We start from the raw sequence: 59,588 nt of genomic DNA on the forward strand, positions 1-59,588 counted from the left end.
TGTTCTTTTAGCGACTATTTGAAATTTAATCAAATGCATGATGGGGTATTCGAAATTAGATGGAAATAATCGAGTGAGATGTTAAATAGTTAAACTCTTAAGGGTGATTTGATAAATTTCTCGTTTAAAATGATTTTATAGTTTTAGAGAGCAAGATTTAGGCTCCCATGAAATCCACGACCATTATTCATGAAGTTCAAAAACCTTTGTTCCACAGTTCTTTTGTATTGAAAGTTTGTCATGGGTATCTTCATTGGGGCCAAAGAGGATGCGTTTGCTAAATTAGAGGCGAAAAAATTGCCCTCAGCGCCCCCAATCATGCCATACCAACAGGGGTGGCAATGGACCCGGACCAGACCTGAGACCCACCGGCTATACCCAAATGGGTTCTGGTATAGGTCCAACATTTGGATCCAGTGGGTCAGGTCTAAGTCCAAAACCTGGACTCGAACACTATTCGGGTCCGGTTTGGATTGGACCAGACCCGTATCCGACCTGTACTCGTAAACTGTTTAATATAAAATACTTCAAGCCCTATTCGTTTGGATGTATTAACGATCGCATACAATAAGAATTCATCACTATCTTTAGCTATTAAACGAAAAATAAGATGGATTGAAATCTAATGGCGGGTTGTGACCTTGTTGCCAATAATTTGGGTATATAATGGTAAAGAAAGGGAAAAAAAGAGAAAAAGAATAGGAAGCTCATAGTGAGGGTGGCAATGGATCTGACCAGACCAGAGACCTGACAGGTACGGGTATGAGTCCAATTTTTGGAACCGATGGGTCGGGTCCGAGTCCAAAACTTGGGCCTGAAAACATTTGGGTCTAGATCTAGGTCCGGGTCCACCCGAACCTGACCCATACCCAACCCATTGCGACCTCTACATACCAATCAGCCTTCCGCCCAAGGGCAAACAAAATGTTTTCCCTTCATTATTTATAAGTTCATATGAAAATGTCTCTTATGAAACACTTTTTGGAAGAAGCTACTTTTTCAACACCTCCCCCATTTCTCTTTGGAGAATACACTTGATTTTTCAAGGGTCGCTTGTGTATGAAAGGTTTCTATCCTTCCCCTACAGCATAGAAGTTCTATCTTCCTTTTTATCCAACTGTCCATTCCGAATGGACGGCTAAGATTGTTGCAGTTACAATGTCCTGTTTCTACACTATTTTATTTTAAATTTTTTTTATAAACTGTTTTGATACCAAATTTTGGATATCCATTCTTCTATTAAACTCTCACTAGAGAAAAATATAAAAAATTATTTTCAATAAAATAAAATGACCAAAATGCCCTTAAAATTTCAAGAGGTATTTTGGTCATTATATTTTAGCGAAAAATTATTTTTAATATTTTTTATAGGTGTGTCCCAATGAGAAGATGGCACGTACCAAGTTTCATATTCATACAATTTATATATAAAAAAAACTAAAAATACAATACTTTGAGACGTCGAATCTAAGATCAAACGGTGAGTGGCTCGCTTGATCAAAATTGGATGGCTGGATGGTAGGGAGAGGATAGAACTTCTATGCTGTAGGGGGAGCATAGAAAGCTTGCCCTTAAAAAATATAAAAGGGACAATTTGGGATGTTTTGTGTGATAGGTTTTTTTTGAGTAAGTAGTGTGACAGGTAGCTCTAGAAGAAAGTTCAACAACATTCGAATTTGAATGTATGAGGAGTTTCAAGAAAGAAAGTGTTTAAGTGGAAAGTGCAGAAGGCATAAAAATTTGAAATTGGTTGTGGTGGGCATGATTTGTATGCCTTTTGCGCCATCTTGCTTTATTCATGACTGTGATATTGGAAATCCGATATTACGTAGGATTGGATTGATATTGATAAGTTTCCTAAAAAAAATAGAATTTTAAAAGGATTAGGACTCTGGGATATATATCTATTGGTTTTTTAGATATATGTAACAAGTAGGCAGTTTACTGTTTTATGTGCACTCATAACCTTGTATATATGGGATGAAAGTGCAGAGAATTAGTGTACCCTATTTGGGTCCCATATGGTGACAGGTGACTTCCTCTAGAGGAAGTAAGGCATGGGCCTCATGTGCATGAGAGGCAATGCCTCCCCTTAGAGAGAAGATAGCTTCATATGGAGAGAAATACTACGGATGTACCTCATGTAGATTGAGAGGTTGGTTTCTTATAGAGAAGCGACTCCCATGAAGATTTTGAGTGGTTTCTTTTTTTAGTGATAGAAAGTCTCGGTTGCTCTCAAGGGTATCTTATTGGACAACGGTAGATTGAGATGTTGGTTTCTTATAGAAAAGCAATTCCCATAAGATATTGGATGGTTTTCCCTTTTAGTGATAGAAAGTCTCGGTTACTTTCAAGAGTCTCTACCTGGACATTGGTTTAGCTGTGGAATAGAGATGGTGTTAGTCCCAATAATGAAAATAAATAAATGAACAATTTACTTGGATCTGTTTTTAAATCACACGAGGGACTTAAGGTCGATACCAAAACCTATAGACTAAGCCATCCGCTAACAGGCTACCTTGAGAGTCCTTTTGATCAATCTCCTTCACTAATTTTCCATCATTTTCTCTATCCATTACTTGAGGGGTTAACATCTTTTTATAGAGAACCATATTTTGTAACTCTCACATTCATGGTCTATAGGAGTTGAGATCCATGTACAACACCTGCCTTAATTTCCTTAAGTGTAGCCAATTAGGATTAACAAGTTGTCACCAAATTGTTAATCTTATGCAATGAGCTAAACCTATCATTAGTGCAATAATGACTCTCATAATAGGATGTCATCTAAGCATTCTTATAACTTGATAAAAGATATTTAGAAATTAAATAATATAATATAAAAAAAAGTTCTTACAAAGAATCCAAATATATTACTGGGTTTTCCATCTAGTGACACTGGGTTTTCTCTCCAAGGCAACATCTTATAAATGCTCCAAAATAGATCCTAGTATATAGCATTGCCTCATGACAACCACATGGGATTTCACATATACTATACAATATAGCTTTTGTACCATTATTGAAAAATAAATTCTCGAGATAAAAGGGCTTGATAGGCAATATTTCCAACATCTCCCACTTGGCCTGAAGGCCCTTTAACTTCTTGCACGTGGCATTGCCTCATGCTTTCTACATGGGATTTTTATATACCCAGCCTGAAGGCTCTTTGACATCTTGTATATGATATTGCATCATGGTTTTCACATGGGATTCCCGTATACCTACCAATATGATTTTATGAACCATTATTGGATTTCCATTTGGACTTATCTTAGTCTCATAGCTGCTACATATTTCTCAAATATTTCTCGGCTCAAAGCCTCAGTCAATGAATCTGCAATAATCTCATTTGAAGGTATGTAATCAACTGTTATATCTTCATATTCTACTACATCTCGAATATAGTGGTACCTCCTGCGAATGTACTTAGATTTAGAGTTTATTTTTGAATCCTTGAGAACGGCAATGGCTGCTTGATTATTACATAACATGTTTATAGGCTCATTTTCAATGCATTCAAACTTTAAACCCATGAGGAAATTTCTCAACCAAACAACCTCTTGTGATCCTAAACTGCAAGCCACATATTTTGCTTCCATAGTTGATAAAGTAATACAAGCTTGTTTACTGCACCATGATACATTACCTCCACCAAGTGTGAAAATGAAACCCGAAGTAGATTTACTATCATCATAGTCACCACTCCAATTTGCATCAAAGTAACCCTAACATTGATAGTGCAATTTATATTTCTTTGTTCCTTGGATATATCTTAATATCATTTTTATTGCTTGCCAATGTATCATTCTGGGGTTTCTTTGATACCTGTTAACAAGTCTAACAGCAAAACATAGATCTGGCCTAGTGCATGACATAACATAATTAATACACCCAATTGCTTGAGCATATAGAATATTTCTCATATCATCATTATCATTAGTAGAACATAAATCAATAGATAATTTAACTGTTTTATCAACTGAGGTGGAGACCAGCTTACATAAATCCATTTTAAACTACTTAAGAACATATTCTAAATAATGCTCTTGAGATAAGCTGATCATCCTTTTTTATCTATACCTTGTAATTTCAATACCCAAAACATATGATGCAACCCCCATATCTTTCATTTCAACATTATATTTCAACCATGATTTTGTTTCATTAATCATATCTATGTCATTTCCAACAATCAAAATATCATCCACATACAAAGACGATATCACTTTCTTACTCCCACTAGTCTTAATATAAATACAATGATCACTTTTATTAGAAACAAAACCAAGTTTCATAATTGCATCATGAAATTTTAAATACCATTGTCTAGAAGATTGCTTCAATCCATATAGTGATTTAATTAGTTTGCACACCTTATTTTCTTTGCCTTCAACACTAATCCTTCAAGTTGTGACATGTATATTTCTTCATTTAAATTTCCATTAAGAAATACAGCTTTAACATCTATTTGAAATAATTATAAATCAAGGTTGGCCACAATAGACATCAAAATTCTAGTAAAATGAAATCTTACTACTGGACAAAAAGTATCAACAAAATCTACACCTTCCTTTTGGTTATTCCCTTTAGCAACACGTAGTGTTTTATATTTATCTATACTACCATCAGCCTTGAGTTTTCTTTTTAATATCCATTTGTAACCAATGGGTTTTATCCCACCAGGCAAATCTACCAACTCCCATACATGCTTTTTAGTTATAGAATTCATTTCTTCATTCATAACATTATTCCAAAACTCATATTCATCAGGATTAATAACTTCTTTATAATTTGAAAGTTCATGAATATAAATTATAGTATTGGTCGAAAGTGTCTATGCAAACAAAACTCTGATATGATTCTAAATGATATGGTACTCTTATGTTCTTAGAACTTCTCCTAGGTCCATTGTCATCTACATTAGTAAGTTCAAATGTATCACTTCTACTATCTATATAGTTATCGAAGTTTTCTACATTAGATTCATAATGTTTTATGTTTTTATTTACTCCTTTGTTATCGTCTAATTCATGTATATCTATAAGAGAGAGTTTGCCTATTTTCACATGTTCTTTTAAGCAACGTGCATCTCTAGATTCAACCAAAGATTTGGTCTTATGGTCATAAAACCTATAACCCTTAGGGATCGTTTGGATATCAGGAAATATATTGTCAGTGAAACATATTACTGACGTAATACATTACTGCACAATACATTACCTGCAAATGGATTGTCATTGTTTGGGTAGTATTTTGATACAACCTAGGAAATACATTGTTATTGTTTGGCTATGTTCGGATTTGTTGGCTTCCAACAATTCAAGCAAAGAGATGCAAATATGATGCCTTCATTTCTTTATTAATTCATTCAAATTGTGAAAGTACCAATATGAGACTAAAAACTAGAAATTGCATACAAACAATAAAAATGCTTTGTAGAAATGTAGAATTTTGCTCAAACAAAGGACACAAAAATAGAAAGTCATGGACATAGGAGATCGAGTTCAGCATCACAAAAAAAAAAAAATCTGAGTATCTTACACTATAAACACCAATCTCCATACATTCAATAATCACAATAAACACAAAAAAAATCAACATGAGTGACTGAAATTATTTCATTGTATGCATTGAACAAATAATAACAGAAAATCTAAGTATCTTACACTATATTGATCAATCTCCATAAAGATCAGAGAAAAGAAAACGAAGGTAAGGCATCATGGTACATAGCTCAAGAGATTAAATAATCAACCAAAGTCAAGAAAAAAGCATCAACGTAGATAATAAAGTGCATTCAACATCCAAATAAATCAAAGAAAAAATCTCTGAAAAAACAGAAAAAGGATACCAAACAGATCGATTCCTAAAAAAAAAACCAAATAGATTTACTCCTAAAAAGCAAAATGTCAAATAAAATCTCATGAAATGGATACCTAATAGCTCGATTCATTAAAAGGAAGATCACAAATCCATACACAATTTCTTCATGCGTTAGTAATTGCAATCAATATTTGAAACCCTGATAAATGACATGAAGAGTCCAGAATGTCCGTAGAATGATACACAAAAGAAGGCTGGGTAGAGAGAGAAGTATGAAGATTAACAAGAGCATGCCTGAGCTTCAAGGGCTTGAAAGGGGTAGAGAGTGAGTACGGGATTGGGTGGGAAGAACTTGGGGTTCTAGAGGAAGAGAGAAGATGTGGCTTGGGTAGAATAGAAAGAGAGAGGGGAATGGGTTTCGTGAGTGAACTTGGGGTTGCAGAGGAAGAGAGAGAAGATGCGGCTTGGGTAGAGTAGAGAGAGGGGAATATATTTTGTGATTTTTGTGAGAGAGAGATGCGAAACATTTCTCACAAATTAGATGCGCGCGAAACATTTCACAGATTACCCGTCAAGCGTTTATTAGATTTTTCACCTCTCCCCACGCGTAATCGATTCCATGATTTTTTGGGAAATCTTGTGTAATATCGCGTAAAGTATTTTCATTTCGTTACCCTTCAAATGTACCCAAACAGTGGAAATATCATATTTCTTTGTAATCTATTTCCATATAACATATTTCCTGGTATCCAAACGACCCTTTAGAAATATCATAGTACCCTATGAATGAGCATTTTCTAGTTTTAGCCTGCAACTTAGATCTCTCATGGCTCGAGATAAGTATTTGAGCATCACAACCCCAAATTTTAAAATGTTCCAATCTAGATTTACGTCCAATCCATAACTCATAAGGTGTTTTCTCTACGGATTTTGAGGGAACTCGGTTTAAAATATACATAGCAATATGCAATGCTTCACCCCAAAAAATTGAAGACAAGTTAGCATGATTCATCATTGATCGCATCATTTCCATAAGAGTTTGATTACGCCTTTCTGCAACACCATTTTGTTGGGTGTGTGGGGCATGGTCTTATGATGTATTATCTCATTTTCTTTACAAAAATTATCAAACAAATTAGAACAATATTCCTCTCCTCGGTCTGTTGCAAGGATTTTAATTCTTTTATCCAATTGGTTTTCAACTTCTAATTTAAATTTTTTGAACATTTCAAGTGCATCAGATTTTCTATTAATTAAATGAATATAACCAAATCTAAAATAATCATCAATGAATAAAATAAAATACTCCATGCGCCTATATGTTTTTATATTAAGTGACCCACAAATATCAGAATGAATAATAGACAATAAATCATAAGATCTAGTTGCCTTACCAAAGGGTTTTCTACTCATTTTACCATATAAACATAATTCACAATTTTTAAAATCTAAATTCATCATTTTAGGAATCAAGCCATCATTAATAAGTTTAGAAATTCTATTTCTACTAATATGACCCAAACGCATATGCCACAAAAAAGAAGTTTCATCATCACACTCATTCAAGTAAGCGGAAGGATATGAGATTTCATTTATTTTATCAAGTAAATACATATCCCCTCGAGCTTTCTCCATACAATGATTTTCCTATTAATCCCAATTGAAACTTTCTCATCCTTGAAACGAACTTCATGTCCCTTGGCATCAAGCCTCCTGACTAAGAATAGGTTACAATGCATGGAAGGAGCATAAAGAGTATCAGAAAGGAGCAAGAAGTTCCCATTTGGGATGACTAATTTATAAGTGGCAATACCCAATACATCATACTTAAAATCATTGCCCATAGAGATGACATATTCCCCAACTTTAAACTCTTTAAATTCCACAAAGCCTTCTTTAGACTTGGATATGTGTTTAGCGGCCCCATAGTCTACCCACCAATCATCAATAGACACATTCGCTATTAAACAATCAACTACTATACATAAGTAGTCACGACCTTGGTTGGGTGTCTTGGGTGCCCCTTTGTTTGGGCATTGGGATTTAAAGTGTCTCATCTTCCTTCAAATGAAACATGCCCCTTAGGTCCATTGTGCATAGGCTTCTTGTTTTATTTTCAACATTATGCCTTTATTATAATTTCAACGTTCGTAATGTTTTTTTTGTTAGAGGATTCTTCATTTCGAGGGTTTTTAGATTGAACAATGTGAAGTGCATCAACCCTCTTTGAAGATATATGATCCCCTTCATATTTCAATTCAACAGCAAGATTTTGAAGCGTAAGATCCTTGCGATTTAAAGATAAAGTAGTCACAGTAGATTCCCAAGAATTAGGCAAACTATTCAATATAGTTAAAACTTGTTATTGATCATTCAAAGCATGACCAACACTTATAAGATGTTTGCCCAACAAAATCATTTTCCTAACATGTTCAACTACATAGTCATTTTCTTTCATCTTAAAAGAGTAGCACTCTTGAGTCAATACTCTTAAATTACTCATAGAAGTCACCCCAAATTGTATCTCCAATTCATCTTTAAATTCATAAAAGCTCAATAATAATTCATCATCCATATTTCTCAAAATTATGTTCATGCACATCATATTTTCCTTTTCCCAATTAGCATAAGCTGATCTTCCCGCCCTATTACTAACATCAGTTGGTTCAGTAGGAACTTCAATTGAAATAATATGATCTAAATTTCATACTCTAAAATCAAAGCTAATCTTCTTTTCCACATATTATAATTCGGCCCATTGAGTCTTTCTATCTTCAATTCTAGCTTAGGATCCATGAATGATAAAAAAAAAAAAACCAAGAAAAATAAATCTAGTTTATAGTTGTGATCTCACCGGGTGATAGTATGGACTATCAAGAATAGAGCTCAAAAAAATATGCCACCGGTGAATTGAAGAAGCCTCAATGTGAACCCAACTCAATCAATAATTCTTCCAAATCTTTTCATCAGAAAATACCCAACTAGCAAATAAACATCAATATATAGGGTTCCAGTAGATAATTTTCTCTCTCTAGATTTGGTAAAAAATTGAGTGATAATAATAAAATGGATTAAATAGCAATGAAATAGAAAAGAATTATAGATTTTGATAACAACAAAGAAGAGGACAATCTATTATCTGAAAAGGGTAGAACTATATTGATAATGCAATAAGGTTTATGAGCTCTGTTTATATTACTTCATGGCAACCAAAAATAATAAGTGAATGATGCACATACCCGTTAGAATGTGCAGCCCATGATCCAAGAAATAATTTTGGCAAGAACAGTCATGCCCGTTGAAGAAAAATAATATGGTAGGATATAGCCATGCTCGTTGAAGAAAGAAAAAAAAAAACAAGTAATTTTGGGAAGTGGCAGCATGTCCGTTTTGGAATACCATTTTTGGCAAGAAACAACCATATTCGTTGAAAAAAAAAAAACGTTACATTTTTTGCTCATGATCAGTGGTAATGAATGTTTCCGTTGAAGGAATAAAAAAAAAAGAGCCGTTGAAGAGCCAAAAAAATAGAAGGAAATGGAACTTACCATTCCCGTTCCTCATCCCGCTCCCAATGCTTTTGATCTTGATTCCCAAGATAACCTTTGCCAAAAATATTAGGAGAAAATCTCTCATTTGGAATATAATAGAGGGAGAGAGGAGAAGGTGCGAGCCCCTTTTCTTTCACGGGATGGGTATATGAAATTTTTTTTATATGGCATGGACAAAAATGCCTTGATTTTTATGGAATAGACGAAAATGCCCTAGTTTTTATAGAATGGATAAAAATGCCCTCATAAAATACCCTTTTTTTTTCTTTTTTGATAACAAGCAAAAATTGGAATATGTCAATTTATTATGGGCATTTCAAAGAAATCACTATAGAAGTTAAAAAAAAAGGCAAAACAAATAGCGCAGATTTTTTTTATTATTATTTGACACAAAAAAAATTTCTCTATGTATCGATCTTTATGATATAGACAAAACAAAATATTAATAAAAAAATGAAAAGATGATCCAACAAGTTGTATTTGGAAGTCGACTTAACAACCTGACTCAGATACCAATATTAGTTCCAATAATGAAAATAAATAAATAAATGAAGAACTTACTTAGATTTGTCCTTAAATCACACAAGGGACTTAAGGTTATATACCAAAACCTATAGACCAAGAGGCTACCTTGAGAGTCCTCTTGGTCAATCTCCTTCACCAATTTTCCATCATTTTCTCCATCTATTACTTGAGGGGTTAACTTCTTTTTGCAGAGAACCATATTTTGTAACTCTCACATTCATGGTCTATAGGAGTTGAGATCCAAATATAACTCCTACCTTAATTTCTTTAAGTGCAGCCAATTAGGATTAACAAGTTGTCACCAAACTGTTAATCCTATACAATGAGCTAAACCTGTCATTAGTGTACTAATGACTCTCATAATAGGATGTCATCTAAGCATTCCTACGACTTGATAACAGATATTTAGAAATTAAATAATTTGTACATCTATAATATAAAAAAAAAAATCTTACAAAGAATCCAAATACATCACTGGGTTTTCCTTCCAGTGACACTGGGTTTTCCCTCTAGTGCAACATCCTATAAAAACTCCAAAATGGATCCTAGTATATGACATTGCCTCATGTCAACTACATGGGATTTCACATATACTATATAATATGACTTTTGTATCATTATTAAAAAATAAATTCCAGAGAGAAAAAGGCCTGATAGGCCATATTTCCAACATATGGGTCCCTTCTTGGACAGTAGTTTAGTTGTGGAATAGAAATGAGAGGTCAACGATGATACCGATCGGGAGATTGGATCTAAAAGGATTGCTCGATTGAGTTTTGTCGAGGATTAGATAGGTAATTCTCTATCCCAAAATCTATGATGTAACTTTTATTGATATAGGAGTGAATCACATAAATCTTTGTGTTCTTGAGGTGTATGTATTTAATGTTTTATTTCTCGTATTATGGCTCGTGTTCTCTCCTATGGTTCTTAAATCTTAACACGTGAACAATGGTTTCGTTTGAGGAGGCAGATAAACGAGTTCCCACTTGCTTGACGAGCAAATCTTCCAACAGTTCTTTGAGGGGTTTGAAATGAATTTATGGGAGAGGCCTCCTATTATCATTACTGTTATTGCCTCAAACTTGACCCTGCTTGTTTTTGGATATTTTGACAATTTTTTGGGGCCAATTCTCTAGCATTTTCACTAATGATAATTTCATTAACCTGGTCGTTGTTGCTTGCCATTATTACTATTGTTATTCTTTCGATTATTTGAGGGAGCTGCAATAGTTTTGTTCTGAGTTGGAGTTGTAGTGGCACCACCTTTTGAGCTCTCTCATGCAAGGCAACTCTTTCAAGCATTGCATTAAAGGATAAAGGAGGGATGAATAAACTGAAAAAGGTACTTTACACCGGCAATGCATTTTCTGCAGCCATGCTGATGTTTGACAATTTTGGCGGAGTGTCCTCTGCGACTCTTGAGGCTGTCATTCGAAACTGAGCAGTGTAGTCTTGGAAAGATTCGCCTGAGTTCTGCCTGATGCCTGACAACTCGCCAAGAGCGATAGGTTTCGGCTTTGATCCCCAGAAATGTGAGACAAATTACTGAAACATCTTATTGGGCGAGGTACAGTGTTCCATGTAAATTCGTCCAAGTAATTCAAGTCCATGTTTAGATGGAGATGGGTCCCTAGAATAATCTTGAAAAGGTTTAGAATGGTCCCCATTTATATATATATATATACTTTTATGTGAAAAGGAAAAGGAAAATCTAGCCTCTTATACTTGCATTTATCACCAAAAATATAGTTTGCCAAAACTCGTTCATTGAAGCTCCTTCCTCCGTCCTTCGAACCAGTGTTATCGGATCCAAGACTTCAAGAATGGCTTCCTTGATTCAACCCCTGGTTAGCTTTCTCAACAGAGACAACTTTCAAATGAAAGGATTATTGCTGTCTTAAGATGCTCAGATACTGTTGGAAAGGAGTATGTATCCCTTTGAACCTTTCATCAAAAAAAAAGGTGTATGTATCCCTTAATAAGGATAAACTTTCGATGAAAATAACAAAAATTCGTGAAAAGAGTTACAAAAGTTGGATATGAAAGCTATAGTTAATTCTACTAAGGAATAGATGAAGCCGCTTTGGTGAGATTTGCCTCAACAACAAATTCAAAGCAAGTATGGGAGATTATTCAAAACTCATTAAAGGGAATTGATAAAGTAAATAAATTGCACTTTCAAGCTAAGAACATTTTGAAATAGCTTTCAAAATAGCTTTCAAAATAACTTTCAATCTAAGAACATTGCACATGAATCAATCTAAGAACATTTTGAAATAGCTTTCTTAGACCATTTGGGAAGAAACACACGCACATGTACAAATGATGTTATAGTGATGGAGAAATACTATGGTCACTTGATTGTATGTATGAGTATACCATTATAGCTATTCAAGAATTCCACATTCTGGAGGCCCTAATGGTTAATCTGCTAATAGGTTTAGAAGCCCATGAGTAAAGATTATTCGAGAAGGTTCCGAGCTCATTACAACATGCATTTTTTATTCCTTTCAAGAAGCAATTTTTATCTCGGACTATTGGTAGGCGCCTTTTTTAGTCCAACCTAATCCAAAACCCTGGTTTGTCAATAACTGGTAAAAGTAAGTGTTTGATCAATTTTGGTTGTTCAAATTTTCAATTTTGACCATTCAACTGGCTAAACAAAGTTGAGAAATATTTTTCTAATATATTTTATATTTTCAAACTATTATCTTATTTTATTTTCTAAATGCGGTCCAACCAATTCAATTAGTGATCCAATCAAGAACCAAAATCCTCATGTGTTTGAAGGCCAATCCTATCCGGATAACTATAGCATCTATATATCACTCTTATTTGGGGTGTACAATGTAAACATGCTTCACCCACTCTTTAGATAAGATAACCAAAGTACAAAGAATAGATAAGCAATGTACAAAGAATATTACAATAAAACTACATATGATATAAAAATGAACAGCCCTTATATAGTACGTGGTGACCGCTTGCTCAGACTAACTTTCAATTTCCAGGTCATTAGTCCTATGACTTCTTGAAAATGCAACCAAGTGATTTTAAATTTGCTGATCCGTGTAAGGTTTACAATGTAAACATGCTTTTCCCACTTTTTAGATAAGATAACCAATGTACAAGGAATAAATAACATAACCAATGTACCAGGAATATTACTATAAAACTACATATGATATAAAAATGAACAGCCCTTAAATTGTACGTGGTGACCGCTTTCTCAGACTAAGGTGGTTTCGAACTTTCAATGTCCAAGGTCAGGTCATGACTTCTTGAAAATGCAACCAAGTGATGTAAAAGTTGCTGGTCCATATTAGGAATCGCCGATTCAAAGCAGGAATATATTCCTACCGACTTGTCTCCTTGTTGGAACCAAAAATCAATTTCAGTTAGACGGATTCACCCAGTTTTGTAAAAGAACCAAGCGATGCGGAGCAGACGAATAATATATATACGTAATCTTTTATTTTTAAGTTTATTTTTTATTTTATTGGACCTGTTCTCACACTGGAGAATAGGTCTGATTTGCCAATTTGGATAAGAAATCCACTTATCTTGACTGAATTTCAGAAAAAGCAATTCACTCAACCGGTCCAGTTTTTAAACAAGTCTGGTTCGTGAAACTGTGGCAGCCTATAGATTAAATGTTGAAGTCTTTGTTACTTTTATTTGTGTTTGTGTGAGAGAGATTTTACTCTCATGTTGATGGTGCTATGCAATTCTAATATCCTACTGTCCGTGTAGATTTTTTTTATTTAACAAACTTACTTGTTTTATTAATAAAGTAAAGTAATACAATGCACTCAAACATGGATTAATCCTTCAGAGACTATAAGCTCCTCCAAACCCACCCCAAACTTGGACAACTGAATTTGCATCACGATATACATGCTAAAAAGATACCATTATTTTCTTGCATAAATTCACCATCTCAGCCCATGTGGACAACAATCTCCATGGCGGGCTGCTGTCTGCTACATCAACTCACAACATTCAGAGAATCCTCTTCAATAATGCAAGTCATGGTAGGAAATCTATCTCTAATGAGTTTCAAGCCTCGCAACACCGCACGAAACTCAGTCTCATTAGTTGTCGCAATAGCACATGGACCCGTAAAAGAAAGAAGTACATTAGATGAAGAGTTCCTAACTATACCACCTAATATTGATTTCAATGTGACCCTGATGAGATGACAATTGAAGAAAGTGAGGTCAATTTCAAGTCGAAACCATCATCAGAATCACTTAGGGATATAAATGGAGCTCACTTATGGTAAAGCCAGGTGATATCAGATGATATGACAATTTTAAATGAAGATGAAGAAGTCGTCGCCGATATCAATCTGATAAGGACTAACAAGTCAAGATCCCTGTCCAAGCCTGAAAATTATCCAACACAGCCTTGGGGCACGTGAAGAAACTGACTTGAAAATTTAGTAAATGAAGAACAAAATGATAATAGTACCTTATCCTATGATGTTAGGGAATCTCAGATGTCAAATAATGAAAATTGCCTTAGCGCAGGTTTATTCCCTGGGGAACTCCTATAGAATCAGAGGAGTCGAACCTGTAAAGAGAAATGAACTTCCAACAAAATTTAGCTTAGTATCATATTCCAGATGTGGGTACCATCGCCTTTTGGTTAAAGATGCCATTCCCTCCCTAACATCTTCTAATTAAGAAGAGCTCCATCAAAAGTCATACGGTTCTTCTAACTAAGAATCGGGTGCTTCCATTTTAGGTCATGGGTGCCCAATGCCCACCAAATACGCCTTGGAAATACAACACTACACAACCGAGATGCTTTAGGATGCATTAGGGTTTTCTTTAAGGATCCGGTTTCTATGTGGCCAAGCCCGTATATGTAGAAATACGGCCTCTAAATAAATTTATTTTTAAAGGACCTAGTTTTTATGCGGCCAAGCCCGCATATGTAGAAATGTGGGCCTATTAATAACTCTATTTTTTAGATGGATTTTTGGACTTAAGTTTTAAGAACACATAATCTCTAACATGGAGATTATAAATATGAAAAAATAAGTAAATTTTAAAAACTAAAAATAATAATTCTAGTAAAAAAATATTTGGACCATTAGTTTCCATTGTTTTTAGATGGAACACCTACTTGTGTCCATCTTTAAGATGGATGCTTTGCACTTTTTGGACCGCATATGTAGTCATGCAGATAATTTTCCATTTTTTAGATGGATTTTAAGACTTAATCATGTAATCTCTAACATGGAAATCATGAATATGAATAAATAAATAAATTTTAAAAACTAGAAATAATAATTCTAATAAGAAAACATTTGGACCGTTAGTTTCTATTGTCTTTAGATGAAACACGTACTTGCATCCATCTTTAACATAGATGCTTCACACTTTCTGAACTGCATATGTAGAAATGCGACCCAGCCCGCATGAAACAATTTTTCCTTTTTTAAAGGATATGTTTCTGTGAGTTAGCCAGCTCATATTTGAACATGCGTTCTTGCTCTAAAATTTATTTTAAAGATGGATTTTTTATCCAAAATTTTAGGGATCATGATGTAAGCCAAGACGATCATTAATATGTGAAAAAAGAAAAGAAATTTATAAAATTTTAAATTTGCCTTTTTTGGGTCAAATAAGTTGGACCGGCTCGTCTTCTTTGATACTAAAAATCAATAACTTATATCAGTTACTCTACTGATATCAGCTAAAAAGTAAAAAATAACCAAAAAATAATAAAATAATGACGGAGACCCAATTGCCCAACCGCCATCCAACCCAGGTTGGTGAATCGAAATACACCAAAAATGCAAAATTATTGTAATTGAGGATCATCAAGAGGAAAGCATGTATTGACAACTAAGAGCAACCACATCAAAAAGTACTCCTGCCCTATTAAAGTGTGCTCCCCCACCTTAGAATAGGGTTACTTTCAAGGTATCAAGATTACTCACGATGCCGGCAGATGATATCCTTATCTTTTGTTCAAATCAATCCGGTTCAAGGTGTTCAAATCAATCTGGATTTGTGGAAACCAAAATTTCTCCCTTTTAGGGGGCGTATCACTCTTATCAAATCTTGCTTTGCCAACGTACCTGTTTACCTGATGTCTATTTTGTGAGTGCCAAGTATTGTGGCAAAGAGGATTAAGTGTATGATGAGGAATTTTCTATTGGGAGCATATGGTGAGGAAAAGAAATTCCATTTGCTTCGGTGGATTAAAGTATACACACCAAAAAGAGAAGGTGGGTTGCGGATTAGGAGAATTTTGTTGTTCAATAACGCTTTAATCTCTAAATAGTATTGGAGAAGCATTAATCTTGAATATCATTTTTGGAGATGAATCTTAGTGGCCAGTATGGGATGGATAGGCAGTCTCAGTGCATTGGTAGAGGTAAAGGGGGCACTAATCAATCTATCATGCGGAAGGCCATTTATTATTGTAAACCATTTGGGAAAAGAAATGTTTGGTGGATAGTTGGTAATGGTGGGAGTGTCATTTTGGCATCACAAATGGTTAGGGGACAGACCACTCAAAATTTCCTTACCAGATCTTTTTGATAAGGTGTCTTTGACACAAACTAAAATTGATGAGCTAGCCAATAACTCAGGTATGCGACTTGTTTGGAATGTGAACCTTCGTTATAATAGGGTACATGTGTTTCATCACAATTTGGAAGTGACCAATCCTCCATAAGGTACAACCCTTCATCTGGCTGGCTTACAAAGGAAAAATCCTACTGTTGAAAACTTGATTAATAGAGGTAAGGTTCTACCCAAATGTCTACCTCATGTGTAAGACAAATGCAGAGTCGGTGTCACATTTATTTTTGAATTGTTGTTTTGCTGCTGAGATTTGGAGTTGGTGTTTCCAACAGTTAGAAGTGGTGATGACGTTTCCATATAATGTTGTCAATATTATAACATAGTTAAGCTTGCCTATGTTTCGAAAATTTCGACAGGGACTGCGGTCTCCACCTGGATTTCTGCATAAATTCGTCAAAAAAGGGTTTAATAGAGAAGGCCCTGTTAAATTATGATCATGAGATGGAAAACCTAAAAGCTCACATGGAAGTTTTGAAATGGGAACATGAGAAAAGATGGGGGGATTGAGAAGATGCATATTTTAGAAATAGAGAAAAGAACTGAAAAGAGCAGAAACAGGGCATACCTCAAGCTGGCCCCAGGACTGATACCCGAAGCTGGGCCCCCATGCCAAGCCAATGCCAGAAGCAGTATGAATGCCCCGAGTTTCTCCAATCCTTCGGGAGTCCTTCAGGCAAGGCAATATGTTTTCTTAGTGTTTGGGAGTATCGAAATTTGAGTTTAGGTGATCATCTAATATTTTTAGCTGTTTCCTGTGTTATGATGCAACCTTGGATTGGACTAAAAGAAAATTCTAATGAATAAAATGATGTCTTAGACCATAAATTTAATTAATTAATTTTTTCTTTACTAGTGTTATGATATGTGAATTGTTGTATATATAAATGCAGATTTTTTTAAGCTAGTGTTTTTGAGTCACAAATAGATAAATGTATTTGTTTCTATGCTACATAGGTTCCAATAATGTACCACCTGATGCCACTCAAAATAAAGAAGGGGTTCACATTGGACTTGAGAGGGCAGCAATTGATGCTATTAAAATGTTGTATACCTCAAGTCCATTCTCAATTGCCCATAAGAGATACAAATAAAAACCTCCCCGGTACCACTCACAACTTCAAAAGAAGATGACTCTTTTCTGCCTTTCCTATCCAAAGTCTTGGCACTACGACTCACAATAAAAACCTCCCTGATACCACTCACAACTTCAGGAGAAGAGGGTTCTTTTCCATTTTTTGCATGAGCATGTTTACTATGCCTCCATGGGAGCTTACTTGTGTTTTCACATTCACTTCCTCAATAAAAAGACTTACTTGGGAGGACTTTTTCGGCCTTAATTTTGGGAACTGCTGAGAATCGATGATTATTCTCAAAAGAAATTTTTTTTGAATTTTGAGTTTTTTGACTCTTAGATCTCGCCCCTCAAAAATTGGATAATTTATGTTCAATCTTGAGACATTATGTTTTTCCTAGTATATAGAGAGCTCAATTCGGAAAAAATTTTGGTTGAAGTTAGTCTATGGGTTGAGGAGGTTACATCTCCAAAATCTTGGGTCTTAGAAAATCACTCCTATCTTGCGTACTATCGGAGGGAGGAAATGGATGGTATACTCCAGCGAGAGTCTAAAATCTTTTGGCGTTTTGGATTTTTAATTTAATTTCTCTTTTTGTATTGCTTTTTTATTTTTTTAATCTGTTGGATTGCACCCCGACTGGATTGAACCGAATTACCCCCTCTAACAGTTAAATGACAGATCTACACTCCAACAATTGAGGTGCCCTCCAACAAAGGATTGAACCTTATTCAGAGGAAAGAGGAAGAAGACTAAATTCAAAAAGTCCAAGAAGAAAAATAAAGGGAAGAGAGAAAATACCTAAGGCGCTCTACTCAAAGATATTTTTACACGATCCAAAAATAAAAAAATAAATTCTTACTTGTCCAAAAATGACATCATTTCTTTTAAATACAAACTAAAAAGAAGAATAAAATTAAAATTAAGAAAAAGATCACAAGACTCGCACTAATCCTATCCACGGCCCAATTTTTAAATATTAACCCTAAATAACAAATACCAATATCTTATAAAAAAATAAATTAAAAATAAAAATTGATAATCTATTTATTTGCGTCATTCACTTGGTTGGCAGAAGGTGGAGCTCGAAGATTAACTTGATTCAAAGATTATCCCTTTCATGACTATGCAAGTATATTTCTAAGTCTTAATCTTCATCTTGTGTACTTCTTTCGTCAAGCGTAGCCCCGTTTTTCTTTTTGAGAAGACGGGGCTACGTTGGATACTATGCATAGTATCCAGTTTCATTACATCGATTACATGTGACCTTCAAGGAATCCTTCACTTGCTCGGTAAAACATTTATTCATGGTCTATTCGAATTTGGTCTCCACCTTATAAAGCAATTTAAAAAACCTTGCTTAAGGTCCATGTCCCATGTTAAAAACCATCATTCTCATAGTTGGTTAAGTAACATGTTATCCTTTAGTCTCTGGAAGTTGTTTTGAGCCACAAGCCTACAAAATTACCGAATATAATCCTCCAATTTATTTTTATTATATCAGAGATTTTAAAGATCTTAAAAGAAAATTTGTTGATGATCCACGTGATGAAATTTTCTTCAATATCTTTTTCATCTTTTATGAATGAGAATTTTTTTTCTTTTTACTATGAAGTAGGGATTATTGAACTTGTTTCTATCAAGCCACAATATACCCATCCATAGAGCTTCGTTGCAAGTTTAACTTTACGCTCTTATGGTAATTTACTCCAATCCAGAAAAATTTCAACTACTCTCAACAAACAAATAAAACCCTCTATATGAAGCTTACCATGAAATTCAAATAGATCAATCTTAATACCGAGATCTCATTGACACTCTACAAGATGTGGGTCATACCTTGTTCGTTGCATTCGGGATCAGCACCCTGAGTAGGTTGTGAGATCATTGTTTGCAAAATTGAACCAGAATGGTTAGTCAGACATATGCCCATAAGTGGTTTAACTGGCCTAACCGATAAACCGGCCGATTCAACCGTTCTAATCGGGCAAGTCCCAGGCGGTTAAAAAATATTGAAAAAATAAAAAAGATTAAAAAATATATTAAAATATGAAAAGCATATAAAAAATATTAAAACAAAACACATTCAAATGAATTTGAAAATTAATAAAAAAATAGGTTTTAACGAATCGATATTTGAATTAAAATGCCAAAACAATTTTTTATTTTTACTATAATGTAAATAATATTAAAAAATGCATTACAATTTGAAATTTATATACATTTTTTTGAATTTTTTTTAAATACCAGTCGATCACCAAAACTGCCCAAAACTGGAACCGGCCAATGGCGGGTTCCAATCTAACCGAGCAGTTGGCGGTTGGATCGCCCACCTTTTCCAACAATGTGTGAGACCATATTTGTTTTTATAGCAAAATTGTATGTCGGGTCTTCATAATTGCGAGTACCCTCTTCTCAAAAAAAGGTGTTTTCCAATCGTTGCGATGTCTGATTCATTACGTTGACTTTTACTCGTAAACCCTCCATTGCTTTGTTTATACCTTTCATAATTTATGGCATCTGATTATCAATTACAGAAGTAGTTTTTGGTGGCATTGTAATGAATGGATCATATAGGTTCTGACACCGCTTAATCAAAAGGAAGATGGAGGAAAATTAAATTAAAAAAACATAAAAAAAATAAAAAATAAGATAATATACCATTAAAATGACACATCCTAACCAACCCAAAGACTCAAGCTAATCCTATCCATAACATAACTTCTTAAGATTAACCCTAAGAAAAACATGAAAAATGCATTTACATCCTGTAAAAAATTAAGTTCAAAAACTATATTAAAAACACAAATGACCCATTGTTTAATTTGCATCACAACGCCTACTTGATGACATGTACACTTTTTATAACATAAACTCTCCCATCCACATCATCATGTGGATCAGAATAGTGCACGAGCGCCATTCCAACAATTTAGATTTAACAATTGTATCCAATTAATTTCCTTATCTTAATTGTTTATTTAAATATTATATATTTATATTAAACATGAGGTATATGCTTAATTAGGAGAACTATATAAAAATAACTAAAAACATTTTAAATAAAAAATTGATCAAAATATCTCTAAATGCATTTCAATTAATATTTTGAGCAAAAGGTTTTTTAAATTTTTTTTTTCGATTTCCCTTATAAAATTGAATCTAGGCCTCAAGTTTCAAATAGATACAATTTTTTTTAAAAAAAATCAAAATAATATTATTTCAGCTCTTCGATTAGGCTAGGTTTAATCTAAACCGGCGCATGTGCACCCTTCAAAGGTCCACATGGATTAATTCGATTCCCTAAAACATTACCTTGTAACCAATCTAATATTTATGCCATCTGTTATGTGGCTACGAAAAAGAGAATATAAAATTTGCCCCAATATAATTAGGGTGCGGTTTGTATAGAGCCTAGGCTCTAAGCAATCAAATTAGACCTTCCATCAAATTATGTCGAGAAATGTAGTTTCAATACTAAAAATATTTGTGATAGCCTTAAAATATATTTTCATCTTTATTTATAAAGTTTAAAGCTTCAAAAATAGTGTAGATCAATAGATCTATGAAAACTTGAAAATCTTGAAAATTGACTGTCCAAAAATGCATTACAAAATACACTATTTGCAAAACTTGAAATCCATTTTTTTCTCATGTTCACGCATCTTGATGTCGAGATGATCAATTTGAGGATATTTGGGCATCAAAACAACCTCTTCAAGTGAAATTTTTGATGTAGGCTCAAATTTAATTGTTTAAAGCCTCGGATCTATATAAACTTTTCCTATATAATTAACTAGGGAAAACATTATTTAAGGGCTCAAAACCCCAACAAAATTATTAAAGGGGTCAAAAAGATGTCAAACAACATTAAAAAGATAATTTCTTAATTTTTATTTTAATCAAGTACCTTTCCCTAAAATACCTTGAACACGTTTGTTTCACGTGAAAATATCCCAAGACGAAAGAATTTCCTCATATGATTAGGCATTGAAACTATCTAAACAATCACAGTAAAGCACAACTTCGTTGAGAAATGTAGTTTTAATATTGAAAATCTTTGGGATAGACTTAAGATATATTTTCATCTTTAATTATAAAATTTTAAGCTTCAAAAATAGTATTTAAAATCTTTGTGATAGACTTAAAATATATTTTCATTTTTAATTATAAAATTTAAAGCTTCAAAAATAGTATTTAAAATCTTTGTGATAGACTTAAAATATATTTTCATATTTAATTATAAAATTTAAAGCTTCAAAAATAGTAGAGATCAAGCCGATCTATAAAAACCTGAAAATCTTTCAAATTGACGGTCCAAACATGCGTTACAAAATGTACTATTTCCTATACTAGAAATCTAATTTTTTTCTCATGTCCATGCATTTTGATATTGAGATGATCAATTTGAGGATATTTGGGCATCAAAACCACCTCTTCTAGTGAAATTTTTTAGATGAGCTCTAATTTGATTATTTAGAGCCTCGGCTCTATATAAACTTTTTCATGATAATTGATGTGAAATATTTCCCCACCTAACCACGGAAGAAATATTTTCATGTGCAAATATTTCTCAAGAAATAATTTCACATTAACCAAACATGCCCTTACAAATAACCAAATTGCCCAGTTGAGAACTCTAAGCATGCAAGGCCATTTCTATTGAGTTACCCAACCCCTATTTATTCATCTTTCTCAAGCTGAACGAGGGCAATTAGGGTATTTTCCAAATATATTTTTAAAGAGGCATCCAAGTGAAATAAAAATTAGAACATAAACCCAAAAATTTTAATTGAAATATTTTGATTCCTTAATAATTTTGTAGAAGGTGTTGACCCCCTAAACGATATTTTCCCAGTCAAGTATGACCGCTTGCCTTTAAAGAACGTTATGCAACCATCTTTGAACAAGCATTCATCACATGGAAAGCATTAGTAATTAAATGTAAACAATTATTTAATCCTCAGCTCAAGTGAACTAAAGGCACTGTATTACAATGGATAGTAAGATCAAACAACCGAACATCACCTTTTGAAAATCTGAACCAGCCGTTCAGAAACTAATCCGATTTCTAATACAAGTTAAACACTGCTTTCAAAACCAGGAAAGAAAAAGGGTAAAACTTAAATCAATTAGGGCTAAATTCCAAATAAAAAATCAATGCCCTGCAACTATGTCACAATTTAAGACCCAAGAAAGAATGGACAGACCACATTGATCTCTCAAGATAATGGTTAGCTTCCCTAGGATTTTCTGGAGAATGGATTCTGGATTTCCCCATTTTCCAGTTCCTTTTCAGGGATGAATTGAAAGAGGTACCAACGATTATGGTCTTGAGGATGAGGCATGATGCTCTGGATCCAATCCTCCATTTGATCTCGAATTCTTGTTAGTTGGGTTTTCTCTCTGAATCATTCTTACAAGTGCCTGTACAATCTCTGACATTGGTGGTCGGAATTCTGGCTCTGGCTGCAAAAAATATACAGGTCAATAGTCAATCCCTTCAGTAGCTCTCGAGGGTAAACTTTACGAGATAACTTCACAAAGAAAAATTAGAAAAGAAAAAACAAACTACTATATGGGGTGAAACAAACATGAAAATATCAACTCCAAATGGTAACTACTAAAGAATGCTAAGTTTCTATTGGTTACAAGGAAATACGTTCTAGAAGCAACAGGTTACAAAGAGGCAATAGCCAAAAAATATGAAAATTAAAAATTAAGAAAGTTTACATATAAATCCAATATAAGTTTCGGTATTAAAGGATGGTCCATAGGAACATATCTGTGAGGTCAGAAATTTAAGCTTGACTTTTGCTACTATTTCACCACGTTGTGAAGTTTAACTTTCAAAAAGCCAAAACGCAAAAGGAACGAGTTTTTTGGACAGCAAGAAAAGTTCAACTTTTGAACGGTTCAAAACATAAAAAAAATAAATATATAGATAAATAAATAAGTAGGTTTTTGTGTAGCAAGAAAGTCGTATTTTCGAACAGCCCAAGTCAAACACACACACGCACAAAGGTTGTTTGGGCAGTTCCAACCTTTTTGAGTTTTGAATTTGTATCAGAGCAATTTGAAAGTTTGACTTTCGAACAACCCAAACGTTTAGTTTTTTTGTATTTGAAACATTCAAAGTTGAACTTTTGAACTGCACAAGCACCTACCATTTTGTATTCTTTGAAGTTGCACTTTTGAACCATCCAGACTCTCACTTTTTTTTTTTTTTGGATGTTTTGGATTGCTCGAAAACTGGACTAGGGGGTACAATAGAAAATAGAAATACAAAAAATATGACCTCACCATAAAATATCCCATATCTCAGGCCCACATGTAGATTTTCACATATATATATATATATATATATATATATATATATATATATATGAAAAAAGCTGGGATTATCCCACTAGCTCAGATTGAATCAGAGCCGATCTGTCAATCACGGGTGTTCGACAGTGCTTGAATTTTAAATTTTTTTCTAGAAATCCAAATCACTTGAAATTTTAGGAATGTGTTCATAATAAATAGTTGAATCTTCAAAAAATATCAAAAAAATTATTTTACCAAAATACCCCTGAAAAGTTTGGGGGGTATTTTGGTCATTTTTTTTCAAATAATTTTTTTTATTTTTTTATTAGGTGTACCTTGATGAGAAGAACACACGCCTAAAATTTCAAGTGATTTGGATTTGTAGAAAAAAAAACTAAAATTCAAACACGAAATGAGGTCGTGACCGTCAGATCGACCCAGATCAATATGGGCCGTTGGGCTCATATGTTCATATGAGCTAGTAGGCTAATCCCAGCTTTTTTCTATATATATATATATATATATATATATATATATTATATGGTCTGCCTAGAGTTAACAACCCCTCAAAATACAAATGTTAAAATTAAAAGGGATTGTGATGGGTATATGTATAAAAAAGATCACTACTTTTTGTTTAAAAAATAATTTTAATAGGTAACTTAACTATTAAGCAAAGGTAAATTTGTAATTTTTATAAAAGTACAATGGCATTTTGGGAGTTAGTGTTATGGAATTTATTTGTAAAGTGTCATTGTCTGTTAGTAAAAATTTCAACTTTACCGTTTATGAAGATGACCAAAGTACTACCCCTTTTCTTAATGATGAAGATATAACAAAAAGTAACTTTTTAAAAAAATTAACTACAAAATTAGTAAATCCACCCTTTACAACTCTCTCTATCTTTAACCTTTGTAATTTGAAAGGTTCTGAAGTTTAGATTATATATATAGGGAAATGACCTTGTAAGGCCCTCCCACACTCATGTGTGTAGGACCCCAAATGATCACCATTAAATTTGGCACAGATCTCTAGAAAAATCAAATCCCACATGGGATAACTTTTCTAGAGATATGTATCAAATTTAATGGTGATCATATATATGAGTAATGATCCTATGAGACCCTCCCACACTCATGTGTGTAAGAATATGAGTAATGATCCTATGAGACCCTCTCACACCTATGTGTGCAGGACCCCAAATGATCACTATTAAATTTGGCATAGATCTCTATAAAAGTTATTACATGGGTGTGTCAAAGTTAATGGTAATCCTTTGAGGTCCTACACACAAAGGTGTAGGAATAAATATATATATATATATATATATATATATATATATATATATAGGAAAAGTTTATTTAAGGTTGCAACCTTAAAATGTAGAATTAAATATACACCTAAAAAATCATCAGAAAATATTATTTTAATGTTGAAAAACCCTCCAATTAATCATCTCAGCATTGAGATGTATAAATATGGAAAAGAAAAATAATTTGAGTGCCAGAAATAGGGCATCTTGCAACACATTATCTAGACCGTCCATTTTTAAGATTTTCATATGTTTATAGATCTACTTGATTTTAACCATTTTTGGAGTTTAAAATTTTATAATTAGATATGAAGATAGATTTTCGGATAATCCTAATAATTTTACACCAAAATTACATGTTATGATAAAATTTGGAGGTGCGCCTTAATTGGATTGTTTAAGGTTACAACCTCTTATAGAAACCTCACCATATATATATGGGTGCGGTTTGTATAGAGCCGAGGCTCTAAACCATCAAAGTAAAGCACACCTTCAAATAGTGTCAATAAATGTGGTTTCAATACTAGATGTCTTTGTGATAGCCTTAAAATATATTTTCATCTTTAATTATAAAATTTAAAGCTTAAAAAATAGTATGGATTGAGCAGATCTATGAAAACTTGAAAATTGACAGTGCAAAATGCGTTACAAGATGCAGTATTTCCAAAACTTGAAATCCATTTTTTTTCTCATGTCAATGCATCTTGATGTCGAGATGATCAATTTGAGGATATTTGGGCATCAAAACAACCTCTTCTAGTGAAATTTTTGAGGTGAGCTCTAATTTGTTTGTTTAGAGCCTCCGCTCTATATAAACTTTTTCCTATATATATATATATATAATGGGCATAAACAGTAAAATTTCAGGCCTAAAAGAAGTGTTCCTAACACAATAACACCAAAGATAATCTTGCTTCATGTCCTAGATTCCCCAATGCATTGACAAAAAGGGGGAATAGCCCGTTTCAAAAATCAGTTTTCCCTTTACAATTATTTTAAGAAAAAAAATCACTGAATCACAAATATCAGTTTAAAACTGCTGCAAAATTCAAGATTTTCATTCCTTCTGTAATAAAAAATAAATAATTACAATGGTTAAAGATTCTCACCTGAACACATAAAGAAATAATGTCAGCAAACCGTGACAAAGATTTTGCTGGATAGTTTCCACTTAGAGCAGGATCCACCATTTTCGACAAGGCTTCAATGTCATGAAGCTGAGGAGCTGCCCATCTAACCAATGAATGCTCCCCTCTAGGGCGTTCCCTGCGTTCAAAAAAAGATCAGAAAGAAAATTCAATACCACAAATGCCAGTAACAAGTATGCAACCAATGTGATGCAAACACAAAAAAGGTCACTTATATCATCATTTTCACCAATTGTATTTTAATGACCAGATGGCACCAACTAGGAGAATCTATAAACTGTCAAAGCTATTATTATTTTGCCATGTAAAAAAAGGTTACTTTGGTTAGATCTTGCAGGAGAAATTTTCCCAATTAATATAGGAGAAACTAAAAAAGGATATCCCAATAATTTGTTTCTAATTGGATGTTTACGAGACATATGAATGTCTACCTCAAGTAGATCGGCACTAAAAGAAAGCAGTAATGTGTTAATTTTCCTCACAAGGCCATACATCATAATCCAAGGCACAAAGATATCCAAGAAGAACATTTACCGGTCAAAGGGTTTACGCCCAGTAAGAAGTTCTAACATCACAACTCCAAAACAATAAACATCACTTTGAAGAGTGTAAGCCCCTGACATGGACACCTCTGGGGGGCTGTAACCAAATGACCCAAGCGCAAGGGAGGGAATCTGCAAATTAAAAGAAGTGAGCCAAGCTGCTTGGGTGCTGTTAGATGGCAAAGAGAGAAATTTTATTTCATATTCACTTTTCATCTTTTCCAGTTTTAAACAATATTTAGGGGGCTCATTTACCGGGCTCATAAGGTCAGAAGATATCAGTGCAGACAAACCACAATCAGAGAGGCGAGCAGACATCTCTTCATCAAAGAGAATATTAGCTGACTTGAAGTTCTGATGTGCTACTGGAGGCTCACAGGCTTCATGGAGGTATCTTCACAAAAAAAGAAAAAGAACAAAGGTAAGCAGAGATTATTTTACAAATCCAAAATGGTAGTACCATGCTCTCTCTCTCTCTTGCTCTCTCTCTCTCTCTACTCTCTCTCTCTCTCACACACACAAACACACACACGCACATACAGAGGCACAATGTATCAAAAGATGTCTGCCTAGGGCCCCTCCAGGTGCCGGCCAGCCTGGTGAGCACCTAGGCACCCAAGGCGGTGACTATATGGATAGCTGGTACCTCATGCCCATGTGCCCGCCTCAGCTTGCCGAGGCTCTAGGGCAGAATAAGCCCTTCGGCCATGGGCATTTTCATCATCCCCCCTTATTAAGCTGGGGAAGACATTGGGGCTGGCTCCATAAATGTGAAAATTTTAAATTAGAATGGAAAAATTTTGAGAAATTAAATTAAATCCAAGGTTTTGGATTTGATTCTTTATGAAAAATCAAGAGATGTCACAAGAGAAGACTTTGGATCCTTTACTCTAAATTGTTAATGTGCGGTTTTGTAATTGAGTAATTTGAGTTTAATCTCTTAGACTTGGAGCCAACAGCAATATGGTATTGGGAATGCTGTTATTTTTGTGGATGTGGAACATTAGAAATGTGTTCAACATTTACCTAACTACTTTTAGACTTTGAATATTTTTAATCATTCAAATTTTTAAAGTTCAATCAATTATCCATTAGTAAAATATTTAATTAACTAGCAGCATTATATGAACATTATATGCATCTATATAACATATGCATAAGGAGCCACCAACAACTTCTTCATACATTGTGCATGCACACAATATTAACGTTATGGAGCTGTTAGCACAAAACTATCAACCACAGGTAAACTGGTGTGAATGAAAAAGAAGGAAAAGTACAATAGTACTTACGCCAGGGCTCTTGAAACTCCAAGGGCAACCTTTAGACGGACATTCCAAGACAACTTTCTGCCAACTTCATCCCCCAAGTGGAGGGCCTCATGTAGGGTTCGATTACCATAGTACTCGTAGACCAACAACTGCTGGCCATGTTCTGAACAATAACCAACAAGCTCAGCAATATTAACATGTCGTAGTTTTGAGATGCTTGATACCAGCTCTAGAAACGTTTCATCAGACTGCATCAAGGGAGACGGAATGTCTAGCTTTTTCACGGCCAAAAGCTGAAAGCAAATAAAAAAGAGGGAGAATCAATTATGTAACCATTACTAACATTCTAAACCTTTCTTGTTCATTTCATCATATGAGGCCTTGTTTGGATAGGCCAATAACTCCATTACAGGGCTTATTTGCAAATGAGCATATTAGATTTTTGTTGTTGGTTGCAGGCATTTTGGCAGTATTTTCATAATAAGAAGGATTACAGAAAGGTGTCACACATGAACAGCAGAGTGGACCCTGCTTTCACAACTAAATGGGTGGAGGATTTTTTTTGTTGTCAGTTTTTGGCTTTCTATATGGGTTGTATAGCATTTTTTGGGCCCTTGTTGCCGAATGTTTTGTAGTTATTCTTTACACAATTCATCAGTTAACACTTCCAAAAAAAAAAAAACACATGGGTGGAGGAAAAATGGCCCTCTTCCTCATTAAAACGTCCATCCAAACAACAGAAACCTTCCACATTAGACATCAACAGAAGACTAGGATATGAGATGAGACTTACCTTTCCATCAAAAAGCTTTGCCCTGTAAACTCTACCTAAAGAACCTTCTCCAATCAAGTTTTCTTGTGCAAAACTGTTTGTAAACTGCTGAAGAGATGCAATAGTATAAGGTACTGCAGATATTGAATTGTTTGGATTCTTCTGGATTGGCCTCCATGTTAATTTCTTTACAGGCATTTTTGTCGCATTCTCTCCAGGAGGCTGCTTCAAATTTGCATCAGTCGCAACCATATTAACATGGTGCTCATCTCCTTGCTTCTGAACTCTTCCCTCGTGATCTGTTCACAGTTTTGCATCCAATTACATGAAAATATTGAATGCAACTATAATCTACGAATAAGAATTTCATAAAGGATGAGATTCGAATAAGGTGCCCACCTTAAACAATCAAAGTAAGGCACACCTTCAAACCTTGTTGGGAGATGCAGTTTTTGTGTCGAAAACTTTTATGATGGTCTCAAAATTGATTTCCACCCCCAATTATGAAATTTAAAGTTCCAAAAATGGTGTAGATCTAGCAGATCTATAAACACTTAAAATTTAAAAAAAATGGACAATTCAGATAATGTTTTACAAGATACATTATTTTTAAGGCATGAAACCCTTTTTCTTTCCATATATCTCGTAGTCGAGATGATCAATTGGCGAGTTTTATAATGGATTTTTGAGGTGCTGCTCACTTCTACAGCATACGGTGGACAACTTGTATAAACATTTTCCTTTCATGAAAGGTTCACTAGGTTTATTTGTAAACTAACCAACTTCATGTACCTTTCTTAGAAGGATTAGAAGGCCGGACCAATGAGTCAGCAAGTAGTTGTTTCTTTGGGGATTCTTTGCCCATTTCTTGTGTCTTACTAGGTCTGTTCCTTGATTTTCTCTTTCGACATGCGATGAAAATTAAAGAGCATACCACAAATGCGATAATAACAGCTCCAGCAGCTGATAAGCCAACAATATTTTTCGTTGCCAAGAATTTTCTACTTCCAGCATCCAAGTCAGAACCAGATTGAGTAGATGAGGGTCCCTGTGCATGCATCCTTGGAGGTACTTCAGAGACTGGTGAATTGGAAATAGGAGGAGGTGATATGACATGTGGCGGTGGTGATGGGGCTGGAGTAGTATTGAATGGATTCCCATCCTTACTACAAAATAAAGGAAACAAGAAAAGAAAAGAGTGAAACAAGCACATTGAGTATATACTCTCCAAGTATTCAGCTAAAGCATGATTTGCAACCAGAAAAGATGTTGAAGTTTGCTGAGAGACTCACACAAAGTCAGGGATATTGAACAAAGCTGGAGGTATTGGTCCGGAGAACAAATTGTTCTCTATATGTCTGAACACCATGAACATGTTTAAAGTCATACATGAGATTTAGGAGAAGCAAACGATAAACTCCAGTAACCCAAGCAATAAACAAAATATGACAATGCTAAATATAAACTGAAACTGAAGTTAACTTTCCCATTACCATTCATTTAGCAATACTCAATGTGTATCATACTTATACTTGTGCATGCCAGTTAAGATGTTTTGCAAGTTAGATTTTACCCACATACATGCTGCAAGGTCACATTCTACAACACAAACACAATTTGTGCACTACCTACATTGAACTTGTATCCAACTAAAAAGGAGCAGTTGGTAAGATGTAGTCTGTTTCCCATGTTCTCGTCTTCCTGGAAAATTCTAGATAACAAGTTTATTTATTTCCATAGTTATTGGGATCTCCGAACTTAGAGGTGATCCTGGTGATCCACGCTCCTAGAGATGGATCTTGGGTTAATCTCGCTCCCACATGGGGGGAACACGATCCCAATCCATTAGGCATCGATGGTTATAAACCACACTCATGTTATATTGAACTTTTATAAGGAAACAAGTCTGGAATGCACTTACATCAAAAAAAAGAAAGTAATAATTGAAAAATCATATTCCAATATTTTTGGAAGAAGAAATAGATGCTCTCACTTGATGGTTGTCAAGACCTTTAGAATATATCATGCAATCCCAAAATGTTGAGATCCCTAAAATTCAGCGATCCTGGCAATAGGGAACTTCTAGCCTATCATGATCCCATGCTCCTGATCCTGTTCCTGTTCTCCCTCCCAATCCCGATCCCAACAACTATGTTTCTTTTCCTTTTATCTTGAAAAGGCAAATAAGATTTCAATTAAAAACCAAGTAAATAGCAATTTAAATAAAGTCCACCTTGTATATCCAAAAGGAAGGTATTCCATGTCATCTTCCCTGTCATAGACAACCCCAAGTTATACAGACCCACCCATGTAAGATTTTATTTTATTTTTTTCCCAAGGAGAAATCTCCTATTCAATATTCCTTTCATCATTTATCGTACCAACATTACATTGGATCATTCAATACATCAGCTACGATCACAAAAGATCCATTAACTTTTTGAAACATCTACTACTATGCATGAAGTCATATTCAGGCCTTCCCAAATTAAGTTCATCACCACTAAAATATGTCCTCCTAACTAACCATGCTAAGAAAGACAGACAAGGCCAGTCCCCTGCAACCCTTGCAAACCAGAATCCAGGTAAAATGAGATGAAAAGCCTGAAAAGTACAGACATTATACCTATTCATAAAAGGAAAGTTTCTCAAATCAACCAATCTGTCACGCCCCTTTCAAGACTGCACTAGTCTGACCATGTAGCACAATGTAAACCCAATCTGTAACCATCAAGCTCTATTGCACCATCTCTTCCTACCAAAAATCCCCACATTAGGTACTTCAGGGGCACCATGTTACTCTGAGTCACCTCCGTTCTTCAAAAAGATTTATTTGCCTCACACTGGTCCATTGAACTCTCATCATCCTAATGGCCAGATGGACCCTGTAAGTGGTCCTACATTCCCAGCATTGATTGTGCATCAATGTACTAGTCAAAGGCATCCATTTGCAAGAGATCAAGGGCATATATGCGATCATGCAAATACATTGATGCAATTTAGTTTTTCACATAATTTTAATCGCACATTTAAGTAGTTTAGTCAAAGTTACATACATTATTTCCTAAGGAGCAATAGGTCAATCAATGGGCCTTATTGTTTCTGGGGAATGACCCTGTGTATTTTAAATACAATCTTATGGTGTACAAGAGTATTTTTACCCATTCTCTTATAAATGCCTTTTTACCCCTTTCCTCTCTCTTGTATTGTGAATTATTTCTGAATAAAGGGAAACCTCTCCTCTTTCCCTACCTGTACAAGAAACTCATTTTATTAAGTGAGAGAGAAATTCCCCCGGGGATGAAGGAATTCGAAAGACAACATGGATCAGGGAGAGGGGAAATTGGACAGCTCAATTGATCAAAAGCTTGGATGCCCCTCTCTGTTATAGCCATTTCCGTACATTCATACATACTCTAGTGATAGAGGAATACAACACCCATTCTTTTATAAAATGCCTTACCCCTTTCCTCTCACTTGTATGGTGAATTAATTCTGGATAAAGGAAAACCTCTCGTCTTTCCCTACCTGTAAAAGAAACCCACAACCCCTCTCTTCGTCTCTTTCTCTTTAGTGTCAATCGCCATAGCTCTCTCTCACTTCCCCCATCTACCTCTCTCTCTCTCTGTCTCTCTCTCTCTCTACAAAGCCAGATTCAAAAACCCTTTCTTCTCTCCCTCAAAATCTGCCTCTTAAAAACAGAGCTTCACGAGCCGTTAAACAAAAATTCCCACAAACACCTCTCTTCTTCTCTCAGAATGTCTAAAGCTCTCTCATTCTTCTCCTGTGAACCTCTCTCTCTCTCTCTCTCTCTCTCTCTCTCTCTCTCTCTTCATCATCCAAGGATCAAACATACTCAAGGGAGACAAATAATCTCAAAGGATGGGATAAACAGAACTGAGCAGTCATTAGTATAAGTTTGACTGATATTTGCCTTGGAACAGATATTGATCAAGTCAAAAATACATAAGACAACGTGAAACCATTCTTCAGACATCATAATTGAAGGATGATAGTGTCAGGAATCGACACCCATGGTCTAATATACTCTGACAGCCCTAACAGCATGTCAACGGTCATATTCTAACGACGATCAATATCAAGGACTACCAAATGATCTCAAATTGAGACCAAACTTTGGGACCTATATTCCTAGGTCTCACATGCCTCCCTACCAAATTTGGGGAAGTTTGCATAAGATTTTATTATCTTTTGAAGACCATCATTTGTTAAGAAGGGCTCTGGCAACCGATCTATGTGCAACCCCATTAAATGATATCAGAATAGGGTGGAACTTGCATATGTACATAATAAGGCTTTTATGCCTCTTATCCAAATTCCATGCAATTTTGACTTCATTTAATACATTTCCAAACTCACCCGTCGCCAAGATATGGCTTGACTACCTGTCCCTTCACGATATTAGGGATTGACCTGAAACTTCCAATACAACATATATAAGACATGATAAGCCTCTTCCTAGATATTTGGCTCATTTAGAGATGATTTGACCCCTTATTTATACATAAAGATAGCTAAGGCTTATATCCACCAGCAGCCAGATACATCTTCACCAGATGAATCCTAACCACTAAAATTAACATTTCTACCCATATATAGGGAGTTTTCTCTTGAGACTGAAAAAGATGGATTCCTCACTTTAGCACCCCATCAACCATGGGAATGCGGTCTCCCATGGAGTTCCCACATAAAAGCAGTTGGATATGAAACATGAGCTTCAAAACTGTCAAACAATTTGACCACCGGTCTGAGATATCTCCCACTGCACATGGAGTTTTCTCACCAAATTTTGTGGGGGTATTCCTCATAAACTCCTGTACAAGAATATCAAACTTTCAAGGTCTATAACTCCCTGTGATGAAAGCAGTTGGGCCTGCAATTATCTGATTTGAAGTGACGACTGCTGGATTCATCTTCAGTCCTCTATCAAAATGCAAAATTTCAAGTCAAAGAGATTCAGCAAGAGAAAGTGGCGTCATTTGGAAGCAGGTGTGCTAATTTGCATACTGGTTTTACTGCCGGTGACCACAGAAAGTAGCAAATAGTATGACATGAGTTGGTTTCATTTCAAATTCAAATTGAGGTTATCCACAACAACTTGAAGCAAAATCGAGTCGAATATCATTACAACACGAGTTGGTTTCATTTCAAATTCAAATTGAGGTTATCATTCTAATTAGAATCAATTCTTACAATGACCTGAGATTGGTTTAGGTCTAAATTCAAATTAAGCTCATCCTCTCATGACATTTTGAGAAAGAGGTTGTTTCAACCCACAGATACTGGATAAGCACAAAACATATCCAACTTTATCATCAAGAAACTGCTATAAATACCCCATTAAATGAGCGAGAAAGCGGACTGATCCTGCAAGCATCACAAAGAGAATGACATCCCACCATTTTGAGATATTCTTTCCATGCTCTAAGTAAGACCAAGAGCATATGATATTGCTCAGAAACCTTGTGGGTGATTAGTAATCTGAAGAGAAAAGAAAATACACCTGACGTCGAGACTCATTTGATGCCCAGGTAAAAAAAAAGTGAACTGGACTGCATCCTTGCATTCTATCCAGGTATAAGAATGTCATATTCGATTGGTGCTTATCTTATCCACTTCTTTGTGTTATTTCTTTTAGATCTATAGTATGCTTCAAGCCCCTATCAAGGGTGTTCAAATTTGTATATTGAACTCATTAATGTATACAAAAACCCTTTTCCCACTATATAAATCTAGGGTGAATTTCTTCCCTCTTTGTGTTAGTTTATATGGTTCCTTTATCATAGTTGTAGTCATAATCATATTCACTGACAAATCTGGGGCAAACAACTTGGTGTGAAAAGAGAAGCTGAGATTGAGTCTTGTGGCATGGAAAATTCTGCAATGGAGTGAGATTTGAGAAGAGATAAGATGAGAAAGAGTCTTGAGGGATGGAATTTGATATTCAAAACCCACTTCTTTATCCACACAGTTAATTACTTCATCCAAGGTAGCAGAAGATACATTCGCAACTCTATTTCTCTGAATTTTACATTACCTCTATTTGTGCATGAAGGACGATTTCCTCATCTGAGTTTGTGTTCCACAGGGAAGAACTATTGAGCAGAATTTTGATGCCATAATGTTGGGTGGGGTCCAAGGAGTTCATGTTTGGAAAAATTTAGAGAGAGAGAGAGAGGAAGAGCACGTGCATATTAGAAAAAGAGGAGAGTGAGGTGAAAACCAATGAAAATGGCCACAAAGGAGAGTGGAGAATAGCAGAGAGAGACAGAGAGGGAAACAAAGAGAGAGAGAGAGAGAGAGAGGGAAGGTTAATGGGGAAGAGATCTAAAGGGTAAAAAGGTAAAAAACATTCACTTGCAATCCACTAATGGGCTCACCAATCTAATAGATTTTGAGATCTTTCAAATATGAGAAGGTATGGTCTTGTCAAATACACCCCAACATGAAGTATTTACATATGACCATTCATTCATTCTCATCTAATAAGGTGTTTCAAAAACCTAGAGGGACAAACCCAAATAATGAGAATAATTATGGCTTTGCAGTTAGAATGCAAATCCTCTGAAAGATTTGAAGTTTATCTCCACAACTTCAACACATGATGAAAATTATAAGTGTCAAGAGTTCTTTCCGAAGATTAAAAATCGGATACAACAGTGATAAGAATGTACTCTTTCGATATTGCCAGAAAGGGAACTTTCGATAGACTCTAGGAGCGGCAAAAGAACTAGTCATTAATGTTGGGAAGGTGATGTAAAAATCACATTCCATTGACCTATGGCACTTCCCTCAATGCCAAGGGCTATTTTCGTCACAAGAAATATGACTTTTATGTATACCTATAAAGTCATTATGTAGAGAGAGAAATGGGATTTTTTGTGTGGGAGCTCTTTGTGAAGAGAAAAAGGAGTCTTGGGGAAGAATAGAAATTGGGGGTTTTAGCAAAACCTAGATTCATAGTGGCCTTGTATTGGGGCGGATTTCATCGAAGTTTCTTTGCGGCAACGATATGGTTGACAGTGACAAAGAAGGGAGTTGATTGATGTTGGTACTATGGTAGGAAATATCAATTTGCCCTTTCCTTACCATTGCATGAAGTAATCTCTACAAAACCTACAAACTTATAAGTCTTCCATTGATAGTGAATCATTTCCTGGGTAACCATAGTGAATCATTTCCTTGCCGGTTGCCCATGGATGTAGCCCGATTTTGGGTGAACCACGTATATCATGTGTTGATCGTGGTTTGATTATAGTTTGTGGTGTATGGTTGTGCCATTGGAGTTCTTATTTTACCATCTCTTTGATTTCATCACATGTTCACAAAATTTACTACACCATAAATTTGATTCTTGGGTGTTGGATTTCTTGGAATCAATTTGCCGGTAAATGGCAAGTTGGTTTCGATGTGTTAGATTTGTTGCAGTGGGGGGTTCACCGCAACAAGGGGTAATCAAGATAGCCTCGGTTCCCAACAAGTGGTATCCAGTGTTCGGAAAATCGCACCGGAACAGTTAATCGGACATGGGCCTGAAAGCAATTTAACCGGCCTAACCGGCAAACCGGCCGATTCAACCGTTCTAACCGAGGAAGTCTCGGGCAGTTAAAAAATTGTTGAAAAAAATAAAAAAGATGCAAAAAAAAAAATTCTACTAAAATATGAAAAGCATATAATTAATGATTAAAACAAAACGCATTCAAATGAAGTTGAAAATTAATGAAAAAATGGATTTTAAACGTGAGTATTAATGACCAAAACAATTTTCAATATTTACCATAATGTAAAAACTATGAAAAAATGTATTACAAATCAAATTCCTTATTTTTAGGATTTTATATACATTTTTTAAAAAATTTATTTTTAAAATACCGACCGATCACGAAAACCGCCCGAAACCGGAACAGGCAAGGGGCCAATTCTGATCTAACTGGGCGGTTAACGGTTAGATCGTCCGATTTTTCCAACAATGGTGGTATCAGAGCTCAAGGGAAGTGTGCAATGATTTGAGAAATGGCTAGTTATAAATTTAAAGTAGAGAAATTTGATGGAAAAAATGATTTTGAATTTTGGAAAATAAAAGTTCATGATAAAATTGGTACAATAAAGTCTTTATAAAGCACTAAAAGGAAAATCCAAGAAACCAGAAAATTTGAAGTATGATTGGGAATAATTGGATAGGAAAGCCCTTGCCACAATTTGCTTGTGTTTAGTAAATGAAAAACTATTTAACATAGTTGGTGAAAAGACGGTGGCAGATTCATGGGCAAATATAGAAAGCCTATCTCAAACTAAGTCCCTCACAAATCGAATTTTCTTAGAAAAAAATTTTTATTATTTGAGGATGAGATATGGTATGAAATTGTCAGAGCACTTGACTGAGTTCAATAATATAATTTGTCAACTCGAGAGTATTGGGGTAATAATAGAGGAGGAAGATAAGGCAGTGACGTTTGCTTTGTTCATTGTCGGAGTCTTATGACAATTTTGTTACTACCTTAAGTTGTAACAATGAAGAATCCCTCAAATTGGATTCGGTTTGTAGTGCTCTACTTGCCAATGAACTTCGAAAGAATGCATCAATGGATGATTTGATGGGTTCGAGGAAGGATGTCCTTATGGCCATATGCCAGTTGGATAAACAAGTTAGTTCATAAAGAGATTCCTCAAGTAGTCGATCAAATTCGAGGGGTCTTATGACAAAAGAGGTTGTTGGTTTTGTGGCAAGTCCATCCACATAGAGAAAATTTGTTGGCAAAGAAAAAGGTCAAATTCCTCAAAGGGTTTCAGTTTGAGAATGGAAGGACAAAGTGAGGCCAAGAATGAGGCTCACCAAGTTGAATAATCAACACCCAGGTATGTTGAAGAGGAGATGTTGATGGTGGGATGCAATCCCATGTACTATCAAAGTTGGGTTCTTGATAATGGAGCCACACATCATATGGGCCCACATAGATCGTGGTGATACATATGAGCCATGTGAGGACGGTTTGGCATCAAAAGGGAATAACTCAATGAGAAAAACGATCGGAATGGGCTCGATTCACATAAGGATGTATTATGGCATGGTTCGAATGCTTGACAATGTGAGACGTGCCGGATTTGAAGAAGAGCTTGATTTCACTTTCTTCTCTAGATATGGAAGTCTACAAATTTACCGGGCAAGGTGGAATGCTCAAAGTTTCAAAGGGAACTCTAGTTATAATGAAAGGAGTCTGGGAAGGAAACTCATATAAATTATTGGGGAGCACAATTGTAAGTAAAAAGATAAATTTGGTTGTAGAAGAAGAAGAAGCTCGGCAAGGGGCACATGGTTTGGCAATTAAAGATCTTGATGACATAAAGCAAGGTCCTGATAAGAATATTCGGCAAGGTGGAAAAAATGAAGATTTGGGACTTTCACAAGGGGATATGACAGGAAACACCACATGAATTTCCTTTGGACCGATGTTCAAAATTTGATGAAGGAAGGGCTCATGTGATTAGACTGTTGCATGCTACTCTAATATTGATTTTGATTATTACCATGATTTCTATAAATTTGTCATTTCACTTATTTATTTCTCTCTTGATTGGCTTGTGTTTAGCCTAAGAAGAAAATGGTGGAATGAAGTGAAATGGATACTTCGAAATTTGAGAAGTATGAGCATGTATTGCCAAAGTTTCAAGCATATGCAAGGCTTGGGGGAACAACTTATGCAAGCATCTTAGGAACATGAGGTCAAGCACCGGTTGTGCTTGTACGTGTATAGAAAATGATAAACGTAAAGCATGTGTGAAGGCAAGATGGCCTCAAGAACTCAAGGAAGAGAGTGTTGAAAAAGGTGGAGTTGGCATGAAAAGTACAAGCATGAAGGACAATGAGCAAGGCATGCTAGAGAGCTTGTGGCATTGGCTAAGTTCTCTAGGTTCTTCGATAAAGAAATAACCAGCTATGGTTAGCAAGGTAAGGATGTGATTTTTCATCAAGGTTGAGATTGTTGAGAAGGTAATGCAAAAATCACATCCCATTGGCCTATGGCATTTCCCTCAATGCCAAAGGCTATTTTTGTCACAAGAAATATGACTTTTAAGGATGCCCATAAAGTCATTGTGTAGAAAGACAAATGGGAGTTTTTTGTGTGGGAGCTCTTTGTGAAGAGAAAAAGGAGTTTTGGGGAATAATAGAGATTGAGGGTTTCGGCAAACCCTAGCTTCATAGTGGCCTTGTATTGGGACGAATTTCATCGGCATTTCTTTATAGTGGCAGTGTTGGTCGACGATGACGAAGAAGGGAGTCAATCGATGGTGTTATTGTGGTAGGAAATATCAATTTGCATTTTCCTTACCATTGTATGAGGTAATCTGCACAAAACCCACAAACTTGTAATTCTTCCATTGATAGTGAATCATTTCTTTGCCGGTTGCCCGAGGATGTAGCCCGATTTTGGGTGAACTACTTATATTGTGTGTTGATGGTGGTTTGATTATGGTTTATAGTGTATGGTTGTGCCATTGGAGTTCCGATTTTACTCTCTTGATGTCATCATATTTTTACCAAATGTACTACACCATAAATTCGATTCTTGGGTGTTGGATGTCTTGGAATCAATTTTTAGATAATTGGCAAGTTAGTTTCAAGGTGTTAGATTTGTTGTAATGGGGGATTCACTGCAACAAGGGGTAATCAAGAGAGCCTCGGTTCCTAACAATTAAGAGATGTGAGCTTTTTTAGGAAATTCCAAAGATTCAGGGCCACGAGTTCATGTGTGAAACTTGAATATCATCCATACCTTAGTGCAACCATTTGAGCTCACTTTCAAGAGTTCCTTTGTTTGCTCCCTAGGTTATCATATACATAAAAAAGTACCATTTTCAGGCTTTGTCCTTGATTTAAACTCGTTTTGTGTGACAAGAAACATCATTTTAGTTTGATTTGCTCACATCATTGAAGGACAAAATCAAAAGTTCAAGTGAAACTTTCCCAATCAACTGGGGCTCAAACACATGATTATGGCTTTGAAGAAGGTACTACAACCACTTCAGTGGAGTGGAGCATGGAGTAAGTTGAATATCAACTGAAACTGCATACAAAAACTCAATGCCGGTTACTTGGCTTCTTGGAAAAATGGATAGTGTCTTGCTCAAAACCTCACTAATAGATACCCCGATAAAATGTTGATAATATGTTCAGTAAAATAAGGCTCAATATCTAGGACCCAATGAAAGATTACACTTCTCGGGTCAATAACTCGCCCCATGGGCAAGCAGCCATGCAGAGTCATAAAAGGGGACAAAAAATGAAAAAATGAGAAAAAAAATTAGTAAAAATTGCAAACAATCTAAAAATTCTAAAAATAAAACAAAATCAAAATCACTATTGCCTTGACAAAAAAGATATATCTGAAAAAATTGAGAAAAGCACAAAAATATCAAAAATATCAAAATCATAAACACATAAAAAGTTTATAGAAAATTAATTATAAATTAATTGTAATCGATTTAGTGGAAAATGAATGTTATGAATTTAAATTGAAAAAACTTATAATTTAGCCAAAATTTCAAGGCCAATCACCAAATCGTCCCAATGTGAATCGATGCATCAAATCCTTGTAAAAAATATCCTTAGCAAGATTTGGGTTTCAAGTTTGGATCTAGGTGACCCAAGCATTTGAAATATTCGGATGAATAGTAAATCCAAATTTGAAATATGTGAATTCAATTTTTTTGGATTTTGTTGAGAAACAAGTCTATAGTTGCATGAAGAACCCAAATATAGGATTGGGGAACAAATTTCATTAAAGACTATTCGATGCAAATAAATATCAAATTTTTACAAAGGGAAAAAATCTTTGATCTCTCAAATCCATAGAATTTGATTTTTTTTTGTTAATCTCAAATCTGGTCTGTCTAGTGGATAGATCAAGCAAAAATTATCTATCTAGTGGATATATCTAGAAAAAATCAGTCCATAGACCACATTTGGAATCAAATAGCACTCTAAGCTTAAGAATCTACAAAATGTAGAAAATGGCTTTTCAAGCCTAGTCATGCATGGTACCCGCCTGTGTACTGTAATACCAGGGCAGATCCACCCGAGTACTATAAAACTTGAGTGAGACCACCCAAGTTTCACAGTACTCAAGCGACTCGCTACAGTTCTTGCCCGACTGCTGCACAAGGTATGGTATTGACATCTACCCTGTTCAGTGCTCAGCAGCCTGCCAATCCCAAACGATCCTGAGTCCGAGGCAACTCACGTGTGTTTTCCCACATGGGCTAGGATAGGGACTCATCATGCTTGAGGTTTAAGCAAGGATAGAGGCCAATTTAGGAAATTTCTTCATCCATGTGACCCTTTGAGAGAGCGCTCTCATAACGCGATAAAACATGTCCCCCAAAAACCTGATCCTTGATATTAAATAGATTGTTTGAATTAGAGGAGTTTGGTCTATGTTGAACAGATTAGAGCATCCGTATTTCCCCTGAAACATCTATCATCAAAAATGCCCCACTTTCTAACTGAAGAACCAGATTGGCATTCTCTAGGGTCATCTCTTGAATCTCCAGTTGGCAAGTTAGCTCCAGCCTCCAGGTATTCTCCAGGATTAACTCCCAAATTTCAGTTGGTAAGTTAGCTCTAGTTTCTTGCCCCTTCGTTGGAGGCTGTGACCATTGACATGGTAGAGGAATGCCATCAACAAGTATTTCTTTTCTCAAATGCTTGGACACAAGATGGTGATTACAAATCCACATTAAGAGGTGTTTGAAGCATAGTTGTTGGAAATGCATGGGAGCTCGAATAGTTTTAGGAACCGGAATCACGGAGGAATCGCGGCCGGCTAAAAGATTCCTGTCTTAGGAATCGTTGTCCATACAATAAGAATCGCTAGGAACGAGATTCCTAGTTTTTGAGAATCGTGTTTCGACCGAAATAGATCCAAGTTTCATCCACCTATGGAATCAAGATTTTGCCCTCCTTGGAATCAGAATTTTCATCCCCCTAGAATCGATACTCCAGGAGTCAAGATTCTTTAACATGTGGAATCGAGTTTCCGACATCTATAGAATCGAGTTTCTGACATATGTGGAACATAGATATCTTGTTGTTTCGAATCGAGATTCTAACATATTTGGAATCAAGTTTTTAAAGTATATAAATCAGAAATCCATGCCAGATTGCAATAATATGGACTATGGAATGCGTTTGACGAGCCTTACTAGGAATCAAACGCATTATTTCATTTGTCAAATGATTTATACCAATTATGATCTTACTTTTGACTGAAATCTTGGAGATTGACTAGGAAATTGGGGGAGATAGTTTCATGTTGGGTCACTAGCATCAACACATAGTCTTTCTGAAGTCACTCACGCCTCAGTACTGTTCCTTCCATGCCGCAGTAAATGTTCCAAACCCATTAGGCCCTAGGATAAGATGCAAACTTCAAACTTCATACCCTTTTATCGCATTATAGAGAAGCACGATGGCTCCTGTTTGCCTAAGTTGTAAGTGGCAACAAGACGAGGTTGTCTTGATATTACATACTGACATGTCTGAGGTGTCCATCTAAGCCTGGTGTCCAATAGTATCAGTGTTCATAGATACTTTTTCCAAGCATGCTCTGATCAATTTCGTTCAAAAATTTGTGAAACCACATGTTGCCTTTGAGGTATTCAATAAAATGATTGAAACTAAATTTTCCAAGACATTTGGAGTTCTCAAAACACAGATTTAAGAGGAATATACGTGCAAATGATTTCCAAAAATCTTGGAAAAGGTATTCTGCCACCACAGAACTTGATATAACAGAATGTTGTAGCAAGAAAGCATCTCATTTGTAAAGGAACCCGATAGTCTCAGTGGTGGTCCTCACGTGCACTCCATAATTTATCGATGGAAGCTGCTCATAGAGCCATTTGACAAACTAACATATGGTTTCTCTCTTTACCTAACAAGGCCTTAACTACTGAAAATATCAACTTACAATTGCGTGAACATCAGTATCCTCAAATGCAAATTTCGAATGCACATGCATTGTTCCATTATAGTCTTTTATTGTGCACCAAATTGGCACCAAATACATAAAGTATAGGGTCCCAGGTTATAGATAGGCCATAGGCATAAAGGAGTAGTGTTGTTTAATGTCCTCAAGAGTAATGGTCTTTCACGCATGTACCAGACAAATAACATGTCCTTTTGGAACACCTCGGGAAATTATGTGACCATATCAATGAATTTATGTATTTCAGCATCTTACGAAATATAAGGTCACTTTACGTAGTAATACATGTAACTAAGCCCTAAGGGGGCCAATGCTCATTCAATGAGGAGCATTCACCCTCATCCAGTTCAGAACTCGACAAGTAAAACTCTACTAATTAGTATTCACCCTCCCTCTCGAGCCCCAACGAAATATCAGACCAGTCTTCTAAACCGTACTACCACCACTTCATGTATCTTTGCACATGAAATATGAGTAAATTTGTACAACAGAAATATAGATATTCATCAAAGTTTAATGGTCCAATTGGGAGAACTTCCTTTACGTTTAAATTTCCTCAGCACCCATTTTCAACTTGGATCAAGACGGCTTGCATGTGTTTTCCACCACCAATGCTAATCTAGGCTAAGATACTAGGTATAAATCAATGGAACGTCCAATTGCCACTTATCCATTTTTGAAGCCAATCGAGGTTAATAAACTAAATGGTTGGACCGAAACCATTCCCTGTATTGTTCCAGTCTCGCCATGAAACCAAAAATACCTGACAATAGGTCAAATGGGCCATTGAACAATCTATTCCAGACACCGAGGTAGTTTGACCAATTCATTACAAAGCAGACAGTTCCAATATTGTTTCTTTGATACAAACCAGTAGGAAAAGTTTGTTTTATTTCTTTTTTCAATTCCCAGACATAAAGGTAGTTTAACTTTTTCCTTTAACTAATCATTAACCATCTCAATACCATTGGGCAGTTAAAAAAGCTGTGAAACCATCTCTTTTGAGGAAACAGCCCAACTTACAAATCCTGGAGAGACATAGAAAACCAGAGAGCAAGGCTTCTTAGTCCTTCTACGTTCTACTTGGTGTTCTATCCAGGTAGGTATGATCACAGTTCAACCAACAACAACTCAAAACACCAATCCAATCTCATTAACAATGTTGCTACCAACCATCCCTATCATCCCCTCCCCATCATCATGGTACATGATACTCCACTCTCTTTCCAACAGGTGTTTACATCCTATGTGGACAAGCCATGTCCCCCTCCCCCTCATAGCCTCCCTCAAGTAATCCCACTGTCCCTAGCCTCAATAGCTTTTAAACTGACGTTATCTATCAATTATCCACTTAGTTGAAGGCCATGCCCCCAAAGAGGTCACCATTTGTCTGCCTGCAATACCATGTAGCAAGCCAACCATATCATTAAATGTTCTGCATTATGTCTACTCCACATCCCAGCCATCTATTTCTGCAAAACCAAATTGTTCATACTCAGACCGCTATCAGCCAACTGATCTAAGTTCCACTTTGTTTGTTAAATCCCCAAAACCCATTAGTCCTGCAACCAAAGACAATCGGATACTGAAGGTCCAAGCTACCATCCGGTTCAATAAATGGCATAGAGCTATTGTGTTTCCTAGTGCCTTTTATCGCTTCATGGAACTTGTTTCATTTGAACTAGCTTATATTCATCTACATGGACTGATTTCAGAAAATATAAAATAACCATCATGAACAAGAATTTTGAAAGGCAACAGAAGCTAAACAAGAATATAAAATGGCATGAGGCAATTACAAATTTTTTAGAGGAAGATTTTCCAGGACATCAAGAATTCCAGACAATTGATTATTTTGCAGGTGCCTGCAAGCAAAACCACAGTATAAATTACTGGAAAATGTAAAGAAAAACAAATAGAGCCAGGAAAAAATTATAGAGATCAAGAAACACACAGTGTAGTCAAAGAAGACAGGTCTTGCATGGAGGCTGGCAACTGTCCAGTTATATTATTATTAGACAGATCCCTGTACCAATTCAGGTTTGACAATAAATATGGAATTAGCTAGTACAGAGAAACTTCCAACTATATAAACTCACTGTTCTTGAAATTCATCCATGACTCACAGATTAATAATACTCGAAAGGGCCTGAAAGGCATCTGGAATTGGTCCTGTTAAGAGATTGTCGTTGAGTGACCTGAGGAATTAGAAGAAACGAAGACAATCTAAGCTAAGATATTCTCAGCCTTGGCAATCTGCTAAATATGAGCACCATAATAAATGAAATATTTATTTGCCCACTTACATGTCTAACAAAAGAGATAGTTCTGATAAGGAACTCGGTATAGTCCCTATGAACTGATTATCTGAAAGAAATCTGGTACGAAAAACCAAAAATTAGAAATGTAAGAAGACAGCTACATGAGAGGACCTAGTTAAGCAAAAAAAAGACTTTAATCTTTACTAAACTGCCTTAAGGGGATTCCATCCAAAGCAAGAAAATCAAAACATACAGCTGTTGCAAGTGAGGGGGTAAACTGTCCGGGATAGTGGCCCCAATATGATTGTTGCTCAGGTTACTGCCATAAAGCAAAAATAAAAATCACCAAAATGTAAAAAATCAATGAGAAATATGCACAGACAAGATGAAGAACATTGTACCAGAGATGATATCCACTATTAAAAGGTTTGGTTTCACATCGTCATATGTTAACTGAGAGGAAATATATGAAGGAAGAGTTCAGAGAAATCAAAAAGGAATCTCACACTATAGACTTGATACTTACATTGTTATTAGAGATGTGAAGTTTCCTAATGCCGCACCAAGCTGTCCCCCTAAATTCGCGGCATTGAGTACACTAGTACACCAAAAGTTAAATACAAATATGAAATCTTAGAATAATAGAAACTCATATTTCAATGCAGTTAAAGCAAAATAATTTGATTACAAGATGAAAGCATGAATATAAAATTAGAAAAAAATAAACATACATTGCAGTAATGTTAGCAAAAGTACATTGGACACCCTGCCACATGTCACCACAGGGATCTCCTCCAAGAGCAACCCATCCAGGAATTGGAGGTGAGTCCAGAGCCGCATATAAGCTGTTAATTGCAAATACTGAAAAGGAGAGGCAAGAAAAAAAAAATTAGGGAAACCATCTTCATGTTTAACATTTTGAACAAAAAAACCAGAAAACTATGTCTACTTAGGAAGCAAAAAGTCCTCGCAACATATAGATTGGAAACAGTAAGATTCAAATAGCAGATCCTTCTAATTGTGGTCAAAACAAAGGGTAAAGCTAAAATAGAACTCACACACAGGTGTATCATATATCCCACCAAATACTATGTTTCTGACTGGAATTTGGGGAAACCAATAATTGTCAAATGAGACATACAAACAAACGCATTAAGCAAAGTGCAAAAATTTTACCATCTTGAACATCAGTATAGCAATGGGAGAATGGAATGCTTGGCAGAAAAAGGGCTCCGATCAAGACTGTGATGATGATACTCAAATTTCCCATGCTCGTATTAATCAGCCAATTTCACCAACATTCGTTTAAACTTTGAGATTTCCTTTTAACTAAAAGCTAGCACCTAAGTAAAAACAAACAGAATCAGTATCCCAGTAGAAGAAACTATCAGAGTAACTAAGGCGAACTAAAATATGTGTTACCATCAAGAATATTCACTAAACCGAAACAGATCTAGACAGCCCATTCAAGTAAATCAAGTTTAACCAATTGAAACCCTACATATGAGGAGGTTGTCTCATTCATATGGAAAAACACATGTTACAAAGATCAAGAAGTATTTACAGGAGGAAAAAAAAGTTCAAGAAAGAAAAGAATTTTAGAAAAGGAAAGACAGATATCAAAAGAAAAATCTTAGATCTTTGGTGAAAAACACCACTAAACAATAGTAGAACACAGATGGACAGCATCAATTCCCAACAAAATACAATAATAATCCATGAACCTAATATTCAAATACCCAAAATTAAAATGTTGCAACATAAAGCGGACGATCTCTGAGCTACCAGTCCACAACGGTTTCTAAGAACTAGTTGCAGAATGCAGTAAAAAGTAGCCTAAAGAGAAAACAAATACAGAAGAATTTCAAATGAACTAAAAGCGTTAAGTCAACACTTCCACCACGAATTATCTCGTAATTTCAATATATAAAATGGCAAACAAATCTTTTCAAAAAAGGAATAATAAGAAGAAAAACTTAGCTCAAAAAAAAAAAAAAAAAACTTAACCTCAAAATCACGCAGTTTATCCAAAAAATGTGACAAAATGGTACTGAATTCTAACATTTGTGATATTATTCTCTGAATTCACCAACGATTTCCACATTATTCTACCACTCTCAAGACCAGGAGAGAGAGATAGAGAGAGAGACGGAATAACCAGTGAAAATATTGGAGCCCTGTCTTTTCAGTTATAGAGAGAGAGAGAGAGAAATTCGAACTCTGAGTAATAATGGAAGGAGAGCAATTTAAAGTTTAAAAGTTTTTATAATATATCAATAAGAGGGAAAATTTTCGGAAAAAAAGAGAAGAGAAAGGAAACGGAATCTGGTCTTTACAGCGTGGAATGAGACATGGGATATATCTTGACTCATGACGCTTCACTATTTTTATTTTAAGATAAAATTAAATTAAATCTCAGAGCCGATATTTGAGCCGCTTTTCAAAAGAGTATAAAGCGTGTCCATAGTGGACTCCGACTTTACGTGTCGTGAATCTCGGCCGTTCATCTTCCAATTCTATTTTTGTTGCAAAAATATCCCCGTCAAATGTTTAATCCCTTTTTGTCCCCCTGTGTATTAATCCCTTTTTGTCCCCCTGTGTATTAATAATTAAGTGCGAATAATCAGGGGAAATGTCCAAATCATCCATATCTTTGTCGTCCATAACGGGTAAATTGTTACCGTTAGACCTTGCTCCTCTATTTGTAACGGGTGAGGTCTTGGTGCGCATAGGCCGCATAGGGTTTCAATCACTGTGATCATGAATATAGAAAAATAAATACATTTTTTAAAATAATACTTTTGATTTATTTATTCCTTGCGATTTTCCTTCAAAAATTAATCCTAAGGATGGGGTGAATTGCATGGACCTGTGCTGCTACTAAAACTGTAAGGCACATAAAAAAGCTGCCTTCTAATTTTGTATGGAGAAGCTGGTGTCAAAAGCATCATCACCGTCCAATCACTGGAAGAACGGTAATGGAAAGGGAGTGGGACCTATCCAGCAAAGCACGAATTGTCGTCCCAAATCAATGGTAGGTCACATTATGTTTCCATCAACTTCCATCTGTTGATTCAATGGTAATGATGCTCTAACCCAATGTTTTTGGTGACCTTACAAATCATAATATTCTTCCCCATGTTCATATTGGAAAGCTTGTCATCCAACAGATGTTTGCATACACGTTAGGGGTATATTATGCACTTTTCCTATTTTCATTGGTAATGGCAATAAAATCTTGCACCCAAATGTTCAACTAAGACTAGTGCTTCAAAACTCACCATTTTGAATTGACAATCGTTGATCTAGATCATGAATCGTCAGAAATCACCCCAATTTTTAGTCAGAACATGAAATAGGTCTGATATTGACGGACTCGCCCTGTTCTATCATAGAACTGGGCGGTCGATCTTTTTGCTCTTTTCCAAAGTCAATTTTCTTAAGCTAGAGCTTGGGTTTTTTATACTTAGGGGAAGTTTTCGTATCTGGTTTCAAGTATTATATTTGGTTGGACCGACACTCTACACCTCGAAGAAAAACACTTGGTGCCTTGTGCAGGTACCATTGCTAATGTCCAAAGTAAGGAGAGCGAGCAACAATAATGTTAATAACATTTTACAAACAACCGACAACCAATGATTTTTGGATCTTTTCTAGTTTCACAAGTCTGCTTTATATATAGGACCCGGTTTCTATGCAGTCAAGCCTGCAAATGTAGAAATGCAGGCCTCTTGATAAATTTATTTTTGAGATGGATTTTAAGACTTAATTTTTTTTTTTTAAGGAGATGTAATCTCTAAATTTATTTTTGAGATGGATTTTAAGACTTAATTTTTTTTTTTTAAGGAGATGTAATCTCTAACATGAAGATCATGAATATGAAAAAATAAATAAATTTAAAAAATTAAAAATATTAAGTCCAGTCAGAAAACATTTGGATCATTAATTTCCATTGTTTTTAGATGTAATACCTACTTGCATCTGTCTTTAAAATGGATGCTTTACACTTTCTGGACCGCATATGTAGAAATATGGTCCGCCCGCATGAAAAATTTTCCCTTATATATATGTATATGGGGGGAGGAGTGCGCACCTTAGCAACCTATAGGAATAAGTTGCATATCTGTTAAAGCATAAATGAGAAGAGGATTTTTTTTCTTTTTATTTTTTTTGAAACGTTAGCTGTGGGAATGGAACCTAAGACGTTATGTTGAAGCACCTACCCTACTAACTTACCAAAGCCCCAACCCCACACCCACATACCCTTATTTGTCTGCCTCTCCCTAAATTTTCAAGAAACATTTTTTGTAGGAAGTCAAACACGCCCTAAATGCTCGAGTGAAATGCACTGGAGAAATTTGAGCAGTCTAGTATTAGGATGACGTGGTTAGTATGAGGCACCCATGTGAAAAGAAAGTTTCTAATGGATTGCAAAATACCAAAAACAAGACTATGATAAGTAAAAACGGAAAACAAAAGCACAAAATATTATTTTAATTTTATTACTATCATTTTTTAGATAGTAGCATTATTTGAACTCCATCTAAGGTCAAAGCTTCCATTCTCAACTAACGTATTAAAAAACCACTAACGATTTTAAAAAATGGCTAGCGCTCGTCATCCCTACTGAATTACTAAAAAATAAAATAATATTACTGCAGTGAATTACCAATTAAGAAGAGAATTTTACATTGATATGTTTGAAGTAATGCTGGTGAGATAAGTAGGCCGCTTGAAATAAAAGGAAAAACAAGTCATATTGTACAAAACTCAAACTTATAACTATTTCTTCATATTAAAATTGTAACCAGTATTTTGTTCAGTGAAGATTCCACCTATGCTTTCATAATTGAAAACCTAAAAGACAAAATACAACAATTTACTAATACCTGAATATGTATTCAAATATTACATAATATATGACGCCGTTATTCGTTTTTTCAGAAGATTGTGACATTTAAGTTATTTTTGAAAGGGATTTTGTGATATTATTGACCAAAGATGAGGGGGAGGGTCACATCTAGAGATAGTGATAGGTTTCAATGTGGCCGAGGTTATAGGTCATCTCATCTATTGGATAAGGACAAAAGGCAATTGGTATTATTCGATATAATTTAAGAAAATGACATGTTTTTTAATAGAAGTCGCTCCATAAATTTTTCGGGTGCGGTTTGTAAAGAGCCGATGCTCTAAACAATCAAAGTACAGCTCACCTCCTAATAGTGTCGAGAAATGTGGTTTCAATGTTGGAAGTCTTTGTGATAGCCTTGAAATATATTTTTATCTCTAATTATAAAATTTCAAGTTTAAAAAATAGTGTAGATCGAGTAAATCTATGAAAACTTGAAAATCTTGAATATTGACGGTCCAAAAGTGCATTCCAGGATGCACTATTTTTAAAACTTAAAATCTATTTTTTTCTTATGTCCATACATTTTGATGCCGAAATGATCAATTTGAGGATATTTGCGTATTAAAACAACCTTTTCTAGCAAAATTTTTGAGGTGTGCTCTAATTTGATGGTTTAGAGCCTTGGTTTTATCTAAACTTTTTTCAATTTTTATGGCGTTGACCTCTATTCAAAATTACGCAAATATTTTCAATAAGAGTCACTCCATAACCTTTCTTAACCAAGTAAGGAACAAGTTCTACCAAACCTTTCTTGACCAAGTACGGAACAAGTTCTACCAATCAATTTTTATGGATTAGCACATCTTTAGGTCAATTAGGAACAAGTTCTATCAATCAAAATCAATGTTTTAAAAAACATCGAATTTGACTGGAATTGGTTAGTTTGAACCAAAATTCAGTGGGTCCGGACTAGTTCTGGTAAAATTTGGGAACTGGCCGATTCTTATTCTCTGATAGAAACGACCTCAAAGAACCAGTTCCACTTTTATTTTTATTATTTTTTGAAGAAATTGGTTCTCTTATTTCTTTATCGTATTATTGGCTAATTCACTCGGCCGGATTGCTGATACGAGCCGTCATTCCGTCGCTCCCAACTGGTTTTCCAGATGGGCAATCCAAATCACTTATTCTAGGTTTTAAACCTTGACAATCAATCAAAATCAATGTTTTAAAAAACATCGAATTTGATTGGAATTGGTTGGTTTGAATCAAGATTCAGTGGGTCCGGACTAGTTCTGGTAAAATTTGGGAACCGGCCGATTCTTATTCTCTGATAGAAACGACCTCAAAGAACCGGTTCCACTTATTTTTATTATTTTTTTAAGAAATTGGTTCCCTTATTTCTTTATCGTATTATTGGCTAATTCACTCGGCCGGATTGCTGATCCGAGCCGTCATTCCGTCGTTCCCAACTGGTTTTCCAGATGGGCAATCCAAATCACTTATTCTAGGTTTTAAACCTTGACAAAAAAACTACGCCTCTTTTCAAAAATATGTCATTTTACAAAATTCTTATTACCATGTATTGAAAACAATATTTTCTACAAGGCTGAAACCATTGGGTAGTTTCAAAAAAATGATTTGCCTCCGGCATAAGCCAACTTTGGGATTTTCTATATTTGAAATAAAATATTTATTTGTTCATGCACTGGTGGGGACCAATCACATTCAACAATATTCAAAATTTTTGTAGTCTCATAAACCTAAAATTTGGCTAAGAGTTCAGGTCAGACCAAATTAGGAAACTCATTAGCCTGAAGTTTGGTGGGGACTTTATTAATACAAAATTTTAACTTCTGACACTTATTATTGTCTTTAGTATTAAGAAATGTTTGAAAAAGTATCAAATATCTATAAATATCCTTATATATTACTGGATGGGATTGTCCTTGGTATAAGCTACCGATGACAAGTAGGGGTGGCAACGGACCCAATCTGAACTGGGAACCGACGGGTAGACCCTACTTCGGGTTTACCACGAGTATAGGTATGGGTCTAAATTTTTGACCCGAAGGCTAATAATCAGGTATGGGTTTGCATCCCGGTCCAGGTCCAGCCGTACCAAACGCATTGCCATCCTAAGGACAAGAAAAAAGTTGATATGATGTGACCAACATTTTATTATTTCTTGTGATCTTTTTTATTTTCGTCTGTCAAGGTTATCACAGCAGCCTATGCGAATGTGCCTATATTATACATGTGGAGACTTTCCGCAAATAAATATGCATATAAACAAGGGAAAATTACAAAAAATGAACTATCCATATAACTTAGCCCCAGCCCAATTTTTTTTCATACTTTTTTCCCCCAAACAACATTTCTTCGTAAAACCCCCCAGGGTAAAAAGTTTTAAATTTTTGGATGGAAATGCCCTTCCCATACAAATCAAATCAATTGGGGATCCTAAATAGAGTAGTGCCGGAGCGCAGTATACTACTGCCGGAGTGGAATGTCAAGAAGCACTGCCAGACAGCGGTGCTACATTGCCGGAGCGAACTACCTGAGTGCGTATTTTCAGTGCTGGAGCGCATTCTCAGATTGCCGGAGTGGACTGCCGGAGCACAGTTCTCAGTATGCCGGAGCGATGCGGGTCAGACAAAGCACTGACGGAGCGCAGTCCTCCATTGCTGGAGCCGAATGTCATGTGAAAAGAAACAGGACAGAGAAGGTCGTGTGAAAAGAAACGAGGGTATTTTTGTCTTATTTTATGTTACTTTTAGATTGAGGGGTTTTTGCAAGGAAAGGTTCTTTAGGGGGAAAAAAGTGTGAGAAAAAATTGGGGAAGGGGTAAGTTGCGTAGATAGTCTATTTTAGGGTGTATTTTGTAATTTTTCCCTATAAATAATGGTACGCCTATATAACGGCCAGCTATGGCTATTGTTATAACAAGTTCATGATAAAGTTTCTTTAAATTTAGAAAAATTTATGCACATATCTTCCTAAATTTCATTTATTAAATATACCCTTCAAAAAAAAAGTTTCGCATTTGTACCTTTCTCGATATTCTTTTTTAATTTTTGCCAAACTTCCCCAACTTTAGACCGTGAGGATTTGAAATTAAAAAAAGAGCAATTAGAGTCCAAATGAACAAAGAATTCATTTGTACTTGTTATAGTTAGATTTTGAACTTTAGACTTGCAGGTTCAGAAGTTTGTTTTTTTATGATTAACTTTGGGCCTTCTAGGTTTGATGTTTCTTTTGAGATAAAGATAAAATTTGGACCATCAATGACTGAAGTAGGGGCAATTTGGCCAAAAAAAACCGAAAGAGAAGTACGAACATAAAAATGAAAATTTAGGGAGAATTTTTGAACAATAGGAATTAAGGTGGATATGCATGTCAATTTCACTTAGATTTTGTCGGAGAAACCACAAAATGACGGATTCGTATTTCACGTAACGGATCATTGTCATAAGAGCTGTTATAGCGGTTTTTTGAACCTTAGCTAGAGGTCCTACTTTTTCACAAGTCACGATTCCAAAGTCATTGTTTTCTACTTCTTGAATGGGACACTACAGCCCGACTTTTACTGTTTGCTTGTTTGTTTGGCGGTTTGGATTACGGTGGACCCGCAAATTACTTGTTCTAGTGGAATGATTAATAGATAGAAACCAAGTTGTAAGACTTTCTTTACGTAGCGTAATGAAATAAATGTAAACTTTGTGACTTTTGGTCAATACAGCTAAGCCCAAAACTGAAACTTTATATTTTTAGTAAACCAACATGTTCTTCCCAGTTTGGGTTTTTTAATAGAAAGAACTAAAAACTAAAAGAAAAAGAAATATAACTGAGTGGAAATATTAATTTGATCCAATATTGATTTGAGGAAAAAGTTTATTTAAGGTTGCAACTTTCAAACGTAGGATTAAAGATGCACCTCAAAAATCCATTAGAAAATGTTGTTTTAATGTTGAAAAACTCTCTAGTTGATCATCTTGGCATCGAGATGTATGAATATGAAAAAGGAAAAAAGAAAAAACGAAAAAGAAGATTTTGAATCCCATAAATAGTGCATCTTGCAATACATTATCTAAGACCGTCCATTTTAAAAAAAATTATACGTTTATAAATCTACTTGATTTTAACTATTTTTGGAGTTTAAAATTTTATAATTAGAGATGAAAATAGATTTTAAGATAATCCTAATAATTTTTTATAACAAAATTACATATTATGACAAAATTTGAAGGTGCACCTTAATTGGATTGTTTAAAGTTGCAACCTTATATAAACCACATCCTTAATTTAGCTACCTTTTCAAGATTTTCTACACTGTCCATTTTCAAGATTTTCATATGTTTATAGATCTACTTTATTTTAACCATTTTTAAAATTTAAAATTTATAATTAGATATAAAAATAGATTTTTAGATAATCCTAATAACATTTTACATCAATATTATATTCCATGATAAAATTTGAAAGGCATTGTACCTCTACACCTACAGAGGCGTCCGTATGAAAACTGCACTCTTCTTTGAATGCGATCAGATTGTGCAATGCAATAAAGAACAAAAGGTGTATTGGACGTTAAAATCAGTTTGGCTACAAATTCTTGATTTGGTGGGTGAGCTAACTATTTATTTTCAACATGTTTTTGGGTAAGCCAACTTTTTAGCAGACTATTTAGCTAAGGGAGGAGCCTCGTTATCTTCGCTTTCTAATGATGTAATTGGTTTTGGGTAATTTCTTTATAATCAATAAATAGATATGATATTGGTAAAAAAAAAAAAAAAAACCGATTGGCACCTTCCACAAATCGACCCAAGTTTTATACGTGATTTGATGCTCTAGAATTGATTCTCGTAAAGGGGCACCAAATTTACAGAAATTTAGCGGAATGTTCAAATAATAATGAAAAAAAAAAAAGAAGAAGCAAAAGACGTAAGTTGGCCCAATTTTAAAATAAGGGAAAAGTTTAGATAGAGTTGAGGCACTAAACAATCAAATTCAAGCTCACCTCAAAAATTTGATTATAAGATGTTGATTTGATGCCCAAATATCCTCAAATTGATCATCTCGGCATCAAGATGCATGGACATGAGAAAAAACTGGATTTCAAGTTTTGGAAATAGTATATCTTGTAATGCATTTTTGGACCATCAATTTTCAAGTTTTTTATGTTTTCATATATCTTCTTGATCTACATTATTTTTTAAGCTTTAAATTTCATAATTAAAGAATATAATTAAAGATGAAAAATATATTTTAAGGCTATCACAAATATTTTCAGTATTGAAATCACATTTCTCGATACTATTTGAAGGTGGGCTCTAATTTGATTGTTTAGAGCCTCGGCTCTACACAAACCTCGCCCTTTAAATAAATTTAAAACTAGGAGAAAATTCCAAAGAAAAACGAACAAATTAAAACAATCCTGTGTACGAACGGATCCGTTCAAGTCAGCTTTTTGGCGTGTCACATGTGGACCAGATAATTACACCAACAAATTACGTACACCATTTTTCTTGTTTGTTTGCCTGTATCACATTGTCTTTTATATGGTCCACATTTGCACTGGCATACAAATACACAGGGCTTGTGGACGTTCAAGAAGAAACTAGCACATCGGTCCTTAAATACTAAAAACAAGAATCAAAATGATACACATATCCTGACCATAGAAGGAAACTGTACACCAAAATCATGTCAATGGATACTCTTAATTGTGAATTTCGTCACCATTAGTCTTAGCCTAAAGTTCCAATCATTTATCTGTTCATGGCCAATTTAGGAAATGTATACAATGTATTTTTGAGAGAGAGATATCAAGAAACATTTGATTGAGAGAGATAGAAAAGATACGGTTTAAGAAAGTTGAGGACCTCAAACTTTTATTTAGGTGGATTGTGTTAGACAGGCTGTAAAACTTTATCAAAACTTTTGGCTCAAAAAGAGCAAAGGATAGGCTGATGGGAAATAGTGAGAAAATATATAAAGACTTGTCGCCTTGGGCAACGATTTCATGCAACGGTTGTATCATAGTATGATGCAACCACACATCTAGAAGATCATATTTGTGGTTTTTGTATGACCAAATTTTGTACACATACTTTCTTCATCTCAATAATAAACCCAAAAAAAAAAAAAAAAAGGTTTGATTTGAAGTCTAGATGTGGTCAAAATGAGTCCCCTCCAACGTCGAATCTAGACCATTCATTTGGTGAATTTAAAGATCTTAACCCTTACAAACTCAAAATTATTTTTTTTATTTTTTAACATTGTTCATCTAATGATAATAGAGTCCTTTAAAAAAATTGGAAAAGAAAAAATACTTATAAGGCCTCAATCTAAGCATCTTATCAAAATGGACGGCTCATGTTAATTGGGCTAAAACAAAATTTTTGATATTGAGTTTTCAAATTTTTTTTTTTTTTTGTGATTGTTCATTAGAATGAAAAGAATGTATATATTAAAATTTGGATCAAACAAATGCCCATAACATGGTTTTTTAACGTTGTTGCATTATATTACTATACAATTGTTACATGAAATCACTGCCCTATGGCCTCATTCAGGGTATGGCCCTTAATAGAGCAGAATGACGGATCACGATTCATATTGAAAAAGGGAATGTTTCTGTGTGACCCAACATCATATAAGTAATATGTGACCCCACTTCTTAACCGTTTGATCTTAATCGAATGGATACGAATGTTTACACAACAATGTCACGCGAAACGCTATTTTATTTTTCATTTTTTTTCTACAATATTTTTGGATGAAAATTTTGGGCATCCCATCATAAAATTAGGGCAAACCTAGAAATTTTATTTTATTTTTGTAAAAATAAATGACCAAAATACCCTTGCAAGTTTTAGGGGTATTCTAGTAATTTTTCATCACCGGATTTTATTATTATTATTTTATAACATGTTTGGCCATGTCAGATATATGCATGCCCAAAATTTGTTTCAAAATTATTTGTAGAATAAAAATAAAAAATAAAAAAGTATGAGCCGTTTGAATAAGATTTGACAATTAGACTTAACCACCTCAGACATTCATTCAAATCTGATGACTGAGACCGATGGTCATATATATTATATATGTGGGTGGGGTCATATAGAAAGGTATCCCTACAAAAAAAACCTTAAATAGTTGAGAAAAAGTTCTGATAATAATGATGATGATGATGCAGGTGAGGCCATAATTCATTAACCTCTTTGACCTTTTATAACGCCACATGGGATTGATTAATGGAAAATTGTTTCATGCGGGCTAGATCGCATTTCTACACATGTGGCCTAGAAAGTGTAAAGCATCCATCTTAAAGATGGATGCAAGAAGGTGTTCCATTTAAAAACTATTGAAACCAACGGTTCAAATATTTTCTTATTAGAATTATTATTTCTAGTTTTTAAAATTTATTTATTTTTTCATGTTCAGGATCTCCATGTTAGAGATTACATGTCCTTAAAAATTAAGTCTTAAAATCCATCTAAAAAATAAATTTATTTCTACATCTGCGAGCTTGGCCACATAGAAAATGGGTCCTTGATTTATTCAATAGGACGAATTTCGTGCTGTGATACATGACTGCCCGAGATGTGTCATAATGTATGGAAAATTAGTTTTTAACTTTGAGCATAGTAAATAGTAAATTTCACACCCAAATTGTAAAATTGTTAGAAACTTTTTTTTTTTTTAATTTTGAATCTAGCCAATGACACATAATTAGATATAAAAATAAATTTTGAGATAATCCAAAGAACATTTTACATCAAAAATATATACCATGATAAAAATTGAACGTGCACCTTACCTCTGCACCTATAGATGCATCCGTATGCCAACTGCACCATGCTTAAATGCAGAAGGAAAATTTGTTTAAAATTTGGTTTACTTTAATTGTTTAAGATGGGTATCTTATATATCTTTTTCAAATATATATTCAAATGCAGAATTAACGACTGGTTTCTTTAATTCATAAGAAAAGACGTTTTGGTTTGATATAGAAAAATATTTTTAGTCCCTCAGCGCTTTTAAGAAATCGTTTGTGAAGCACTGCTCATAAAGCTCGTTTCTACATTACTTTATGTTACATTTTAGCTTTTACAATTGTAAGGACTTTTTGTGGCGCTACATTTTTGCTTTTGTGGAGCGCAAAAGGACAGTAGGTCGTAAGGGTTCGTAATATACCATGAGTCATATCCAAAAAGCAAAAGCTGCCAAACCCAGCTATGAAACCTCATGTGCACCAAATAATGGTGCGTCCGCTCCCTGTTTTGCAAGTTGCTTGTAGGGACTCTCTAAGAGGTCTACACTTTTGGGAAAGGTATGCTATGATCCAGTGGATCATGCTATGTGGTACTCCAAAGAATTACCACCCCCAGTTTCTAATGACGGGCTAGTGAAGTTAAATAGTGTCTTTATCGGTGTTTGGTTACTCTGACGAGCCAACTCGGACCTTTTTAGGTAACTCGGGCTCACTACATACTCGCCACCCTAGCAAGCCTAAGTATCCTTGAGTTAGGTGGTCTAACTAGGGAATAAAATAAAAAATAAAAAATTATAAACAATTCAAAAAATAAGAAATTTATATGTCATATGTTTGTTTTACGTTTTATATCATTTTGGCAAAGATTAGAAAGTATATTGGCTGTTAATACTCTTTTTTTACATTTTTTTTTTTTTTAAATTATTTTTAAAATACCCCCTCCCAACCCCCCCACCAATTTTTTTTTTAATATCCATTTTTCACCACTTTTTAACCTCATTTAAATGTGTTTTATTTAATTTTTCTTTAAACATATCTCTCCCATTTTAGAGATCTTTTTGCAATTTTTAAAAATTTTAGTACTTTTTGGCTTCGGCCAGAACTTGGCCTAACAAGTGTCGATTACTTAGCTCGTGCCTGGGTCAAGTCGATCTTTCCAACAATGGTCTTGATGGCCCCACAAAAGGTTAGTAGTACACTTTGTCTGGAACACTTGTTTGATAATATTGTATGCTGTGCTCCATTGGGTCATTGTATTTACTTATTTATTTAATAATGGATGGGCCACCATTATGAGCATCATGCTTAGAAAAAAAGAAAATATACAATAAGATTATTTAATTCTGGTTAGTCACAATTACATTTAGCTTAAATCAGACGTAACTTTGATGATGATAATGGTCATGATGTCAAATCAGACAATGGAGAATGTGCCATAGATAAGCTCAAAAACTTAACAATTTTTTTTAAACTTTGTTAGTTTATGCCTAGCTATCATAGATTTCACTTCTGACTTTAAAGGTCATTAAGATTTTGTCATGCCAAAAGTAAACATCTACAGTCTCGTCTATAGAGTGAGTTCAAAATTTGAACTATAAAATTTGAACTCAGTTTCATGTAATGTTCAAAAACCTGGATCAACGACCTGGATTGGCCATCTAGAGATTTCATTTAGATTTGGTGGATAGGCCCCATCTGATTTTAAAAAATTTCTTTAAAATCTAACTTTCTAGGTTTCCCAAAAAAAAG

The 59,588-nt window shown here is 34.9% G+C and overlaps 1 protein-coding gene across 6 annotated transcripts; it reads right to left on the bottom strand.

The window, feature by feature from the left end:
• Positions 1–22,514: 22,514 nt before the first annotated feature.
• LOC18431557 (protein STRUBBELIG-RECEPTOR FAMILY 3) lies at positions 22,515–47,426 on the bottom strand. 6 transcript variants are annotated; one of them, XM_020665622.2, is made up of 17 exons: positions 47,270–47,426; positions 46,384–46,550; positions 45,939–46,068; positions 45,734–45,805; positions 45,461–45,526; positions 45,253–45,324; positions 45,073–45,144; positions 44,901–44,972; positions 44,746–44,811; positions 30,233–30,298; positions 29,733–30,106; positions 28,962–29,239; positions 28,190–28,461; positions 27,153–27,291; positions 26,890–27,029; positions 26,317–26,473; positions 22,515–23,052 (listed from the first exon to the last, which is right to left on the bottom strand). In XM_020665622.2, the coding sequence occupies exons 2-17, from the start codon at positions 46,475–46,477 to the stop codon at positions 22,909–22,911; spliced, it is 2,214 nt and encodes a 737-aa protein (XP_020521281.1). In that variant the 5' UTR covers positions 46,478–46,550; positions 47,270–47,426; the 3' UTR covers positions 22,515–22,908. The 6 variants fall into 6 exon arrangements, with proteins under 6 accessions (XP_020521281.1, XP_006841742.1, XP_088716277.1 ...); XM_006841679.4 differs by having other exon boundaries at positions 47,215–47,426; XM_088860151.1 differs by lacking the exon at positions 30,233–30,298.
• Positions 47,427–59,588: the final 12,162 nt, after the last annotated feature.

The sequence above is a fragment of the Amborella trichopoda genome, chromosome 2, assembly GCF_054954075.1.
Source record: "Amborella trichopoda isolate Santa Cruz 75 chromosome 2, AtrichopodaSantaCruz75HAP2 v2.0, whole genome shotgun sequence".
Classification (NCBI taxonomy): domain Eukaryota; kingdom Viridiplantae; phylum Streptophyta; class Magnoliopsida; order Amborellales; family Amborellaceae; genus Amborella; species Amborella trichopoda.

Excerpts from the sequence above, each read along its gene's own strand:
- LOC18431557 (XM_020665622.2), bottom strand. The coding sequence starts at position 46,477 with ATGGGAAATTTGAGTATCATCATCACAGTCTTGATCGGAGCCCTTTTT. Across the intron at positions 45,806-45,938 it reads TTTGCTAACATTACTGCAAT|TGTACTCAATGCCGCGAATT; the intron begins GTATGTTTATTT and ends TTGGTGTACTAG. Across the intron at positions 30,299-44,745 it reads AATCTTCCTCTAAAAAATTT|ACATATAGAGAACAATTTGT; the intron begins GTAATTGCCTCA and ends CATGGTGTTCAG.